The 72,089-nt window shown below is 37.5% G+C and overlaps 4 protein-coding genes across 16 annotated transcripts; 2 read left to right on the top strand and 2 right to left on the bottom strand.

Moving 5' to 3' along the window:
* Positions 1-16,408: 16,408 nt before the first annotated feature.
* Positions 16,409-21,373, top strand: LOC134755821 (F-box and leucine-rich repeat protein 13-like). The gene is made up of 3 exons (XM_063692428.1): positions 16,409-16,542; positions 17,040-18,773; positions 21,089-21,373. Exons 1-3 carry the CDS (start codon positions 16,525-16,527, stop codon positions 21,335-21,337), a joined length of 2,001 nt encoding a protein of 666 aa, XP_063548498.1. The 5' UTR covers positions 16,409-16,524; the 3' UTR covers positions 21,338-21,373.
* A 5,857-nt stretch (positions 21,374-27,230) lies between these two features.
* LOC134755843 (heat shock factor protein) lies at positions 27,231-41,011 on the bottom strand. Of its 11 annotated transcripts, none has more exons than XM_063692463.1 (11): positions 40,780-41,011; positions 39,937-40,395; positions 39,045-39,248; positions 37,353-37,551; positions 36,156-36,750; positions 35,887-35,955; positions 35,335-35,440; positions 34,650-34,721; positions 33,730-33,805; positions 32,163-32,240; positions 27,232-28,135 (listed from the first exon to the last, which is right to left on the bottom strand). In XM_063692463.1, the coding sequence occupies exons 1-11, from the start codon at positions 40,882-40,884 to the stop codon at positions 27,960-27,962; spliced, it is 2,139 nt and encodes a 712-aa protein (XP_063548533.1). In that variant the 5' UTR covers positions 40,885-41,011; the 3' UTR covers positions 27,232-27,959. The 11 variants fall into 11 exon arrangements, 10 of the variants coding, with proteins under 10 accessions (XP_063548534.1, XP_063548537.1, XP_063548533.1 ...); XM_063692470.1 differs by lacking the exon at positions 32,163-32,240 and adding an exon at positions 33,414-33,507 and having other exon boundaries at positions 28,009-28,135; XR_010129085.1 differs by lacking the exon at positions 27,232-28,135 and adding an exon at positions 28,302-30,685 and having other exon boundaries at positions 31,342-32,240.
* A 4,088-nt stretch (positions 41,012-45,099) lies between these two features.
* LOC134755820 (probable very-long-chain enoyl-CoA reductase art-1) lies at positions 45,100-51,092 on the top strand. Its single transcript, XM_063692426.1, has 5 exons — positions 45,100-45,272; positions 45,372-45,730; positions 46,412-46,628; positions 48,059-48,251; positions 50,156-51,092. The coding sequence occupies exons 1-5, from the start codon at positions 45,267-45,269 to the stop codon at positions 50,281-50,283; spliced, it is 903 nt and encodes a 300-aa protein (XP_063548496.1). The 5' UTR covers positions 45,100-45,266; the 3' UTR covers positions 50,284-51,092.
* Positions 51,093-51,554: 462 nt separating this feature from the next.
* On the bottom strand, positions 51,555-68,231 carry LOC134755835 (cilia- and flagella-associated protein 57). Of its 3 annotated transcripts, none has more exons than XM_063692450.1 (22): positions 68,060-68,231; positions 67,728-67,877; positions 66,921-67,200; positions 66,229-66,345; positions 63,728-63,885; positions 61,552-61,682; positions 60,883-60,988; positions 60,269-60,410; positions 59,737-59,941; positions 59,388-59,605; positions 58,740-58,888; positions 58,103-58,517; positions 57,302-57,442; positions 57,050-57,190; positions 56,577-56,720; positions 55,624-55,855; positions 54,802-54,995; positions 54,613-54,709; positions 53,405-53,574; positions 52,676-52,855; positions 51,955-52,149; positions 51,555-51,700 (listed from the first exon to the last, which is right to left on the bottom strand). In XM_063692450.1, exons 1-22 carry the CDS (start codon positions 68,125-68,127, stop codon positions 51,590-51,592), a joined length of 3,744 nt encoding a protein of 1,247 aa, XP_063548520.1. In that variant the 5' UTR covers positions 68,128-68,231; the 3' UTR covers positions 51,555-51,589. The 3 variants fall into 3 exon arrangements, with proteins under 3 accessions (XP_063548520.1, XP_063548519.1, XP_063548521.1); XM_063692449.1 differs by lacking the exon at positions 54,613-54,709 and adding an exon at positions 54,093-54,189; XM_063692451.1 differs by lacking the exons at positions 51,555-51,700; positions 51,955-52,149; positions 52,676-52,855; positions 54,613-54,709 and having other exon boundaries at positions 53,488-53,574.
* Positions 68,232-72,089: the final 3,858 nt, after the last annotated feature.

The following is a 72,089-nucleotide window of genomic DNA, read 5'->3' as shown; positions in this document are numbered from 1 at the left end:
TGTGTTGCTGTTTGTACATCCAGTGCAATTTATGAACGAATTCATTGATAATGTGTTCATGTAATTTTAATGGGCGCTGTACATTGCCGACTTTAGTTTGACCCTTCCATATTTCAATGGAAAGTTGGAAACACTAATAAAATATAGTAAAGTCTTGTAAAGTCGATTGTTTTTTAGAAATAACTCGAATTAATCAGAATACTGTCTGAAACTTAATCGAACTCACCAACATAAGGAGTTAGCGTTATCTACACGAATATACAGAATTTTGGAATGAATAAGTATCTCTAATAAATTTGATTAGGGTTCCAGCACACTAAACTTGTATCAAGCAATAATGTCACAATGATTGCCGTGCTCCTCATGAGGCACCTAGCTCGCAAACAAACTTGGAAACTGTGATTTTAATGTGTTCAGAGACGTTAGTAGAATGCCGTGTGGGAATATACCCACGGTCCCAATGGCCGTGGCCTGGCCGTCTATTCTCTCTGGTCGCATGATTGCGAACTGGCCTAGTTCTAGGGCGAACCAGTTAATTACTAAAGAATACGCAGGACTTATATTAGCAGGTCAGAGGGCCTAGCCAAGATGTCAATCGTTAATAGAAAACACCGAACGAAGCTTAGGTAATGTATGTAAATAGTCACGTGACTTTTCGTGGCATTTGTTATCCCGTACAATTTTACTTTTTGCCTGGCGTTTGTTGATGTACGATTGTCATCTTGACTAGGCCCCCAGATCAGTTACTTTTATCGTAATCTCAAAATGATTAGTTAGCATGAACTTGCTAATATACCTATATATTATGGAATCTTGATTATAGAGTATGAAATGATTTGCAATAAAGGCGAACATAATGCTTTTTCTTTCACCTGATAACGTTCGTTTGTTTCTATTTCAAGCTATTCACTATCTTGCTCTTCTTTTGCACTGTAGATGTACCAAGTAAACAACAGTAACAGTGATTAATTCCCATTAAACAACGTCAATTAAACTTAAAAGTTGAACATCGAATTATTTTCCTGTTAGGGCCCTAGTGTCATTCTCGTCGCTTCCCGAGCTTGAGCTTGAGCCGTGTGAACGGGTTATTACTAGTATATAGTTACCACCAAGTTGTTACCAGTGGTAACTACTAGGATTTTTTCCCCACCTTTTACCAGTAGTTACCACCAAAATATAAAGTTCAAAACTAATTTAAAAAAAAACAGCATAAATAGTTTAGTATAAATGTAGAGTACTTTAACAAATAATTATTTATAATAGTAAAAGGTGGGGAAAAAATCCCAGTAGTTACCACTGGTAACAACTTGGTGGTAACTTGTGGGAATAACCCGTGAAAACTAGATAAGGTGACAATCGCTTGCGCTACGAAAACGAAACGTTTTGTGTCTATCTATCACTCTTCCATAAGTACGAGTATTAGTGCGACAATGACAGTTGCGTTTCGTTCGCTACGGAGCAGAAACGATTGGCATGTTGGCTTCGTACCCTGGTAGTGAATATATCAGGCAAAAGTATCCCAATAGAGTACTTACCTACTTAAAGTACCAAAATTGTAAGTTTTGTGTCCTAAATATCCTTAACTGTCTACAACAGCACATGTATTTTACCATGAAGTGTTTATGACATCTGTCTGCAGTAGCAGGCACCCAAAGGATACGGAAGGTTACTTACCATCATGCAGTCTACACGTTCGTTTGCACAAAAGTAGTGGAACATAAATCTGTGTAAAAACGAATTTCAGTCTCTTTAGACTGGTCTTCCACACTGCGCTCGCGCGCTCGCGCAACACGAGCACACGAGCAGGGCGCGGCATGGAGCCCGGGGCGAGACGGAAGGTCCCGCGGGACCTGGCCCAAGCTCCGCCGCCCGCTCCCGACGGGCCTGTGGGCGGCGGGCGAGCGCTCTCCGCCGAGACTACCCACCACCACACCACCTAGTCTACACCCGTGCTCTGCAAGGTCGGGTACACTCATCGTTTTAACGATATCTTTATCCCGACTCCTGAGTTTGAATGAGAATTTAAAGGTTGTTTGGAAGTCGTTGTGATCCTTACTATTAGCTCCTTACCAATAACGTCGACTTTTGTGATATGTACCTACCTTTTTTTCTTGAGTACGTATTTCATTTGGATCTCGACCACCTTTAGTTTAACCCTGTACTCCGATAGATCAGGTACCTACACTCATATTTTTATTATTATTAAAGATTTTCATCCCGACTCCTGAATTTTAAGGGTACCTAATTATAATTTAAAGGTTGTTTGGAACTGATCATGCTCCTTATTATTAATACTACTGAGGAATTACTACACCGCGTGAATGCCTTACAATGGAGAAAATTAAAATAATTAAATTAAGAAATTTTAAAAGGGGAGCTATACGGAAGAAAGATTAGAGAGGAACACATACAAATATAATTTAATATACAGTACCGGCCAATAATTATATCACCATGTTTTTATGGTAGGATAACTTTTTTTTTTATTTGTGAGCGACTTCCACCTCACTGCTTTAGGTAGTCTAGTAGTATTCTTTTGTACGGGCGATGAGAAAAATTGGTCTCATGTAATGGTTTTTACATAGAGGTTTTTTTTTAAGTATCGTTAACTTCATTTTCAACTAGAGGTTTTTTACTAATATGCTGAGTATCCTATTGTAATTTACAGTATTTCATTGCAATATTCATCATACATTTGTATAAAATGACTAGTAAAAAATATGCAATCTACAAAAAACCTATATTGTTTCCTCTATACCAGCTCATACAAAAACACTCAAAGGTGATATATTATTGGCCGGTACGGTAGAAGTATAGACCTATGTTAATTTTGTTTTTGATATCACTATTTTTGGTGATTTACTAAAGATGTATGTATCTCTAACATTTTCAACAAGTTTCTTTCAGTCAGATAGTCAGGTAATAGGTAGAGTACCGCATTATTTTTCTGACTTCCCATATATTTTATCAAAATTTCTTAAAACAGAGTCAAACCAAAATAATTATCGGTTAACATATTCAACACAAACATAGGTCGGACGAGAGGTCAACATCAACATAAAACAGTTATGATATGGCTTTAGCGTATTTCCCAGATGCGCGCAGGGCGGAGGTGCTACCCAGGGGAAATTTCACAGCGTTCCCGGCGGCTCTCTGCGGGCCTCTACAAGTTTTATGGACGCACACCCCTCCCCCCTCGACCATCAACTTCTTATCGTTGGAAGTTTCATTGCTAGTCTTTAACGTTAATAGACAACAACGGATTTGATCACATCATTGCAATTGGTACCTAAATTCGTTTTAAATAAGTTTCTTGATAGAATAGAATAGACTTTACCACCGACTTTATAATGTGCCGTGTTTTTTTTATAAATTAAAGTAATTACTGGATATCGAAATCAATGTTACTTTTTAATAACAAAACTTCCGTGAGACACAGGCATATTAAATATATTAATAACGGGTCACTCGTGTATTTTAAATTAAATCGAAAAACGCTCGACATGTTTCACTCCGTACCGAGGAGTTTCATCAGGAGTTTGTGTTGACGGTGACGGACAGGACAGACTGTGTGAATACGTGAGTGACCCGTTATAAATATGTTTAATGTTACTTTTCATCAGTCACAATATTTTCGTTTCGGTTCCATATGTGGTTATAATTATATTATGTATAATAGGTTCACGGTTGCTTATTGCATAGTTGCATACCTCTCAGCGTCGCACTAATATATCCATTCTCGAGGAACTCAAGGTTACACAACGACTTTCGGCAATCGTTCACTCTCGTATCCTAAGATACTTCGGTCACGTTACGCGCAAGGATGACGACGCCATGGAGAGGCTTGTTGTCCAGGGCAGAGTGGATGGCACAAGACCCAGATTGCGGCCCTCAATGCGATGGACCGACCAAGTCAAAGATCTCACCGGATCACCTTTAAATCCGTGCGTGCGGAATGCAGTAAATAGAGAAGCATGGCGGGAAACTACGAAAAACACCGTACAATGACCTCAATAACCACGACTGCTCTGACAAGAGTATCCGACTGAGATGAAGAGCAGCTGCAGTGCAGCATACCTCTCTCATTGACCGCGCGTGGTTTTAAGACTACCAAAAAATCCATAACAAGCCCACATCGTACGTCTAACTGCATCCTGTAGATAAGTTACTTACTTGGTAAAATAAATAAAAAAAAAACAGTTTGAAAGAATAATAGTTTATGCAACTGATACATAATGAGAGACCCTAAAACACGAGTGTAGTTTTATGAAACGAGCGTCAGTGAGTGTTATAAAAGAATCACAGGAGTGTATTAAGGCCTAATTATGTACAGTTGCATACACTATTTTATCTACACACACATCATAAGTACTCTAAGATGGGTTCAGAAGCCATAGGGAAACGACCTGCATAGCTACTAGTGCTCCCTGTAATAGTACATTACTACAGACTACGTTCGGCCGTCTATTCTATTCGGTCGGCAACCCCTTACTTCACGGCCTCTGTAGTCTGTAGTATATACTTCTCACGCCGAGGTATGTGTATATACTTAGTGCTTTTCTCAAACATGCAATGAAATAATAATACAAATATGATGATGATGATGATTGTTTCATGTCCTAATGTGATAGGTTATTCAGTGCGTGGAGTTCTAAATGGGAATTTGCGCTACGACGCACGGTTTAGGAGATACAGCCCTATAAAGTTTGTTTTTTTTTTTTTTATTGTGTTTTTTATATATTACTTTAGAGGTTTCATGCAGGGGAACGAAAAATTGATTATTTTTGCGCTACGACGCACGGTTTAGGAGATACAGCCCTATAAAGATTTTTTTATTTTATTTTTTTCATTTTTTTTCATTGTGTTTTTTATATATTACGTTAGGGGTCTCATAAGGGGGAACGAAAATTAGAGCCCTATAAAGACTTTTATTCGTTTTTTTTGTCTTTTTTCTCTTTTTTTATATTAATTAGGGGTTCCTTACAGGGGAACGAAAATTTGATTATTTTGCGCTACGACGCACGGTTTAGGAGATACAGTCCTATAAAGATTTTTTTTTAATTTTTTTTTTTCATCGTGTTTTTAAATATTAATTAGGGGTTTTCTAAAGGGGAACGAAAATTTGATTATTTTTGCGCTACGACGCACGGTTTAGGAGATACAGCCCTATAAAGATGGAAAAAAAACTGTTTAGCCTGTTCATAAACAGACGCCCCACTTGAGTTTTGACAGCTGTTCCAAATTTAAACTCATAACCTTACAAAAATCTATACTGTAATAGCACGAAAGTTCATATAGTCTGTGAAGCTGGATATGTCAGTAGCAATATAAAGCAAACTAAAGTATGGTATCCCTAGAAAACAAACAAAAAGCAGCAATGTATATCGAACAACGATGAAATTAAACAAAACAGTTCCACAAATAATATATAAATAACACGCGATTTTCGAGCAATTCAAACGTAGTGTTGTTAACCCGCGATTTTTCAAATTTTCTGCCTTTTTCTACTGACGAGATTTGCTTGACCAAGTATATTTTACCTACTACCACAGTCCACAGACAAGAAAGTTCTCATAGTAAAATTGGTTGTAATAATGCTGATCATTTCCTACGGTTTCTGAACGCTTTTTAGAGCACTAATGATATGTGGGTAGATAAACGTATATTTAATTAAATCAATTTAGCTTAATCCAATAAACGTTTTATTTATACGGACACAGCGAGTCAAAGAAAATTCCCTAAATTAGTAGACACAAGCACATTAAGCTCAGCTGAACGGCACAAGTAACAAGATAAAAAAAGTTGACGCTCAAAGCCAAATTGACTTAACCCTCTTCAAAGGGCTTACAAATACGTCCACCCAAAGCTTTTACCTCGCATTAAACATTCATACATTTTATTGTGATCTTCACACCTCCCTCATCAAGTGTGCACGCTGGGCAGTGCAGCGGGGATTTTGGAATACCCAGTTTTCAGAAAGGTGGGGTTGGAAGTGACATTTATTCAACGACATCCAATTCATCTTGATTAAATTAAATTTGATGATCCGTGGATACGTATTAGGTACAAATGTAGTGCATAATTGTTTTCCATCGTATTTTCTCGGAAACGTTCGTATTTGTCATGCTACTTCACTCAATCTCAGTACCTACTTTTTGTACCGAGTTTGACTGAAATAGCAAGACACGTTCGTACGTTTCCGTGAAAATACGTGGAAAATAATTATGGACTACATTTTTTTTTTATGGTAGGAGTTTAGAGTAATATTAGCTCTATCATATCCATGTGATGACGCCGGGATGTCCCGAAGGGGCATCCCGGGGGAAAAGAATGAGTTGCCTGCGTCCTGAAGGGACGCAGGTCTTTACCTCCGTAGAGGGTGTTATTCAATTCATTTCATTATGTCTACGTAAGTCAGTCAGTGTTTTGAATTTATTTTTGTCGATTTGTCTGTTGGTTTGTCAGTGAGTTACACGAGAGGGAGAGAGAGAGCGATCATTGGGCGCGATGGGGTCAGAAGTCGTGGTCGGTGCTATGTATTCGCTTGGGCGACCGCCGCCGCAGCCAGCTCTTGAGCCGTTATGATACCTGCAATAGTTAAGGTTACACCCACTCTTGGTTCTGATTTTAAACGTTGTGATATGTTATATAAATTCTGTAGTACTGTTGTCATTTCTATGTCCGTTAAGTTAGTGATGTCTACTTTGAAAAGTGAGTGAGGAGGATAAGTTTCTCTGGGGGGGGGTCATTTTTTTGCCATATAGTAATGTCATCGTCAGGGTCAGTCAGTACGTGTCGCGGTCTACGTTTCCCTCTTTTCGGGTCAGGTCTAGGGGTGTAGTCAACAGTCTGGTTGATAAGGGGGTTTGTATGATGAGGGGCTCTATCGAAGTATTTACGAGAGGCCATCTGGAAGAAACTTTTTATAGATTGTAGGTCTCGATGGAGGTCGACGTTGCGGACATACCAAGGCGCGCCGACCGCGCTTCTTATGAAACGATTTTGCAATGTTTGCATAGAATACAACTTTGCTGTTGAGGAGTGGGCAAACACTACACTTGCGTAGGAGAGCACCGGGCGAACGCAAGTCTTGTATAATGTGATTTTGTTCCTGATTGACATGTTGCTTTTATGATTGAGAAGTGGGTGCAATCGACCCAATATGAACGCCGCCCTGTCCCTTACTGTTTTGATATGCCTGTGGAAATTGAGACGACTGTAAGTATATATATATATTTTTGATTGTAAGTATATACATACAGATTGGTCCCGTTTTTGTCAAAAAGCAGTTCTGATGATGGGATCCATGAGGAATCGAGGGAACTAATCAAATGTTAAAGGCAAACATATAGGTATAGTGATTTTAGTATTTTCATCAACAAATCAAGCACTTACATTTAAAAAAGTGACATTTGATGAGAAGAGGAACTGCTGATGATGATCAGAACGGAACTCTTCAATGACGCATAGTTCACGTTTGGCGATTTGTCCTCTTCGTTATGTTTGTTAAGCAAGTTAGGTTTTCAAGAAACATTTTTGTCAAGCTCGAGTTCTGATGATGGGATCCATGAGGAATCGAGGGAACTCCTCAAATGTGAAAGGCATACATATAGTGATTTTTGTATTTTTATCAACAAATCCAGCATTTCCATTTTAAAAAGTGACATTTGATGAAGTGGAACTGCTGATGATGATTAGAATGGAACTCTTTAATGACGCATAGTTTACGTTTGGTGATTTGTCCTCTTCTTTATGTTTGTTAAGCAACTTAACTTTTTAAGACATATTTTTGTCAAGCTCGAGTTCTGATGATGAGATCCACGAGGAACCGAGGGAACTCCTCAAATGTGAAAGGCATACATATAGTGATTTTTGTATTTGCATCAACAAATCCAGCATTTACATTTTAAAAAGTGACATTTGATGAAGTGGAACTGCTGATGATGATCAGAATGGAACTTTTCAATGACACATAGTTCACGTTTGGCGATTTGTTCTCTTCCTTATGGACCCAGACCCAAACTTGGACCCGGGCTCGGACCCGGACCCGGGTCTGAACATGGACCCCAACTCGGACCCGGACCCGGACCGAACTCTGACCCAAACTTGGACCCGGACAGCCGGACACGGACCCAGACTCGGATCCGGACCCAGACCCGGACCCGGAAATGTTACTAGAAAAGTGGGTTAGGTGGGTGGGTGGGTTTTGAACTGCGATTCTCACAGAACAGAACTGCTATCAGAAAAGTAGGTTAGGTTAGGTTAGAGCTGTGACCCTTACAGAAACGAAATGCTATCAGAAAAGTAGGTTAGGTTAGGTTAGAACTGCGACCCTTACAAAAACGAAATGCTACTAGAAAAGTGGGTGGTTTTACCTCCTTTTCTACATAATTAGGCAAAAGATGCTGACTTTTTCATTTCATTGTCTGGAATCTAAGAGTGCATCATCAACAATAAGTGAACTTTCAGCGGCATCCCCCATTGAAGTCGGTTTTTTTTTCTTAAAAATTATTTTAAATAGTGTTATGTTTCTGGAAACGCGGCGCTATCGGTATACACGTTGTTTCCGGGTGTGTGTTCTATTCTATTGTGTTTTGTGATTGTGAAGTGTATGTGTGTGTCTAGTTTGAAGTAATGGGTCGATGTTAAGTTTTTGACAGGTGATTAATAGATTGCGGCGTCTTGGAGAGAATCTTGGGCAGTTATATATCAAGTGGTTGACTGTGTGTGGTATATGTCTGTATTTGGGTCGCATGGACATTTATTGTCAGCACTATAATCAAATCACAGGTAAACATCAGCATTAAATTATTTTGCGAAAACAATTCAAGATAACCCGGTTTTATATTCTACTCGGGACAGGAAGGATTAACATTTCCACTGGATATAAAATTTTAATTCCCTCGCTTGAGGTATGGGGGGAGGGCGAAATTGAGTGTTATTGGGCCCCAGCGATCGCGACAACACGGCTTTGGACCAAATCATAAACACGACATATGTCGACACATACGCACCTGCATACTTAATGAATCAACTGTAGGCCCATTCGTAGGAACTGGTTAAAATCTTTACAAGTCTACACACTCTTGCTCTTTTAACAACAAAATTGATTAATAATTATATATGTATATATGACATAATTACACGACCTCTGCGACCTCTACCATTATACTTACCTGAAACTCCAGCATGTACCTATAAGTAGAACCCGATCCCTTGAAAACTTGTCGAATTAAGTGATGTGAGCCATTTTAGCCCGAGGAAAAACTGTGGCCAGATTTTTCGAGCAGTTGATTGGTCCACATTGACCCGAAAACCCAGGGACAGTGGGTTCGACCATTAATAGAAATCTTAAGCTTAATCTATGAAAACGTTATCATTATAATATAACCATAACTTACCTACTATTTGATGATCGGTAAATGACATAATTACCTATAAATCACCTGACTCGCTAAAGCAATACAATTGTCTTTAATTAAAGCATTAAATTGCCTCATGAACCAAATCCCTGTAGCAAATAAATAAAGTTGTTTGTAAATATGTGTTAGAGCTAGAAGTGGAGCTTATTGCATTAGCTAGGTATCCCAAGACAAGTTATTCCACTCGCTTGGGTGGTACATAACGAGCTTGAAAGCTCAGCAGTGGTGATCCACTTCTACTTTTGGCTTTCGTGCTACTTGATGCAAGTGCAACGACATAGAACTGAGTATGGTCGGACGGATGATGAGCGGTTATAATATGTTAACGTGATAACCAAGTGGTAACTAACTAATCTTACTATAAATACTAATAATACTCGTAACAAAACGTATAGACAAGAAATTGTGTTAAGTATTTTGTTGTCGAACAACAAAATACGACATTGGGTTTGTATAAGTCCAGACCAAAAAGCATTAAGGCGTTTTTCATTATGGATTGTTGAGGATCTTTCCGCGTGTCTTGAGTGTAGCATTATTGTCAACATCTTTTATCCGATAATACGACGTTTATTTGGTTCTGAGAATTCTACTCGCGTGCTCTTTCTATGCGATGAGAACACTCGAGAAGTCGCAGCATCCTCGCGGTCCCCACGGGAAGCATTACGAAAGTACTAGACACGCCAGATCGATACATTCAGTTAAAACATTATACCCCGTTCGGTTACAAACTACTTTGTTCTCGGCGAAGAAAGAAAGCACTGCCTGGGTCACAGAGCCAAACGTATAACAGGTTTTCACATCTGCGATTGTAAGCATTGTACCTACTGGTAGTTGGTGTTTACAGATAAGGCGGTGGCACGCGGTGGGGGAAAATGTAACTTTCGTAGACCCCTTACATAGGTAGCATTTGCGAGTTTAGTTACATTGCGGACTATTGAGGTTACATGCAATATGCAATTCAGCCGACCGATCAAATACCGCAATCCCGCAATGTATCTAATACAACTCACATGTGAGTTCCCGCACCGTCTAAATGAGCCCTAATGTAGGTTTGTAGGTACGCAAGTTATAGTTATACCTTGTAGTGTCCAGATAAGCATACTAAAAGTGGGGGGGTGTATCTGTACGAATAGCATTATAACTACTTCGGTCAGTTTTAAAATAAAATTTACTACTTCTTCTTCTTTCCGTGCCTCTTCCCATTATTTGGGGTCGGCCCTCCTCGTTCTTGAGCGCCAGGTCGGTCGACCCTGGGTTGTCTCTTTGTTCAACTGGCTCTGTTCCAAATCCATTGATATGGTGGACCACCACGTAGCAGGCGGGCGGCCTCTGCCTCTCTTATTATTTGGTAGTGCAAGGGCTTTCCTCACGACATGGTCTTCGTCGCGTCTCATGATATGTCCGTACCATCTCAATCGGGATTCTTGAATCTTGTCGGTGATGGGGGCGACCTTGTAGCTTCCTCTGATGTATTCGTTACGTACTTTATCGAGTCTCGTCACACCGGCCGCCCACCTCAACATCTTCATCTCATTGACATGGAGTTTTTGTTTATGTTTATGCGCTTGTTTAATCGTCCAGCATTCTGTACCATACGCCATAGCAGGTCTTACAGCTGTTTTGTAGACCTTGCCTTTGGTCTTTGGTAACATAAAATTTACTATAAATTTAGTTATGTTTATTTTTACTCTACGATCAATACTTTAGGAGCTACAGGCTGTTAAAGTTAACAGAGATACAAATAAGATGAAATTTGTATTCGTGCAAAGCTGTGGGTCTCAGTTTTGAGTTTTTTCAGGTGGGGACAATTTTACGATAATAAATTACCGACTGATAAATGTGATAAACGAATTAACCATCCCAGAGACAACCGTTTTCGAAAAGGCTGGTCGAACTTATTTCGAATTCGAAACTAGACGTCGTTTCTAAACTAAACAACAAAATTGCAGCCTAATGCTCATTAACATTAAGGTTTAAGGTGGTTGGCCATCATTAGTCAGGCTCGCCATAGGTAGGGCAGTCAGCGCCAAACCGCAGCCTACGCTGATAAAACGCTGATATTACTAGTAGGCCCTGTAACTCTGTCACTTACCGACCATTCTACTCAGACAAGCCAGTATATCTGTATCCTCGTGATTCGTAACGTTCATGCGTAATCAGAAATCTTAGTTATATTGGTTTACTCCAGGCGACCGCTGCACGCTGGTCTTTACTCGGTGGAAATTACAGTGTGGGCCGCTGCGCCGCGGCCGCAGCGCGACGCTGCGTCCATCACCGCGACTGCAGCCCTGACTTTGACAACAGCCTATTAATTTTTGCTGCGTTTGTCGCACCCCCGACTTAACGCTATTCGTGCAAAGTCCACAGCCTACCCTATTTGTACATGATACATTTCAGAGCTTTAGCTAGGGCTTTTATTCACAACGCGGATGGTTATACTGAGAGCACAAAAAACCGAAAAGGGGGTGGTCTGTGACTGAGCGTGATACATAAGGCCGATAGTATACTTAAGATATGTAATTGTTGTAATCACAGGATTACGCAAGATGACAAACAATTTAAGGGTCCAATTATAGATATCTACTATCACAGATCTAATCTGATAACGCTATCTACCAAGAGTATCAAGCATGAACACTACAATTGTGCCAAATTTGTATTTGATTGCCCGTGATTTATGTACCCGCCCGAGATCTTGTGTACATAGTCGCCATCAGATATATCGGAGCGCCTAGGTGTTCACAATATCTAAACACGCGCTCTGATGCCTTGATAATAGAGTGTTCAGATATTTGTGAGCACCTTGGCCGCTCCGATATATCTGATGGCGACTGTACCTACTCCTCATGTTTTCACGACGACGACGCCGCGACGTGTTACTAGACGTAGACGGGTGAAGTACCTACGAGGGCCGATTGAAAAGTTCGCGGCCTGGCCAATAAAAAAGTTTTTTTAAACATTTGTCTCATGTCTCATGCCATTTTCAACTGTCATTATTTAGCTGTCATACTGCGAATTTTTAGTTAGCGTCATTATTAAAAACAAAATTCCGGCCGATCTAAAGTTACGTGTAGACAGATTCTTGATAATGAAGAAATTGGAACAACATGCTGTAATTAAATATAATCATAACCTAGACCTGTATGAAGCAGATCCTCAATACTTGTTAACAAAATTTATAACCGTAGAAGAGATGTGATTCCACTACTACACGCCATAGGCTAAACAGTAATCGAAGGAGTGAGGTGGGTTCATGTTGTATCTCCGCCTTTAAAAAATGGCATGGCGATTTTGTCGGCCAATAACATTAGGGCGTTAGTTTTTTGGGATGCAAAAGCAGTAGTAGTGGTTGACTATCCTGAGAAGGACTTCATTATAAACTAAGACTATTATTATAAACATTTACGCCGTTTACGTGAGGATTGAAGGTAAAAAGCCCTGGAATAGTCCACAAAGGAAGTTCTTCACTAGGATTATGCATGTGTTCAGACGTCACAAATGCCGATGGCGGATATTCACAACTGTAGGTTTTAAATATTGCACCACTCACCCCATTCACCCGATTTAGCACCATCGGACTTCCACATGTTCCCTACTATAAAAAAAATATGTGGAAGATTTGGGCGTGTATTTTAAAGGCTTGGAGAGAAACATCTTCAAAAATGGTAATGGCCTTAGAACTCAGATGTAACTAGTGCATTGAGCTCGGCAAAGACTACATAGAGTAATGAAAAATATTTAAAAAGTTTGAATTTGTTTTCGTACTTAGGCCGCGAACTTTTTAATCAGCCCTCGTATCAAGCTATGTTGGACAGGTTCAGAAGTTTATTTTTCAGACTAGGTACCTAATGATTATACACTTAAGTAAGTACGTTTTAAAAACCTAATTTATTACCTAGAATTTGCTCAGCAAGACACTACGATTTTCTACCGTTTTTGCATTTTAGAAACTACACCACGGATTTGTAAGTGTAATTAGCCACAAGAATGTATGTACCTACATTGTGTCAACTATAAAGGGTAGGGTACCATATATAGAGCATAGACAATTGCATTTTTATAGTACCTAGCTAGCGTAGATTTTATCAACGTACTTAAGTGTAACCAATATTCATTTAATCATTGCTTTCATGCATAACAATTATAAGTATACCTACAACGTAACATAATGTGAACATGAACCCTGACCTGAGGGTATAGCAATTATTCTTAATCTTATCCTACTGAAGTGTAGAAAAAATAGAATAATAATATTGCGCCTGGCGGTCTTTACGATGGCGCATCAGGTGCCCATCCAACGTGTGGCAAGTCACCGCCTGCCTCGATAACTTGTGCAAGCAATGTTATGTGGCAGGTGTCCGGACTTCTTTGCAATAGCCCAGTCTTTTTCCACCCAAACTAAAACCATAGACCACCCTGTCCATATTCTCTACAATAGATTCCAATGCCTGCTGAAACCGGGGCACGGGTATCTATTGATGTATACCCGTAAATGGGTTCCAGCAGGCGTTCTACATGCATCAAATCTCTCCAAACGGATTCTACGTGTTGGATCTAAATCCCCTTATAAATGACCGGGCTCGAGAAAGTTGAAGTTACGATTACCTTACCTTCTACAAAAGTTTCACGATTTACGCTGATTTATTTTATGTAGGTAGATCAAAATAAAGTAACTACTTCACGTACAAAGTTGCACCGGCTTATCAGACTTCTAGTAAATCCATTTAGGTGCACTAGAAAAGTTCCAAAACATTACCCTACAACTATGTATAAACTTACGTTTCAACGATCTCGGTTTCGCCTGTTTCCTTCTCGACATGTTTCCAACAAATCACTTCACTTGCACATCGCGTATCGTGCAAAGTTGGCGGGGTCGCGGGACCGACGGCACGGGGGCGAGGGCGGCCGCTCCACGCGCACTGAGCTCTGGCGCCCAACAAGTGGCAATAACAATGTAACCTGCGCAAACTCATAAGTGCCCGATCTTGTGCGTATCTTATAGAGCTTGAGGACAGGAGAGCCTGCGAAAACGCGAGCCCTTATTTTAAGTTCTGTGCTGAAATTCTGTTACTAGATTAAACGTAACGTCACTTTAAATGTTATGAGAGAAGTTCTGAATACAAAAAGTACATACCTATATATAACAACTTTTGAATTTGACCGTTTTGTTTACCAACGTTATATATGTAGTAATAATACTCACTGGCCGAGGTCCGCCTTGGGCTTAGAGGATATAACCAAACGGAGACGCCTTGTCTGTTATGTAATTTTGTACAAAACAGTGCCGATTTTTGCAGGGGAGGGGAACGTCAAATGTATACGTAACTTAAAAATTGCCATGTCAGATAAACGTCAGTCCATACATTGTGTATGACCATTGGCCGCCTATTTTCGACAGAGGGGAACGCCTGTGAATGGCTACTCCGTTTGGTTATATCCTCTAACGCCTTGGCAACCTAATCCCAAGAATTGGCGCAATCTTCTTCTTCTTCTTTTATTTATTGGCGGTCTGGCCAACCAAGTTGACACAAATTTGCCATAATGTCAAGTATTTTGATGTCTGCACCTGAGGACAGAGGACAGCACAAACATATACCTACAATTCTGGAGGAGTCCAAACTTGGTATGTTTTGAAAATTCTTTTTTGTTTTCATTTTATAAAAATGGCTAAAATGTAATGATGTGGTATATTTTTAATTTGTATTTAAATATAGATAAATGATTTTTTTTATTTGCATTAATTATTTTTATGATTTTGACCCATGTTCTTTCACTGATATGCGTTAAAATTGTTAAATAACAAACGAAACCGTCAACGCCATCTATTCGACTGTAGGCCAAAACTAGTAGCGCCCTCTGAACGAGAATCAAATTTTCTTGATTTTCGAGGCACGTTTTTTCCTTTGGTCTAAGGAAAAAACGCGCCTCGAAAATCACGAAAATTTGATTCTCGATCAGATGGCGCCACTACCTTTGGCCTACTCTCGTATAGAGGGCGTTGACGGTTTCGTTTGTTATTTAACAATTTTAACGCATATCAGTGAAAGAACATGGGTCAAAATCATAAAAATAATTAATGCAAATAAGAAAAATCATTTACTTACCCATATTTTAATACATTTTATCGTATTTTTATAAATCTTGATTTTAAGTTTTAAAGTGCGTCGATAGATGGCAGTGAATTTACTGTGGTTACAAAATTTACTATGACATTACCGCTCTATCCTATTATATCCTCTTTGCTCGTACTAATGGGGTTGGCAGGAATGGCCGGTTAAAGTATTTAGCAGATGGCGCCAGCATAGCTTGCCCTGTCAATCCCTAAAATTGTGTCTTTTTTTATAAATAGATTTTTATAGCCTGTAACCTCATTGTATCAAAAAAAATGGAATTTTATGCCCTGGATGCCCGCCCTTTAAGCCAAATCTCATAGAAAAAGGGGCAAGCTATGATGGCGCCATCTATGCAAACCTTTGACAGTTGCCAAACCCATAACGCGGGAAAGGTTGTAATAACGACCTTAAGTTTGTGCACTATGGTAAAACAACAAGATTCTCGCCGTAATTAGTACGATTGTGAACTAAAGTCTGTTTTTTTATTCCGTAAACTAAAATGACGTTTCATGTGTAAGACATGACATTTCTTAGCACCACATGAAATGTCATTTTAGTCTACGGAATAAAAAAACAGAATATAGGGTAACGAAATTTCCTCCGTTTGTGTCTATTTTCGATTATTATTATTTCTTTCAATATTTTGTGTACATAAAAATATATTTTTATCCCAACCAATTTCAAATTGTCTATGGGACGATAACCCTTCGCGCCCAATTCGGGCCTACATTTTTTTTAATTTGCTGCCCTTTTCTACTGACAGGATCTGCTTGACCAACTATATTTCATCACGTTTAAAAAATACCACGATAACGTCATAACGTGATAAAAAGAAAAACACGCCTGTGGAAAGTCAATGTCACGGATGTCAAAACAAGTACGACGAGAATGACGGAAGTAAATCAATGATCATATGTGCAGGAAAACAGTTCTTTTATACCGTTGTTTTAGCTATAAAAAAATCCAGTGTTAATCCCAAGCAGTAAATAATGGATTTGCCCTTTGAAGTGAGTAATCATTACAGTAAAAAAGTAGTATAATCTTATAACACCATGCATTTAGCGGACTCCTTTGTTACCTTGCATATTAAGTTTTTTTTTTTCACGTGATCTGATTACCTAAACAGAGCTCGCTCTATCTTGGTGATAATCTTTGTTTTCTTTGTTTGATATGACCAGTATAACGATAGAAATAAATACAGAGCTCCCTCTATGTTTGATAATATGTAACAAGTGTAAGAACACTAGTATTTTATGCTGTTATAATATTTTTTATATTTTGTTTATAGTATTCAGTATTCATTTATTTCGTGCTTTCATGGTACATTTTAAGGTAGTAGTTACATTTCTTGTTTTATCACATGGAACCTGTATACAAATAATTTAATTAACTTACAAATTCAATTATAAATAGTCCTATTTTATAAATAGATCAGCCTTTTAGAAAACACGTACTTACATTTACTTGAAATAGTATGTTTAAATATATGTTTTTCATATTTCAGGTGTTAGTCTACATTTTTAAATACTTACCAAAATCTGATAGAAAGGCCGCCAGTGAAACATGCCGAGCGTGGTATCACGCTGCAAATGCCCACTGTTTTCTAAAAAACAAATTGGTTATTTTATACAAATCTGCGTTCAGTGAAGATAAATCTTTATTGCAAATTTATGAAGATTCTTCTACAATATATCATAATTATTTATTCAATGAAGTTGAAATATCAAATAAACTACTGGGATTCTGGGACAGAATGGGAGATTGTATTTTAAGCCTCACTCTAAGAAACTGTGATATTTGTGAAAAAGTGTTTGTCCACATTTTGCAGAAATGTACAAATCTTGAATCATTGACCATCCAAAGTTGTAGAGAGCTATTTATGTCTGGGAGACTGTTAGAAGGAAAGACTGAAGGACTCTTGGCAGAGAATTTAGAAAATCTTAAAGTTCTCAGCTTGTGTGGTAATCAGTACCTTACTGATGCTCTGTTTAACAGATTTGTTATGGCAGCACCAGGGCTAGAAGAGCTCAATCTATCAGCATGCTCTCTTCAGTTCCACTTGGGCTTGGTCAAAAAATTTTACTCAGCTGGGATAGATATAACCCTAAATCCATCTGAAAGTGTTCTGACCTTTTACTTTGTACATCAATTTATTACCTCTAGAGCAAGAAATATAAAAAAACTTCTATTTTCCAATACTCTTATTGATGGAGCAGCTCTTAAATCTCTTTCAGAGACCCCTGATCTTAAGCTACAATCACTTGAAGTGCGATCATGTGATCAGCTCACAAACACTGGAATCCTAGCCCTAACATCTCATCAAACTTCCTTAAGAGAGCTGGATGTAAGCTTATGTAGCAGAGTTACAGATCAATCACTGGTTCATATCTGTAAGAATCTAGTCAACTTGGAATACCTTAATGTGCAGAGGTGTCGAGCAATCACAGACCTAGGAGTGATGGAACTGCACCGGTTAAAGAAACTTAAGTCATTAAATGTGTCTGAATGTGAATTGATCACCAAAGATGGATTGAGCAAAGGTATTTGTCCTGAAGAAAATACTTTGTTAGAAGATTTGGATATACATTCATTGAATTTAGATCAGACTGGCCTGATTATGATTTTGGAAAAATTACCTAATCTTCGTTCATTGGATATAAGTTACTGTTTCAATGCAGTTACTGATACATCAGTTCAGGTGATATTTAAAAATCAGATATTGTTGCAAAGTTTAAAAATGAGTTACTGTGATAAAGTGTCTGATGCTGGATTGACTGGCATGGGAAAATTGGAAGTAGAGGGAGAAAATGATGGACCTATAATGTCTAGTTATGATAACAGTAGTACACATCAGAGAATTTCTCTTGGCTCCAGGGCTGAAGAAGAGATAGTCCGAGATGCTAAAAGAAAACTGGATGTTATGAGAATGTGTGAAAAAATAAATACAAATACATTCACAGGCTACTCTTTGGCACGTTTGAAAAACCTACAAGTATTGGATATCAGTGCATGTAACAGGATTACAGACGTTAGCCTTACTTACGCCTTTAACTTTAAAGAACTGTTTATTTTGAATCTGAGTAGATGTCAGCAGATTACCCATGAAGGAATAGTTCATCTAGTTGAAAACTGTCCCAGTATGGAACACTTCAATTTGATTGATTGCTATAATCTAAGGGATGAAGCAGTAACAGAAATTGTTAAGGGATTACACAGGCTCCAAACTTTAGAACTGAAGGTATATGATTTTATTTTTTATAATCATTAATGTAATATTTCCTATATTTTTGAGGTCAAACAAACGAATAAAAATACTTTTCCCTACTTTGTACACCCTTATCTTATTGATTATAGTAAAGTTCATATTAATCTTGTATTAAGTATTACCAAAGAGGATATAATAGGATAGAGTGTTACTGTCATAATAAATTTTGTAACCACAGTAAATTCACTGCCATCTATCGACACACTTTAAAACTAAAAATGAAGATTTATAAAAAATACGATAAAATGTATTTCATCATCATCATGTCAGCCGATAGACGTCCACTGCTAGACATAGGCCTCCCCCAAGGCTCGCCACTCCGACCGATCCTGTGCCGCTCGCAACCACCGAATTCCCGCGACCTTCACCAGGTCGTCGCTTCATCTCGTTGGAGGCCTACCGGCAGTTCGTCTTCCGGTACGCGGACGCCACTCCAGAACCTTCCGGCCCCACCGGCCATCATGTATTTAAATATGGATAAATGATTTTTTTATTTGCATTAAATATTTTTATGATTTTGACCCATGTTCTTTCACTATGCGTTAAAATTGTTAAATAACAAACGAAACCGTCAACGCCCTCTATACGAGAGTAGGCCAAAGGTAGTGGCGCCATCTGATCGAGAATCAAATTTTCGTGATTTTCGAGGCACATTTTTTCCTTAGACTGTGTCCATCTATTACGGAGTTATATCTATCTTTGGTATTACTCATTTATTATCATTGTTTTGCGCCAAACCGTCTGTAATCGTACCCAAGCATGTTCACTAAAATTGTACCTAAGCAAAGTTTCAATGCTGCGGAATTATCCAACTGTAGTGTTTACTGGACCCGGCCCTTAAACTTTAGAATTGAATTGATTTGTGTGTAAAAACGGAAAATTAACAGCACAAATATTATATATAAATATTATATTTTAAAACCATTTATTACCAATTTTAAGGAAGAGCGGTGCCTCTTAAAACAGGTATTTTCTTACTTAAAAAGAGGCACCAACACTTACCTGTATAAGTAATTCTTAAACGAAATAAACAATTTTTCATTTTCATTTTTTCATTTTCAAATTATATTATAGTTACCTACTTTAGAATGTCGGGTAAATTACGAGAATCATCCATAATCCCATAATTTTAGAGTTCAATGTCGAAACTACCCGAACACACCTTGATTAAAACAATGGTGCTCCCTCACTGGCCGTTATTTAACATCGTGTGACAGGGACAACATGATAGTATTGATAGTTCTCTATTATGTTGTCCCTGTCACACAATATTATACATATTACTGCCAGTGTATCCCATCGGTTGGACTATTGGGGTCTAATCTATGACAACTGAAAACTATAATAAAACTATGAAAACGGATTATATCGCGTATATTGAATTTATAATACATCCCGACGTTTCGAACCCTTTACAGCGTTCGTGGTCAACGGGTGACTGAGGAAAAACGACAATATTATTAAAACTATAATTCTAGACGCCGATTAATTCGTATCATTGCAACTATTAGAAGCATATATTTATATTATATTATTTGTATCTCCTTGGATATCACGGGCCTATGCATCTTGCGTGGGGATATAAATCCAACACGTAGAGGCCCCTTGGAGAGCTTTAATGTCATGTAGAACGCCTGCTGGAACCCGTTCACAGGCGCAACAATAGACACCCATGAACCGGTCGCAGCAGGCATTGGGACTATTGTAGAAAAAGTGAACAGTATACCGGTCTATGGATTGAAGTTTGGGTGGACAATGAGACTGGGCTATTGTAAAGAAGTCCGGACACCTGCCATAACAATGTTAAAACACGTTATCGAGGCAGGTGGTGACTTGCCGCTGACTAGATGGGCCCCTGAAACTGCTGTCGTGAAGACGACCAGGAGCAACACCGGTGTGACCGGCTCAGGGGTGTCGAGAGGTGTGCGCCGCTTTCTACCCAGTGACTGTTAACAGCCACTGTGCCAACTCGCGTCTTATGCATCTTTCACTTCCACCCCTGGAGCATATAGCTCTTACGACTCCCCTCTGGACGGCCAATGAAGGCAAGCAAGAGCTGAGAGTCCTGCGGGTCCCCATGGGGTCCACTCCAACCGACGAAGACACGCCGGAGACGGAGACCCTGACCGACTCTCTGGAGCACTCGGGTCCGTGGGGTCGTCACTCCCCAACAGCTCGCCACATATTATTATTATGAAATTTTATTTCAAATACCTGGGTACTTATGTTCCAATCAAATGTACATGCACCGATACAAATTTTTTAAAATCTTATTTTATTTATTCCAGGGTTGCAATCAACTGACGGATACATCACTGGAGTCGGTACAGACATATTGTAGAAAACTGAAGTTTTTGGACGTGCAGGGCTGTCGCAACGTGTCCCCCGAGCTTGCGTGTCTGATCGGCAGCACCATGCCCACCCTTCACACGGTGCTCATGACCAAACCGGGGCCCTACGTGGTCGACGGTGTCAAACAAAGATCTCCAGCTGCAGCGTTTTTGCCGGCACTCATGAGAAAATTTCGTTTACATTAATTTTCTAAAGTATTTTATTCATAATGGTAAAGTAAAGACATCGTTCATGTCATTATACTTTTGAAATAGTAACGGCAAAAATTAAATAGGTACCTAGTAGTAATATACCTAATACTACTTACCAATGGAATGTTTTTCAAAGGATTTTGGATTAAACTATGTAACTCCTCAAAGGAAATTGTAGGATAGCTGTGATAATTTAACCTTTTAACAGGCTAAGGGATATATCTCCCACATACGGAACTTCAAACGTGTTCTATTTTCGATGAGTTAGACTGACATTCGATTGTCATCTTTGAAATGTCAGCCTGGTTAAGAGTTAGCATTAATTTTATGGATGGTATAGAAAGACGCACGGCACGACGAACAACCGCCGCGGACACTCGTGCCTGAGGATGGATTCCCAAAGAATCCGAAACATGTCGCCAAAAGCGACTAAAAATAATAGTGAGTAAAAACCGTACTGATAAATATTTTGGTATAGAAAGAATGTCAATCTCTTATGGCAGAATTGTTTCAAAAGTAACCAGCTTTCAGCTGTAAATAATGACGGTTGTTACTCGCGTCCGCAGGAGATACCTACCACGACCCTGCACGTGTCCCCTGGGTGGTGCTAAAGAGTGACAAACCTGAGGCGAATTAATAGGCAAAAATGAATACTACAGGCGAAAATGCGATTGGCTCAACTTCGGGTCCACATATAATGTATAACTTATTGCCTATTAACGTATCTATGCCATACGATTAAATAAATAGCTGTAAATAATAGTTCCTAATCTCTCCGGTAGCGCTAGGTAGGCTCTGAGACCAAAGAGTATTGTAATATATAGGAGACACTATGACATGAACCATAGAGGTATAATAATGTAGATGAAATGGGGGAGGGGCAGCAAAGAACCCGACCAAATTACGTAGGTTGTTTCTGGTATGTGGTCAGGAATGTTAAAACGTGTTTGTAATTTTGTCGCATTGCGTATGTTCTGTCCCTCACGGTCGCACGGGTGCACATCTATATAAAATACTAGGTGTCTGGTCTAGGTACATGATGGTGGAGCCGCCTATTTGCTGTTTTTTTTCATCACACTCGCTCAGTAAATGTGGAATTGCATGCAGGCTTAGCGGGAACTACAGGAAAAGCGTTTTCCGTAGGGAGTTATGAAGTTTCTAGTATTATAATTAACAGGTTTTTGTCTTTATACTTAATTTTTATATCGCAAGTGTGATGAAAAACATTGTGTGTAACTCGGGGCGTAATAATATTGCAAACTCGAGTCTATAATAATTTGCAATATTTAACTTACGCCCCATGTTGCACAATGTACTATTGATGGACACTTTTCATATATAGAGATTGATATTCTTTCAATACCATCCATAATTAATTTAATAGGTAGGTGCTTAGTACAAATTCTGCATAATACTAATTAATCTTGAGTGCAATAAATTATTTATAAAATATTACTTCAGTAATTGACGTACCTTGGCCTTAACCACAAAATTCATTCCATTATGAATCATTAATCGGTCATAGACCACAGAGCAACATAGACCTACGTGCATGTGCATAAGTATGGATGGTATAGAAAGGATGCCAAACTCTTATGGCAGAATTGTTGCAAAAGTGACCGCTTTCAGCTTTAAATAATAGTTCCTAATCTCTCCGGTGGCGCTAGTTAGGCTCTGGGACATGAGTATAACATGAACCAACAAATAACCCGACCAAATTACGTAGGTTGATTTTGGTAATATTTCGGTGTATGGTGGCGCCGCCTAATTACTGTTTTTTGATGGACACTTTTCATACATAGAGATTTGGCTCCTTTATATAGTCTCCATGTGCATAAGGTTCAATTTCGGTTTTGACACTTCGGTGACGTGGCGTCTGGATGACAGCTTTTGTGTTTGACACGGCGTCAAAAAGATTAAAAAACCGGCCAAGTGCGAGTCGGACTCACGCACCGAGGGTTCCGTGCTTTTTAGTATTTGTTGTTATAGCGGCAACAGAAATACATCATCTGTGAAAATTTCAACTGTCTAGCTATCACGGTTGATGAGATACAGCCTGGTGACAGGCAGACAGACGGACAGCGGAGTCTTAATAATAGGGTCCCGTTTTTATCCTTCGGGTACGGAACCCTTAAAATTAGCATAAGACGTATGACAAGAACGGCTCACGTGTGACGATCACACGAGCCTAACCGCCGCCAGACAATAGAAGTTCTTAAACGATAGGTTATGCTAAAATGACATGCATAATGGTATTATATCTATGTCTGGTATATATTAGCTTACGTTGCTAGAAATTGTAATACAAAGAAAATAGTCTATTTTCTTAGTATTGCATTTTTTGCAACAAAAACTAATACCAGACACAGAGATAATTAATGTTCCTGTAGTTTAATGTGATTTTAAAATAAGAGCGTAACTTCGATTCGATTGTATGGAAGCGGTTTTTTGCGTCAGACTAGCTAGAGAGGGTTTTGAAGAAATTTGTAGTCTACCAAAGCAAACGGGTAAAATAAAAGTCGCTCGTTCATCTCAACCTTTTATTAATCTAATATTAAAAATAACTTACATCAATTTAACGAAATATATATTATATTCTTACATACTTTATTCTACCAAACTTTGTTCATACTGAAATTAAATGTTTTATACAATGGTAAATAGAGTCGCTTAACTTCAAACTCGGGTAAATCCATCTGTCAGATAATGCGATTATGGTATTAAGAAAAGGTAATAGGGTAGATATTTGCTGAGGGTCGAATAGATTGACCCGAATTTGAAGTTAAGTGACATAATTACTCTACGTAATTAATAATAATAATCTGACAGTAGGTCTAGTTCACCAGCGTTTATCAGTTTTATCACCACACCTAATATGCTTCCAGACTGCCAGAATTCAAATATCACGGACAGTAACGTCATATCACACATTTACATACCTACAATGCGAAAGAAGCATGCAATTCACTACATTGACAAACTATCTGTGTCGTGTTTGCATTGCACACATGATTGCGAGCGCGTCTCACTGATTTCAAAATCAAACTGGGTTTATTTTTATTATTAGTAAACTTCGGACGGACTTCAGTATAATAAGGCCATAAACAAAATTCAGACACGAATAACTTGAGGTGTTTGGCAATTGATATAAAACCAAAAACGAGTACATAAATAATAAAGACTATCGTCTTCTATCTATCCAAAATTTCGTTAGGCAGCTTTGTGTTAGATGGCAGCACCGACGAGGCTTCTGTCCTATTTGTATTGCGCTTTGAATTCATATCATAAATATTTCAAAATAATCATCAGTCAATCAATCAGACTTAGAACTCACAAAGTCAACTAGTAGCGCCGTTAACAACAGTAAATTGTATGGATATTGACACTTAATAATATGCTCATATCAGCTTGAAACTAAGAATTCATTTCACGTGTCATCATAAAACTGGGATATATAATATGTCGTCACTGTCTTCTGCCATTCGCATAACAAGACCCTGTACAATTACACAATTATAATAATACAATACAAATCGTTACAAGTAAATAATTGATACTGATATTATTTTATTACTTAGACATAGGTTTTTGTATTCTCAGTTCTAGTGTTATCAATAATATTATAACAGTACTGGATCTTGTACGTAGAAATAAACTTTGAGATTGCCTTTATATATCTGTCACTCTTGTCTTAAAAGTACCTTACAAGCTATATATTAACCCTTCGTATGTCTAAGCACTGATCAGTAGGGACGAATTTAAATCCATTGTTTTCCATCCAATAGGTTTAAATTCGTTCGCACTGATCAGCTAGTGCTTATACATACGAAAGGTTACTATACCTAAATTCAGGGAAAATACTCTAAAGAAAGAAACAGAGCATATGTGTACTGTAATAGGTCATGTTTCATTGCCTCAAAAGTTTGTTTTACGTACAACCTCCAGTGCTTTTATAAATTGCATGAGTGTCATCAATAGATAAACTAACACCACTAGCGTATTGGACCATTAATTCCTAAGGTGTTTTAATAATGACGTAAGATTTTCAGAATTAATAAATTAGGCCACATTGATAATGTTCATAGAGTTAGTAATGATGTCAGACCTATCTACTGTAGGTATGTGGATATGAATATATTTGTTGTATAAATGCCACTATTTTCGGGTTTTCTTAGTATAGATTCGACCAACGTTCCAAACATACAAATTTCAGGCCAGTATTTTTTTATATGGTTGGTTAGGATAAAAGAAAACATTGGTCGATTCGACGACTCGACGCTAAACAAGATATTACATTTTTACCAAAATATGACTTGACCCTACTATACGGTGAAGTTATTTGAATATCATTTTTCATTTCGTCCAGCCACATAGGATTCATAAAAGATGACATAGATACATTTGGACAAACTTAGGTCTATTATAACTTAATAATTGAGATTAATTAATTATTTAGGTATGAATTGCATAGATATTTAAAATTATAAGTATGTATGTAGTACATTTGTTTAATGACATCATTTGCCTAATGAGTCTTTGCCGAAACGCAAGACATAATTAATCAGGTTAACTATGGCCTCAACGAAAATAGCTAGTTAGATGCATACCTCAATCAAAATGATTTAATCATTTTTGAATTATAGGCCAAGCAATAAGAAGGTATAGAGGGAAATGCTAGGAACACAATTTTAAACTTCGTAGCTTTGTTTGGACTAGTTAGGAGATGAACATATCAAAAGTCCCCGGCCGTAACCCTGGTGCTGGCGGGGACAGGTGGGTTTGAAGGTTCCATTTTTCGGTTTTTCTATTATAGCTCGGAAACTATGCGTATGAGCGACTTGGCCACTTATACAAAATGAAAAAAGATTTAATTTGTTACAAGTTTTATTCAGTAAAGTGTTTCGATATCTTGTATAGTTTTTGAGATATCCGCTCTTGAAGGTTTATTTAGGGCTCTCATTTTTATCTTGATTATCTACATCAGTAAAGCTGCTAGGACGGGTTAGGTATCGTTTTCGTATATGGTTATGGTACGTGCTGATTTCATTTATGGTTATGGTATCAACATTAACACCTTTCCGAAGTAAAAACATATAAACTTTAAACAAATAACTTTTTTTTTAACTTCTCTTCACGCTTAACCTGCTGAACCGATTTAGTTGAAATTTGGTAAATAGATGTTTTAAGCCCCGAGACAGGATATAATATAGTTTTTATCTCAAAAATCATACTTTGAAGGTGTGAAATTTGGAGTGAGGGGAATTCAGCTTCTTCACCGCAGTTGAATTCCTGAAATTAATACTGTTTAAATTTAGATTTGAAGTCATATTTTGTATCAATATCAACTAAATCAAACATGTAGACCATCCCAAATATTATTTAAATAGGTTCAGCGGTTATTGATTCCCTATACAAATTTCCACCCCACTTTTCACACCCTTAAAAGATAATTTTGGTTATAAAAACTATCCTATGTACTGTCCCGGGACTCAAACCATCTCTATACCAAATTTCAACGAAATCGGTTCGGCGGTTTTATATGTTTTTACTTCGGAAAGGTGTCAATGTTGATACCAATACCATAAATGAATTCGGGGTGCTGAATCGATTTATACGAAAACGATCCCAAACCAGGCCTAGCAGCTTCACTGATGTAGATAATCAAGATAAAAATGAGAGACCTAAATAAACCTTCAAGAGCGGATATCTCAAAAACTATACAAGATATCGAAAAACTTGACTGAATAAAACTTGTAACAAATTAAATCTTTTTCATTTTGTATAAGTGGCCAAGTCGCTCAGACGCATAGTTTCCGAGATATAATCAAAAAACCGAAAAATGGAACCTTCAAACCCCCCTCTCCCCCCCCCCCCCCCCAGCACCAGGGTTACGGCCGGGGACTTTTGATATGTTCACCTCCTAACTAGTCCAAACAAAGCTACGAAGTCAAAAATTGTGTTCCAAGCATTTCCCTCTATACCTTTTTTTGGTCATTTATTTCCTGCCCTATTAGTTAAATAACAATAATAATTTTATTGACTCGTTAGGCAACATAAAAAATAAAATATTAAACATCAAATATAAAATATTAAACTTATCAGCGCTTCACTATTTTCAAAGAAAACATAATAATATTTTCAAATATTTTAAACCTGTACAAAATGTACATGGAAACAAGACCAAATACATTATCATGGTGTTGCACTTAGGCGATCACATTAAAAGTATATATACAAACAAATAAAAGGACACGGCAAGGCTCACACGCATTTCGCACTTGTGACACGTCACTATGTTCATCATCATTAGATTGAGCCTTTTCCCATTGGCGTAAGGCGCGTTGACACTGGGTCTTCTGCTGCCGTATTCGGCAGTCGATAGCGACATGGTTTAGATAGCACGGCGCTGTCGGCTATCAAATGTAAGAATAGACCTCGTGTAAACGTAGCCTTATACCTCGGCCTGGAAGTCTCCGGGCGACTTTACTCTACGCTGTAGTTGTCAACGTTCCCTACCCCTCGGAGCTTTTGTTTCAGGGCCCTCAAATTAGAATTAAGACGACGCTTGCGTTCTTCAACCGTTCATAAGGTTTAAGCGACGCCGAGTGGCGGGGGCTCAGGGTCTCTGCGGGAAGGCGGGCGAGCCCAGCTGCACCTGAGGCGTGTTCAGCGTGTAGCTAGACGGGCTCGGCGGCGCCGGCGCCTCTTGAGAGTTATCGCTCGCCAACTCTAGGTTCATATCCTCAAAGTAAGGAATATTCCCTGTATACGACATAAGCTGATTCCCCTCAGCTGAAATTACCCAAGAAAAAAAGAATCGTTAGTCTATTTCGTCGTGGTTCAATACAGAAAATGATAGCATAGAGATTGAATTAGAAGCGAACGTAAGGATGAGACTATTGAGAAACAAGTGTGAAATGCTAATTTATGCATCCAGACAAATTAATTATTATTTAACAACATTGTAGAAATGAACAACCCACACCACAATGAAATGCCAGGACCGAGAATGTCTAGCCGTAAAAGTACTTAGTTCGATCAACGAACGTTAAAAGCGGAAGCGTTTGAAGCATTTTATCCCACTATATTTTACATCGTCTTTTGAATTTCATGTTGGACAAAAACGCAAAGCGAAAGGTTACCATTACAGGAGCTTCATTTTTTTAACTTTCAATGTATTGGTGTGGCATTAGTGGAATATCTAATACTAGAACTTGATAGTAACTTTGTAAATCAACAATCTGAATTGAAATTACATATTATCATATCAATATAAAATAAGATATGCCTGACGTTCATCTTAAAATGGAGTTTCTTTTCAGAAATTTCTTTAACTGATGTTCTATGAAGGAATAAAACGTTCCATGCGTTCCCGTCTAAAACAATTACTACGTACTAAAAGTATTTGTACATTTCCTCCAGTGTCAAATTCGTTTAAATGATAAAAGAGGATCTATTTTATCGTTAACTTAATTACCTATCTTATAAATAATATCATGCATGCATTTTTTATTCAAATTCATTATCTAATGTAGAGCTACGTACTGCATATTTACAAAAATATTTTCTGTCCAAGCTGCCATTTTTGCTAAATAAATGCGTAGGTACGGTACGGTATAAAAGATTAAGAAAGCAAGTAGGCCAAGCAATAAGAAAGTAGTATAGAGGGAAATGCTAGAACACAATTTTTGACTTCGTAGCTTTATTTGGACTAGTTAGGAGATGAACATATCAAAAGTCCCCGACCATAACCCTGGTGCTGGGGGGGAGAGGGGGGTTTGAAGGATCCATTTTTCGGTTTTTCGATTATATCTCGGAAACTATGCGTCTGAGCGACATGGCCACTTATACAAAATGAAAAGAGATTTAATTTGTTACAAGTTTAATTAAGTCAAGTTTTTCGATATCTTGTATAGTTTTTGAGATATCCGCTCTTGAAGGTTTATTTAGGGCTCTCATTTTTATCATGATTATCTACATTAGTGAAGGTGCTAGGCCGGGTTTGGTAACGTTTTCGTATAAATCGGGGGTGCTAAATTCATTTATGGTATCAACATTGACACCTTTCCGAAGTAAAAACATATAAACTTTAAACATATACTTTTTTTAACTCCTCTTCACGCTTAAACCGCTGAACCGATTTAGTTGAAATTTGGTAAATAGATGTTTTAAGCCCCGAGACAGGATATAATATAGTTTTTATCTCAAAAATCATACTTTGAAGGTGTGAAATTTGACTTCTTCGCCGAAGTTGAATTACTGTTTAAATTTAGGTTTGAAGTCATGTTTGGTATCATTTTCAACTAAACCAAACATGTAGACCATCCCAAATATTATTTAAATAGGTTCAACTGTTATTAATTCCCCATACAAATTTCCACCCCACTTTTCACACCTTTAAAAGATGATTTTGGTTATAAAAACTATCCTATGTACTGTCCCGGGACTCAAACCATCTCTATAACAAATTTCAACGAAATCGGTTTAGCGGTTTAAGCGTAAAGAGGAGTTTTAAAAAAAGTCATTTTTTTAAATTTTGTTTTTACTTAAGAATGGTTTCAATGTTGATACCATAAATGAATTCAGCACCCCCGATTTATAAGAAAACGATACCAAACCCGGCCTAGCAGCTTCACTGATGTAGATAATCAAGATAAAAATGAGAGCCCTAAGTAATCCTTCAAGAGCGGATATCTCAAAAACTAAGATATCGAAAAACTTGACAATAAAACTTGTAACAAATGAAATCTCTTTTCATTTTGTATAAGTGGCCATGTCGCTCAGACGCATAGTTTTCGAGATATAATCGAAAAACCGAAAAATGGAACCTTCAAACCCCCCTCTGCCCCCCGGCACCAGGGTTACGGGCGTGGACTTTTGATATGTTCACCTCCTAACTAGTCCAAACAAAGCTACGAAGTCTAAAATTGTGTTCTAAGCATTTCCCTCTATCACTTTTTTTGGGCATTCATTTCCTGGCCTAAAGTAGGTATATTAGGTATGTAGGTACCGTCTTTTTTCCACATTAAAAACAAAATGCTGTAAAAACAAACCAATTTCACTTCATATTTGACTAAAAGCACTAGCATTAAATCGAAATCTCAAATCAACCAAAAATATATTAAGCAAATAATAAAAGATAAGATAAAGATAACGAGGGTGACAAATAATGCGTTATACAAAGACAATAATATAAGTAGTATATAATACATGCAGGTCCGATTCCTGTTAAAGGTGCGCTCAACAAACACTTGCACCTAAAAATAATTATTTAGTAATTTAAATAAACTAATTATTTTATTGTAATTATATACCTACACATAATAGGCAAGTAAAATCTATCTACTTAAGGCGGTTCCCTGAGCCAGAAGGCGAAAAATCTCCTTACATGATCCTGTTTTTCTAAGATATATATATATATGGCGTTGATATTCGTAGACGTGGAAAAAATATATGTAGTTCTTGACTATATTATCTTTAATATCATAGCTTCCGAGACACGAATTATGACACTTCGCTCGATACAATTAATTCCCAAAGTAACCTCTAACTCGGACTTTTATTCCAACTTTACTCGGTTATTTATTATGTGATACTATAAACAAAAACCAGCCAAGTGCGAGTCGGACTCGCCCACCGAGGGTTCCGTACTTTTTAGTATTTGTTGTTATAGCGGCAACATAAATACATCATCTGTGAAAATTTCAACTGTCTAGCTATCAGGGTTCATGAGATACAGACGGACGGACAGACGGACAGCGGAGTCTTAGTAATAGGGTCCGGTTTTTATTTTTTGGGTACGGGACCCTAAAAAAAGAAAAAAAAACAATCTTAACTTAAATAATAATTTCATAGCTTTCGAATTTCGATATTGTAGGGTAACGTTTTTAAAATAAATAAAAATCAACAAAATTCGATCAAAATTGACACTTGGCGCGCATGATCTTTCCCGTTCTTTCTTGCGAAATGTGACAGAGACAGCGGCAAACCGATGGAACGGCCTTAAGCTACCGACTCCATTAGATCACTAGATTGAATGCCACTAATTACTAGTATTAATCAAAAAGTTTTACTATAGTCATCTACTATTTGATGGTACTAATTTATCCAAGGTGTAACAAAAACAAGGCCAACCGTTTAACGTCGGAATCAATATGCAATCATGACTAGAAGTAGAAATAATTTCTTTTGAGAAGAAAAAATCTTCAGAATTCAAGAAAACTTCGTCCCAAAATTGTTGATAAGTACCTCCTTTTTTCTAGTCACAATGCGATACCGATTATGACCTTATGGTAAACGCTCGTACGTAGGTTATTACCATGCAAAAGGTTTTGCTATTTTTAGAATGTGTTGCTTTTAAACTGGTTTTATTTCGTCAAGCGCATTAATGCATTGACGCAAACAGATGCGTATTTGTTCAAGGTAAAGTACATCACTATATTTTTTTTCAAACATACAGTAAGTAACAAGTTGTCATTTGGTATGCAAATGTTATTTTAAAGGTATTAATAATTTACTTGTTAACAAGTTTCATATTTTTTTTTAATTTTACTCTATTTTTAATTATTCATTTTTTATTTAAATGTAACTGGAAAAATCAAATATGATTAATACGATATTAATGTGATTGACTCTGATTGACAACATAAAAACATTTTACAAATACGCCAAAAATTATAAATTAATACTTTTGTATGGAATCCCCCACGCTGTTTTTGAACACCCGGATACTAATAACAAAAGAATGCGGGGCAACGTGCGGGAAAATTTAAATGAACAAATCAAAATCGGAAACTACTTGACATAGTGTTTAGTGTACCATCGTCCTCGGGAAACGCATCCTGGACACGGCCCTCGCCTCCGCTCACATTCGATATCTCACCTTTCAGCTTCTTTGCTTTAATTAACAATAAGACATCATTACAGCAAATACAACTAAATTTATGTGAAATTATTATTAGTTTGTCCAGCATTCATTTTACAATCAACATCTTGCAGTTGGTAGCCGCAACGAATGTGATCAACAAACTAGTGGGATCAAAGATAAATAAAATAAATAAGTACTTGTAATCTCCATTCGAAATTGCGTTTCTTATCATTGTTTTAGGTGGCGTCACTTTAAGGTCTTAGAAGTTATTCCCTTACATTATACATGACGTTCAGCAGCCTTCCGCTTGATTTAAAAGTAAAATCACAAACAAATATTTTTTGTCAAAAAAATGTGATCCATTTGATTTTGTACCTGAACAGATGTTCAGGATGTTCAGATGAACACAAATCAGAATGCAGTCTATATTTACAACACACCGCTCACAAGAGATGCTTGTAACAATGGCTTTATGTGCATCACTACAAGGTAGAAAATTAAATGTATTAATTTTGTAGGAGTCCTTTATAATAACATGTTTAGGGTCCTGATGGGACTCCCTAGATTCTGCAGCTGGAATGTTTGCTGACGCCCACGTAGAGGACTTCCACGCCATAATGCGCAAAAAGTTTGTGTCTATTAGAAGTAGAACCCAGGACAGTCCCAACCGCATTCTAAATATGTTAGCGGATAGGCCAGACAGTTTTTACAAAGACACTGGATTTCCGCACTGCTAAACCCCCATTCTGGGGATGTTTATTCAAATTAACCTCGTACTGCATTAAAATTATTTGATTTAAATTTGAACTTTAATAGCGGTCAATAGTTGAATATTATATCCGCCATAAATGGCTTCGTATGCGGTAAAGGGTTAAAAAGACCACCTAATATAGTCAATATTGAATCAGCGGTAAATAAGGTGTACTGTTCATTAAGAGAGAGAAAGGCAGCTCGCCATACAATATATGGACCAAGATCTTATTAACATGATGCTACCTACAAAATTGATGAAAAACGCAACTATGTATGGAAATTACACTTTTTTTACTACTGATCTCTGATAATATGCAGTTTTAGGTTTACAGAATCTTGTAGTATGAGTTCCTCCATGCCACAAAAAGTCCTGAGACAGTATCACAGACCGCAACCAGCATAACATAATCCTTTACCACGTCCAACCCTGTCGGGTTCAGCTGTACTAACTCTTGAAAGGATGTAGGTACAGGTTACTTTGCGGCCGCATCGCTGTTACGGACCAGCCAATCAAAATCAAGCATCGGATACTGTTTTGTTGTATCTACAATTAAGATAAACGTAAAATATAACGAAGAATAAGTTTATTTTGCCTATATCGAAGTTGTGTCTTATTGACTTTGATCATTGGGACAAAAAGCCATGGTTTTCACTGGTTCTTAGGGTCAATCATCGTATATCTGCATTGGAATATCCATACCATCACCCGAACACTACAAAGTTGGCGACAAACTCTCATGCAAAAAATTAGGATGTACAGGCTTACCACTGTTTGATGCTCTCGCTCGCTCGTCCACGGGATTATAAGACAAGCCGTAGAATGGATCATCGGAGCCAAACAGCTGAAACAACAAGTTATATTTGTTTCTTAATTTAGTTGAAATTAAGTCAACTAAAATGCAACTCTTTGGCTGCCAAGTACCCCAGAAACAACGATCTTATTTAATTGATAGAATTAGGTACCAAAAAAAGTCCGTTATAAATAACTTTAAGTATATCTGTTGCTGTGCTTTCATCGTTGTTCTACAGACGCGTATCATCGTGAGCAAGTTGCCGAATTCTCAGTAAATTTAGAATAGTTCCTGGAAATTGCGGAAAAAAATCACAAAAATGTGCAGTTTCCATTTTGAAACTGGATAATTTCGTTACACATATACTATAAAATGTATGTTCCGATTTTCTTAATATTTTGAATTTTCTGCAGGTATTAGGCACATCAGTAATTTATGTGTGTTATGAGGGGCAGATTATTTCAGTTCGACGCTTGCCGTGCGAAGGGTTAAATTTAGTTCATCATAAAACTACAAATTCTTCCTCGTCATATTGTCACAGCCATTCTTTACTAGTCAATGGGGTTGGCAACTGTCAAAGGTTTGCATAGATGGCGCCATCATAGCTTGCCCCTTTTTCTATGAGATTTGGCTTAAAAGGGCTGGCATCCAGGGCATAAAATTCCATTAAAAACAAATTTACAATTCTAGGGATTGACAGGGCAAGCTATGCTGGCGCCATCTGCTAAATACTTCGACCGGCCAACCGCATTACAATTACTGCCAACTTAGTCTGTTGTGAACAACACGAGTATTACACTGTTTGTATCTCTTTCTGACAAGAAATATGTAGGTACAAGAAAAATTGATGATTTATTCATAGTAATGTTATGGCTATGTTTATTATTATTATTACGTAATCGTGTGACGGCAGCTGACTGGAGGGAATGGCGAAAGACATCGTAGATCCTAGCCTTGCATCAGTAATCTATGGACAACAAACACATATAGTACACAAAATAAATAATAACTTATTTTTCTGTTGTTTAACTTTTATCAGAGTTTAATTCAAAAGTCCCGCCATCCAATCGCAGCGTGACGTAACAGTGAGCGGACCTATTGCGTAGTCGGTATCGCAGTAAGGCTATATTTATACACGTTTACGTAGGTCGAGTGGCTGTGTGAGTGCGGCGGAGGCACACGGCGTACCATGCTGTCTCTACACGTTGCCTGCAACGTGACCCGCCGTGGTGCTGCCAACCTCGCGCCGCCAAACGTCAATGTTTACATCACGCACACATTCATACAATTATATATGCATACATACAACAACTCTTATTGCGATGTGATGTTATAAAGTCCACCATTTTAAACTATCCGCGCGAATATTAACACCGGCTGATGTTGGGAATATTTATTGTGTATACTTGTAATAATAATTTCTAGTTACCGTCGCTACTTAATGTAACATGGAGAAAAATACAAGAAATTATTTATTGTCAAATAATTAGGTATTAGTTACTTACTGATTATGGTGGTTAGAAAAAAGTTAGGAACACAACTAAATATTGTGATTATATGTATAAGTAAAAATGTCTTACCCCCATTAGAGTGTTTGTGTCCAACGCATAACTGTCACTCCGTAATAACTCTCTCAGTGACTCAATGTCAGTTTGCATGGAGTCCAAATGATCATCAATATCATTCCTGAAATAGGCAAACAAGACATGTTATCATTATTTAAACCACAACGAATCACTGTGTATAACAAAAGCAAGAGTACAATTAGCAATCTCCCCCTTTATATATTAGTATATTAGAACTTAAAACTATTGTACTTTTTAATTGAATTGCCCGGTTTAAATAAAATAGTCAGCTTTAAAAAAAGGCCTAAGAATATTACGCACTGGTACCTAATTTATTAGTGAGCGTTTGCTATTTTATAGAAAAAATTAAAAGCAACATCCATTTCTCTATGGTCTATTATAGATACTTATTAAACATCAAGTTAAGCAAAAAGATACCAAAAAAGACAATGAATAAAATGATTTTTTTGCAGCATGAGTATATCAAACGAACTTTCAATAAATATTTATAGTAGGCCACCGCCAGTGACAATTCTTATTCAGAATAATTATCATAATTGCACATACTTGTTTGAATTTGTTCCAAAGACAGAAGTATATTCCTCAAGATTTTTGCTGATGTTATCTCTCCTATTCCTGGATATTGAAGTCACAAATAATTATAAATAAAAAATACACAACACATTGAAAGGCTGTGGATATTTTACATAATAATAATTAGTTGAGAATTCATGTCACAAGGGCGGCACAAGGTTTATTCATATGAACCAAAAGATATAATGTTCCTTCTACATTTTTACTTTTATTTAAGAAGCTGATATTATAAGCATACTTACACGGAGTTACACCTATTAACGTCACTGTTGTTGTTCACGGTAGCAAGAGTCATGTTATTCCAGTCCAAGTCATCTTGCAGCTCAGTCTTAATGCCAGCCAGGTCCACCTGGTTTGTATTGTTGACCTTACTCGATTTCTTTGACTTCTTTGTTGTTTTGGCATTTTCTGCTTTTTCAAGTTTGATGTTGATTCCACCAAACATTTTGTCTTTGGAAGTAGACATGCCGCCATCTAATGCAGCACTTTGCAGTGCACTCTGCAGGAGTTCATCTGCTGCTATGCCATTTTCAACTGAATCTTCATCAGCAAATATTTCAGCTGGTAATTTCAAATCAGCGGAAGGATTTAAGTTGTTAAAACTGCTGCCAGATGACATTTTCTTTGCCGGCCTAGCAATGCTCCTTTGCACCTTTTTAGTTTTTTCTGCAGCTGTCACAGTTGATGGATCAATGAAAACTTGATCTAGTATTGGTTGATCCAATGGTGATGTTGGATTAACCATAGTGGGAGATGGTGATGTCACTACTGGCAGAACATCCTGAGGCCGTAATAGGTTGTTGACTTTGGCTATTGGATATGAGACTCTGACACCATCTAAAAAATATACAGTTGGAAGGCATTAGATATGCTGCAAGATTTTAAGAGTATTGAACTGAAAATTAGTTATCATTAAGTTAACATGGGTACAGAGGACAATAACAATGTATTGTATACCTCGTCTTTTTTAGCATTAGGAAAATATCTCTATCTCTCTAAGGTTACACGATCTGGATGTGTCTTTTTAATGAAAAACGCTTTAAAACAATAATGTAAATTATAAATTAACATAATAATATTATTACAATTGCTTTATAATTGTTATAATAATTGCACTACTATAAAGTTAAGTACCAAATTATAGTAATTGCACTACTATAAAATTAAGTTAAGTACATATGTAACTAGAGACTGATGACCCCACAGTCAAACTCATTATTGAGTTTTGCGGGGCTATGATTATTGTATGAATACTCTGTATTTTATTAAATAAATAAATAATAATAAAATAATATATTTGCTGTGACTTATGTTGCAAGTGTTTTTCAATAAAAAAACGAGGTATAAATATTGTAATTATATACATATATATTTAATAGAAAGTGCAGCAAACAATAGAAAAGTTTTAGGTCGAATTACAAATTGTATGTACAATATACCTGTATCTAAATCATCTCCATCTTCCATAGTAACTTCATATTGAGCAGGTCCTGAGGGGTTAGGACTATAGTCATTGTTGACATTAGCATCAGAGGGCACATCTATTGTCACAAAGTTGGCAGGGTCTATTGAATCTTGAGCAATCTCCGAATGCAAAATATCATCATGTGCCAGCTCATGGATTGTGGGACCATCCTCCTGAAAATCACAATATTTGTTAATATTATAATTGAAATAAAATTTAATGGAATGGAATGGAATGGAATGGAATTGGATGGATGGGGATGTAGTAGCGGCCCAAAGTGTCAATGAGTTTAAGAATAGATTAGATAAGCACAAAGCAAATTCTACTCAACACTGAGAACTTGGTTTATGACTCTGGATACAGGCATTATCAGTTGTTTAAACTGCCTGCCTGCATTACAAATAATAATAATAATAATAACGCAGCGCCGGGCAGTGCTCGTCGACGTCACCATCCCCCATGATGAGAATCTCGTGAAGGCCGAGAAGGACAAGTCCAGCAAGTACCTAGACTTGGCTCACGAGATAACCGCCATGTGGAATGTTGACTCGACGATCATTGTTCCTATAGTCGTGTCAGCGAACGGTCTCATTGCGAAGAGTCTCGACCAACACCTAGAGAGACTCTCGCTGGGTGGTTGGATCAAGGGTCAGATGCAGAAGGCGGTGATCTTGGACACGGCGCGGATAGTCCGCCGGTTCCTCTCTCTGCGGCCCTGACCACCGGCAGCTTGGGCCCTACCTCGCTGCTGGCGGCACCCTAGGTTAGGTTTTTTATAATGTGTTTATATGTATTTTGTATTGTTTTGTTAGTGTTTTATATTTTACTTTATAAAAATCCTAACTTAAGAAAAAAGATTAATAAAGAGAAATAATAATAATAAATACGAAATATCAGGGTTGGGGTTGGTTGCCATCTATAACAAACATATATACACGGTGGCTAAAAAATAAGCGCATTCCCGTTGCCAGGGAGGTTTTGGGATTATACTGAGCAACTTTTACTATGGGACCAACCCCGAAATCGCGAAAGTTTTTTTGACTGTTTCATACATTTTGGCTGGTCCATTTTCTATGGGAGGAGGAGGATTTCAAAACCTCCCTGGCAACGGGAATGCATTTATTAGGGTTCCGTACCCAAAGGGTAAAAACGGGACAATATTACTAAGACTCCGCTGACCGTCCGTCTGTCACCACTCTGTATCTCATGAACCGTGACAGCTAGACAGTTGAAATTTTCACAGATGATGTATTTCTGTTGCCGCTATAACAACAAATACTAAACAGAATAAAATAAATATTTAAATGGGGCTCCCATACAACAAACGTAATTTTTTTGCCGTTTTTTGCGTTATTTTTTAGCAACCCTGTATATGGACATATACTTAGGTATATAGTGATAATAATAATATTGTACTCAGTACACAAATGATTATCCTTAGCTATATATGTCGGCGGCAGATCATAAGATCGTGATATGGGTTAACCTTAGTAAGATCATGAAATTGCGGCGGTTTGCGATATGCCTAGGGATATCTCGATCTGCCCAATTTTACGATCTGCCGCCGACATATACAAGCCATGAACCTGCAACTTCTTTGTTGGCAGGATCACTACCATTACCAACCAACCGACTCAACTATTATCAAAAGTATGGTATGTCTCACCAAATTCTCTTCATTCAGTTCATCTAGTAATGTGTCTTTATCCAGCTTGATGTTCTTTATCAGTCCAGGGTGGGAGCTGTCTGCGGCAGAATTGTGTGCCGCACTGTTAATCATCAACTGGTAAGGTCGCTTCACACCAACATTATTACTATTCGCATTATTTGGTCTTGCTGGTTGAACTAGGGACATCAGGAATTGTATCAGCTGAAAGAACAAATCATATTAAATTAGTATGAGTTAGTTAGAAATATAAATAATGGTTGAAATCGATAATGAACTGGTTCACAGGCCATAAGAAAAGAAAAAGAGGTAGACCATTTAGAAGATGGGTGGACGACATCAAAGCCATAGCAGGAAGCACATGGACGAGAGTCGCCAAGGATAGAGAGGAAGGGAGAAGGTTGGAGGAGGCCATTTGCCAATAAGTGGCACACAGACAGCAATAAAATATGCAAGAACTGTAAAAATATGAAATTTACTTTAATGTCTGAAATAAAGGATAATAAAGTTAGAAATAAGTTTTTGGCAAAAATTTCATTTTTGGTACAAGCTTTTATCGCTGACTGTACTTTTCTTTCCACAGGCAACTAATACTCATCAAGACAAGCCTAAAAACCCCAAACACAATTAGGTTGCATTGTATTATCACAGAGTTTCTATGACCACCTCCTGTCTCTATCATCAGATCAGCTTGAAGTACCATAATATTGCATTGTCAGCTGACTTACATATGTATGCAAATTTTCAGCTTCATCGGAAACCAGGAAGTGGGTCATAACTTGCAAGATTTGACCCATACAAACATAGTTACATATTACATACATACTTACTTACATAGTTACATTGCAAGTTAATAAAAAGCTTGTAAAAATAGATGAAATCACTGACTTACATTGTTGACTATCTGCTGCTGCTTGATGTGCTTCTGCCTTAGAATGGCCACTTCTCTCCATAGAGCTTCATTCTCTTGTTTCATTGCACTAAACTTAGCGTCCAAGTTCTCTTGTTTCCCTTTCATTTGTTTTACATCAGTCAACACTTTATTCATTAATTCAGGTCTTAGGAGTATTTTTTCACCACTCTCTCCGCTAGTCACTATTGTCTTTGGATTGGCAATTTTTCTCTTTATGTGTTCTAGTAAGTAGGAATGACCCTTCATGAAACAGGGATGTGAGAATTCAATTTCATCTTTTTCATATCGAAGTCCACCATTTTCAACTGATGTGATTTTGTGGAATCCATACATATTCAATTGTCTGATGAAACTAGCCATATTGTTGTGTTTGTAATACAAAGGGAGTAATTCCCTAGCAAAGTCAGCTTGGTTCTTTATTACAAATGTTTTTCCTCCCTGAAATTTAAGATATATATTATGTGGTTTCATTCGTTTCATATTTTTATAATTTGAAGAATAATAACCAGCAGCCAGAAGTTTTTATTTAGGTACTACATAAATACATATATGAATAGGATTATGTTAGCATTCAATTCATTATGTGAACAGGTAACAGAAAAAATGCCACTGGCCGGTGCAAATTGGTGTCAGGATCCGATAGCATGGTATAAAACGTGACGTCTAACTTTATATTTATTTATGTTTGGAGTGTCAACCTGCGACTCTTGTAGGTTGTTATTGTCGAATACTGTTACCGGCTCTCTTTCATCCTTTATTCAATTTAACTTGTTTTATCCAATAATGCAAGTCTCGTTAACTGAAAGTATTAAATAAACTTACGGGGCTCCAGGAAATTAAGTGATTGTTTTCTGTATCGTTAACCAGTTTCCATAATTTTCCTAAAAAGGCAGGAACACTTGCCCCTATTTCTACAACAGACCGCATATTGGCAATCTCGGTATTTGTGTATCACGTATATTTTTGACTTTTGTTATTACATATGATATTATTCTGATGAAACTACTGTTCACAAATCGCCATTACATTACACACAAATAATGACTGACTGACTTACACACACAGACCACACAGGTATATTCTGAGGGTATATTGTTCATAGTACCACACTAACCAAACTAAGTTGCGTTCAGATTTTGTAATCTTTTCAAACCAAAAGAGAGCGCCAGACAGCCGTCAAAAAAGCCAAAGGGATCCATCCATCCACTCACCCAGGGGGAATATAGTTAAAGGCGCTCCAGATTACGCGGCTTCGCACCGCGATTTGCGCACGAGTGTGGAGAGTGTGGAGAGCCCTTTACCTTTAATAACTAAAGCATAGAAGTCGGGCAAAAATAAAAGCTTGGTAAAAGGTATCGTATTCACAACACGCTATCACTTTTTGTCTATGAGTGAGTGAGACAACAATCCGGAAGTTCCTTCGTTTTTTTTTCAGTATTGTCTTAAGGGCGCTCCAGACTATGTCCGCGAATCGTAAAACCGTAAAATATAGCCGCTTAATATAATATAACTATTATTTATCTTGCCACATACGAGTCAAAATAGTGTGTAATGTGGAGTCTTGCCAGTTCGCGCTTCGCGCCTCCTTTGACGCGGGCTAATAAACCGACAAAAAACGGGGAACTAGGCGCGAAGGCGTGAACAATCCGCGAAATCGACGCCACACTTACGTTCGAGTACTTACTGTTCATAAGACGAACTGAGGAAAACGTCAAATGGTTCTATGTGGTTCTAATATAATCCAGCCAAATAAAATATATGTTCGTTATTTCACAGGTAGGTGTCAACTGTAACAACTTGACATACCTATTTAATTATATTGTTGCTATTCCTGAAAGATTGTTGGAAAATGTGCTTAGTTTGTAATGGTTTGAAGTTCCCTTTGTAATAATGTCTTGTGTGATCGAGGGCTGTAAATCGCATACAGGAAGAAAAGAAAATACGCACGAACCGATAACCTTTAATCAGTGAGTTTTGTTCAATTTTGAAGAAATTTATTTATTACCTGACCTGACCCTAAACATTGAAATCGATATGTTGTTTATGTAATTATTACTTGCATTCAAGTCTATATAGATTTTTGCGTATATTTTCGAACTTTTCTGCTAAGTATGAAAGGTTATATTTTTGGCATAGTGATGTATCGACCTCAGATCAATAACCTATCGACATTTACAGCTTTCTTATAGTTTGGCCCAGGACTGTCTCATTTTAATTGATGAGTACAGTCAAGGGCATAAATATATATACATTCCCAGTCTCAAAAATATGTGTACGCTCAGACAATAAAATCGTATTCACATATTTTTGAGCCATTTGTCTGGATCGATATTTTTGCCTTCGACTGTACCTATAGTTTTCTTTGTTCTTACTTACTGACAGATTGTGTTTGCCAGACTATAGTATAATACTAAAAATAGTATTTGTTGTTATAGCGGCAACAGAAATACATCATTTGTGAAAATTTCAACTGTCTAGCTATCACGGTTCATGAGATACAGCCTGGTGACAGACAGACGGACAGCGAAGTATTGGTAATAGGGTCCCGTTTTTACCCTTTGGGTACGGAACCCTAATAAAAGAGACATTAATGATCATTGATGAATATTCCTTTTATTAATATTGTTGGTTTACCTATCTCACAAAACTCAACTTTTTATTTCAGATTTCCAAAGGACGAGGAATAGGGGATATTACTGCAATGTTCTGCCACCAGAGTGCAGCACTAGCTTTTTTAGTGCACCGTAGAGTAACTTATTCATACTGTACCTTTAACAGGTTTATGACAAGTTTTCAGGGGACCTACCGGAAAACTCGAATCCAAAATTTCGTTATCTAGCTGCCTCTTTATCGCTCGAATACGCAAGAGTGACAGACATGTTAGATAACGAACGTTCGATTTTCTTGTTTCGCGATAGACCCTCAGATTGTGGTAGTGGCGCCACCTACGCCGAGTTTCGCGTAATATTCCCTATTATTAAATAAAAAAATATATTACACGAACGTTTCTTTCATTTCCCATTTGGTACATGACTAGAAACTATAAGTACTTAGTCTTTTAGCATTGGAAAAAAAGGTAAACCATTTCCACGTGTCTTTTTATTGACAAGTTTTTTAAATAAATATAGCAATATTTGACTTATGAAAGCAAAAGTATGTAAATGATCGTATATTATATTTGTTGTGACTTATTTTCAAAGTGTTTTTCGATAAAACGACACGTTAAGATCGCTCGCCTTTTTTCTAATGATAAAAAAAACGAGAGGTATAGTTAGACGGTTCTGAGTGGTAGACTGCAAATGAGATAAAAGCTATATTAGGTACATGCATTTATCCTCATATCAGGCGGCTCTTTGATTCCAAGGATTGCATAATTTTTATACTTTTTATGATTTTTAGAATATGAAAATTATAAAATGTATAAAAGTTATGCAATCCTTGTATTCAACGAGCCGCCTGCTACAGATTTCTTGAAATTGCCGCGTTTTTTCAGGTTCAACTTTCATTAGCCAGACTATTATCAATTTACCAATTTCGTGATTATTCTTTTACACGGCACATAAACTTATGCATAATTTATCGATATAAAAAGTCGACACAGTTACATCCCTAGCAAATTATCAAACTTATGACACCGTACGTAAATGAGAAATAACAAGCATATATGCATCTCTTTTCGGCACATTATCTAATTCGTAAGGAAGTAAAGGACGGGTATACATATTTGCGAAGCATTTTTGCCCGGCTTCTATGCTTTCGTTATTATTCTGAGGTGTAGACGATGGTTTACCTACCACTTCATTTCATTTTCATCATTCATTTTATTCGTTCCGTCCATGGAGACTATATAAAGGAGCCAAATCTCTATGTATGAAAAGTGTCCATTAAAAAAACAGTAATTAGGCGGCGCCACCATACACCGAAATACTCTACCAAAAACAACCTACGTAATTTGGTCGGGTTATTTGTTGCCTTATATGGTTCATGTTATACTCATGTCCCAGAGCCTAACTAGCGCCACCGGAGAGATTAGGAACTATTATTTAAAGCTGAAAGCGGTCACTTTTGCAACAATTCTGCCATAAGAGATTGGCGTCCTTTGTATACCATCCATAGTTCCGTCATTCGTGTTCATGTCAAAATGTCAAGTCATTTTCAGTGTTGCCATCTTGGCATAATTGGTGCCAGATATGGCATAATTTCACACTCTGGCATCGAAAATTTCCATTTAGCATCTGGCATCTTTTTTAGCATAATTTAGTGAATCAAGTGATTATGTGCCTAAGCCGAGTTTGAAACCTACTTGGCAGTGATAGACAATCCATGGCACAACCGTCAAAGGAAATTATATACATACGAGGAATTATAATAAGCCGTAACAGAATACCGCACCGCACCGCGACCTTTTTTTCATACGCGTTACCAATTAAATTGTCAATCAGATTGTGCGAAAAAATTGTCTCGTCTACACTCAATAATCTTTTTGTGTTATCTATGGTATAAAGGAATATATTTATTTAACTAAAATAAATTACAGAAAGAATTAAGAAAAAACTAAAAGATACTTAAACAATAAACAAATTACAAACTAAATAATAATACTAAATAATACTAAAGTAAAAATAAACTTAAAAATACTTACATAAAAGGCCCTTCTAAATTTTTCCCCCTAGGCAAGGTGCCCATCACGCAGGCGGCATTCCCGCGCTGGATTGCTATAGCCAATCTTTGTGCGAGAAAGCCGCCTGCGCGAGGGTCACCTTGTGGCCTCCCTCAGGCGTTTGCTAAGCGCTTTGTGGAGCCCCCGTGCCCCCTTACCCCAAGGGCCTAGTGTCTCGACGCCAAAAGCTACAAACTCGTAGTGTGCGCCGAGGCAAATATATTTATTCGCCTTGAAGCATTCTATGGTATAGTCAATGTCAATGTCATGTCATATATCATAACGGCCGGTTTTTAGTTACCTATAATATTGTAGCATCTTTTTTAGCACATTTCAAAATTATTTAGCATATTTCTGGCATAATTTAGACATGTCTGGCATTTTTTCAAATTTCGAGTTGGCAACACTGGTCACGTAGTAATCTCTTACATACTTACATAGTTAAGTTACATACATCAACATACATTATCTCTTATTAGTCTGTGCTCTGGTTTTATGCGATTGCCCAAGTTGTATGTTGCGGCGTAACGTTTGCTATTTGCATACGGTCGGCTTCGGTGTCAACCGATTAACAAGATACATTATAATAATTAAATAGTATATTTGCGCATATCTTTATTCAATAAAGTATAATTTATTATACCAAACCATGGAGGTAAGTGTACGTGCCATTCCGAAACCTGTTTTACTATGCCGCTACGTTTGGTAATATCGAATGTCTCTACAAAACACTTAAGCAACGCGTTTCTTGTAGATTGAGATTTTAAGCAACGTCGGTTCGAAGCCGCTGGGAAAGATTCAGGTGCCCGCAGATGCCACCATCAAAGTTGTGAAAGATAAAATTCATCAGTCGGTGAAGAAGTCGTTATATCCCAGCCGCCAATCCATAACTCTTGAAGCCAAAGGCAAATCGCTGAAGGAAGAGCAATCACTTAAAGAATTAAATATTCAAAATGGTGCCAAGCTTTATGTCAGAGATCTGGGTCCTCAAATCTCATGGAAGGGGGTATTCTTGGCAGAATACGCAGGCCCATTCTTCGTGTACCTTTGGGTTTACCAGAGGCCCTGGATTCTCTATGGAACTCCTTCAGAAGGTCCCTCTACTGTTGCCAGGTGGGTGTTCAGAATTTTAACTTCATTGCTACTATAAAGCGAGGTTTAGACTAGCAAGAACTTGCATGCAATTTAAGTTACATTGCCGACTACTAAAGTAAACTAGTATTCAAAAGGTTGATCAGATACCCTAATGTAACGAAAATTGCATGCAAGTTCTTGCTAGTCTAAACCTCGCTTAATGATATTAATGATATACCAGTAATATATATTTTTATATACATTGATGGCATATGTACTTATATCTCCTATTTACACATATAAATTTCTAATAACTGTTTTGACACTCACTGTCTAATTCTAATACAAAATAATGAATAAAATGTACATTATTTTATTAAGTAGTTGACAAAGCATGTAAGTATTAGACTATGTCAGAGACTAGAGTAAATTTGAAATACTATGCATATTTTAGTAGATTTTTTTAACCGGCACTAACCTTATGCCTCTTGTAAACTACCTTGCAGTGTAAGTTTGTATGTTGATGCTACTTAGATAGCCAGAGAGATATGTAAGATACTTTTGGATTTTAAACAATTATTTAAAACTACAGGATTTAAGTTTGTTTCATATGTACTTATCATTAAAATAGTTGGAAAAAGTATTTTAATTACTATAACTGCAGTAAGGAATTATTGTTAACAAAATTGTAATGTCTTTCATTTTTGTCTTGTATTTTAGCGTTGCTGCCATATGCTGGTCAATCCACTATGCCAAAAGATTGCTTGAAACCCTATTTGTACACCGTTTCTCCCATGGCACAATGCCACTGAGGAACTTGTTCAAGAACTGCTCCTACTACTGGCTGTTCACCCTGTATGTGGCATACCATATCAACCACCCCCTGTACACACCACCCTGCACTAACTGTTTCTACATAGGGCTTGCTGGTTTTGCTGTAAGTATGCAATGTAATTACAATATTATTATTTTAACCTTGTCTGCTTTCATTTTATGTCATTATGTTGTAATTTCATTGAAGTAACAGTTTTCACAAGGAAGTTCTTCAATTCTTAATTAGTTGTAATGTTCTAAGATCCAATGTAATGAACATGAATTAGATTCAAATTTTTTTCTCGGAGAATTCAACAACACATTATTTAATACTTGACCCTCCTCTTATCATTAAGTGGTAATAAAAATCAATTGCACAGAAAATATATCAAGTCATAAAACTTCACTGTTTTGTTTTTCTGGCCAGTTATTTTTAATTAAACATTACCCATCTGGACGCGTTTTACCTTCCTAGGCCATCTGTAAGTGGGTTAGGTTTTTGATCTATATGCCAGTCAGTCAATGATAGAAATATAAATTTTCACCCCCTTATTCATAAAACTTTACGGGCCTGATTTAGTTAAATTATGTTTTATCCCTTTCTTACAGTTCTTAAGTCATAATGACATAAAACGATTCATAGCTAATTCAGGCCAGTAACGCGTTTATGAATAACGCCATTAGACATTAATATTTTGGATTTTTGAGGAAATTTTAGATTTGAATGATGTATAGAATTAGGAAAGTAAACTGAAAGCCCTTTCAAAGAATATCTTTTTATGCAGGCATATTTGTGTAAAAATATGAATGGGAAGGTATGGAGCCAAGTAAATAATATATGTAATAGTAACTTAGTAATTTGTACAAAATTTTAACAAATTTTAACAATTACACAACTATCAGTTTACCCTTTTTTAGGGTTCCGTACCCAAAGGGTAAATACGGAACCCTATTACTAAGACTCCGCTGTCCGTCTGTCTGTCACCAGGCTGTATCTCATGAACCGTGATAGCTAGACAGTTGAAATTTTCACAGATGTATTTCTGTTGCCGCTATAACATCAAATACTAAAAACAGAATAATATAAAAATTTAAATGGGGCCCCCATACAACAAACGTGATTTTTTGCTGTTTTTTTCCGTAATGGTACGGAACCCTTCGTGCGCGAGTCCGACTCGTACTTGGCCGGTTTTTTACTTTCAATACTATATAAGGGATTTCAATAAATAAACCAAACTTCAGGTGTTTATGCTCAATAGATTTCGACTTATGCAGGGGTCAAAAGTGGCTTCAAATAGTTCGTATAATATAACACGCGGCAGTTGCGTCGCCAGTGCCTTTTTCTTGGACTTGGCTTGATATGCTGTTGCATATCTAGATAGATGTTTCTCTGCTATTTATAACATTCACTCTCACTTGATGACATGATCACTAAGAACATCATACTGTACTCTTTTGCTGACAGCACCAATAGCCCGCCTGTTTATGTACTGTTAGTGAATTTTAACATGTTCAATGGAAACTTGAATTTAATCTTTAAAAAAATTATTACAGTTCTGCGAGGTAGGCAACTTGAGCATCCACATCTTACTGAAGAACCTGCGCCCGCCGGGCACCAAAGTGAGGCGTATCCCTGTGCCCAACGGCAACCCGTTCTCTGCGCTCTTCAACTACGTGTCCTGCCCGAACTACACCTATGAAGTTGGCTCCTGGGTGTTCTTTACCGTCATGACACAGTGTGCACCCGGTAAGTTTTAGTATTGTTTGTTACTCTGCAATCTTGTTAAGGTGCAGAAGGTTCAGCCAGTAGAGTTTATGAAAAATCGTAGCGCTTTTTTAGATCACAATGCGGTTGCCAAAAATTTTACAGCACAACCGAGGTTTGAACCCACGATTTTTGACCACCACACTGATATGAAAGGTTAAAGTACTAATTAGTAAGGCACGTCCCTGTTCTCGACGGCAACCATTCCATTTGTTTTCCATTTAGTAGGTAGTTATTCGGCAATTACATTAGGTCGGTCGCGGTATAGAAATAATGACTGTTGCGTGGCAACGTGAAAGAAGTAGTGTAATTGCCGCATTACAAGTCGACCAAGGTAATCAATCAATAATCAAGTTAATAAATCCTGCTGGAATTTGAATTATTATTACCTATGTGATTTTAATTATAGTTTGGCAAGCCATTTCGGTGAGTAGAAAAAGGCGGCAAATTTGAAAAAGTATGTGAGAAGAATTGGTCCATCAGCCAACATTTGAATCTCGCATCTTTTTCTACTGACAAAATAGGTTTGCCAGACTATATCTAAGTTCCAAAAAGAATAGATATATACATGTCACACATAACGGACTAGACAGAAGAACTTGCAACTCACCATTACCAAAACCAATTAAACTTTCACAGCATTCATTTCATGACATAGTTGCACTGTGCTTAATTGCCTATTAATTACGAAGAAGAATTCAAGTAGATATGTATTATAGACTTGATATGAGCATATAAAACATTGATAGGAAATCGATAACTTCGATAACGCTAACTGGTCAAACGCCGGTGTTTACCATGACCTTTGCTCACTTCAGCATACCATTTACATAAGCGATTATTTAATTTACAAGTCTCATTCACATAACAGTTGAAGGTGAAGTGTTTAAAGTACGTTTATAGTAAAAAGTATTGAAAACATCGAAGTTTTAGTACCTGTTAGTACCTTTCTTTATTTATGTTAACACTGAATTTAAACCTTACCACACCACACCCATTTAAAGTCTACTTAAGGTTGACTATACTTAGACAATTTGTTGTTAGTTGTCAAACCAGATCGTGACGTAATACCGTTATTCGGCTCGATGGCAAATGGATTAATTAGCATAACATAATGATTATTCTTTTGGGGTACTGGGTATGAAATAGTGATTAGTGAAATACATTGAACTTTCCTTCAATGAACTTACTAGTAAAATTCCTTATTATTTTTATCATTAATGGAACTTATCTAATGACAGTAATATGTGCATGAAACTGGTTTTGTTAACTAGTACGTCAATTTAAATTTAATTGTGAAAAAATGAGTAGGTATCTAATGTAGAGTGCATTTAGTAGATGATAGTTATTATTTTATTTGCTTGTTAAATGAACCCAAATCTTTGGCACTCAGTTTTGCAGTTATATCTTATATTTTTTACTAACCCTTTGGCCGCCATAGTCAGCTATAACCGACCAAAGGTAGAAATGGAACCATTGCGTGTTGTGTTATATAAAATAGCCGTTGTGGTCAGGGGGTTAAGGTTGAATGTGGTGACTGGTGACGGCTTATCCTGTATAACTCGACTGTAAAGAGAATGGGATTCTAAAGTAACGTGCTAATAGCTAACTTAGGGCCAATTGAACCACTCACTAACTCGGGGTTAACCGGTTAAACCTGAAGTTGCCATGGTTATTAGTACAATTTGACACTGGGTTAACGGTTTAACCGGTTAACCCCGGGTTAGTGGGATGGTGCAAGCGGCGCTAAGCATATTAAAGGTTAACTATAGCCATACCCCTTCGTTGGACTTGTACACTTATTTCATTATAATTTTTCGGAATCACCTAATTCTTATTTTTGCCCTATTTTGCACATGTTTAAGTAAATCTTCGTTTAATTCCAGCTGGCTTGTTCGCGGCGGTCGGCTTCTACCAAATGGCGGTGTGGGCGGTCGGCAAGCACCGCAACTACAAGAAGGAGTTCCCCGACTACCCCAAGAGCCGTAAAGCAATCATTCCATTCATTCTATAAAACTTTACTCAGTTGCATTACTCGACGTCTGACGTCTAATGTTTTCCAAGTAGTATTGTCGTTAAAGTTTGAGATCTATCGCACATGGCGTAATTTTCCAGCGATCAAGCTAGATTTTTCTAGACGAACCAAAAAATAGCAAATAACAAATTTGCTTTATACCCCTTCATATGACCTTAAAAAGCATGAAGTTGGATATAAAATAGTTATAGTTTTTGGTTTCGGCAGCCTCCGCTACTAAATCGAAGCTAAACGTGTGACTTAGGACTTAGGGGTCGTCCATTAATTACATCACACAAAATTTCGATATTTTTTTAGACAATCCGAATCGAATCGTTTCTGGTGCAGAGGGTGTCCATAGCCATCCAGCGGGGTAATGCCGTGAGCATTATGGGCACTTTTGCACCGGAAGCGATAGCGAACGGGTTTGACTAAATTACCTCGTGTAATTATATAATTATTTGTAAGAAATGTAATATTTTATTGTATTGGAAATCAATTTTAGACAATTGAGAAATTGAAAAACTTTCTATGGTGGATCTTATGAGGTTAAACAAAATAAAATACCCGTCGCCACTTATTAATGCTTAAAAGCGACCGTGTGCGATACCTCTTAAAAATATTCGAATTCTTCGCGTATGCATTGCATTACGGCGGTGTTGGATATCGAAGGTGATGGTTTTTTTTTAATTTATTGTATGCTAATGACTGAATGTTGATAAGAAATAACTTGCAATACGTAGTATGTTTTAACGTTTAATTATTTTTAAGCTCATAACATTAAAATATTCTAGTATTAGTAATCAATATTTCTGGTGGAAATATAGACATTTTTGGTAAATACATGTTTTTATTTTAAAACTGGAACTTATCCACTAGTGTTGAAGCAAGTTGTGATAAAACTGATAAAAAGTACATAGTTAATATACCCTTACTAAAATGTGGACGGGATCTTGGAATATTTATGGAAATCGTGGTGTAAAGTCACAAGAACACATAGTAATGATCTAATGATGCGTGTTTATGGAAATACACATGTCGATTTACCAAAGTTGACGTGGATGGTTGAAGACGTGATGTGGTTAGGTACGAAAGAGGCTTCTAGCTTTATAATAATAATACTTAGACAGACCGCAGGTATGGTTATATGCAACTTTTATTAGATCTTGTATATATTTGTTTTTTTCAGTCTCACTTTTTTACGTTAAACCACCAAGTCAAAGTAGTATATCAACATTTTGTGACGTTTTCAAAAGGCCACATTGACGATAAAGTCGATTCATAATTAAATTTAATATTTATATAACTACGGTGTGCTGGGTCGCGGCGAGCCTTCGCCCGCGTCCTCTACGCAGCGCATCTTGCCAAGCAGACGGTCGTTTTCCTCCTTCAAGGCGACTATAGTTTCTTCTCTTTCCTGCCAAATATAAAAAAATATATATATTATGTCAGTCGACAAGCCTCAATAATTGTAATAACTGAAATTCTACTAGAGTACAGATAAATCTTTCGCCTAATATTGACGTTTTGCTACCCTGAGGGCTTCGCCAACCGATGGACTAGAGTCAAGTTGATGTCATGATATCCCTTCGCGCCTACATTTTTTAAATTTTGCCGCCTTTTTCTTCTGACAAGATTTGCTTGACCAACTATAATACAAATCATACTCACCTCAATTTTCTGCTTGAACTTCTCATCTAACTTGTCCCTGTCCTCTGTGACGTGTTTCAACTTGGCGCGAGCGATGGCGGGCGGAATGTAGCGCGCCGACAATCCCAAGATGGACTCCATTTGGAAGCACCGTGACCGCGTGGACTTCAGCTCCGTCCGTAGATTATTGATCTCGGATAAAAGGGTGCAATTCTCCTGTGTGTATAGAAAAGACAAGATTCTTTATATCCGTATCCCAAAAACTTTTCTTGACAGGGTCGCGACCACATGAGGCCCAAAAACTATATTCGATTTTTTTTTATTACAGCCTCCTTACTATTCATGGACCTCATGATTCGCTGGCAACATTAATTTAAAAAAATGAGCAAGGAAGGTCCTTGCTATGTACAAAAGGTATTCAAACCCTAAGGCTTTTTTATCTGGAATTGCATCTACGCTTAATCTCCTCTCCTTATTTAGTTCCTAAGGAGACACATTAGGAAACGCCTATAGGCACAGAGTTGCTTACTGTTAAAACGCTAGAGCTTCTTCCATAGGTGAATTAATTAAAAATTGATAGCCAGCATTGCCCATATTCAAGTTATCCCCTAACCCTTCGAACGCCACGCCTGTCGCGTGCACGCGTTATCGTGAACCTTGTCGGTATACACAAAGGTTCATATTGGGCGGTCAAAGGGTTAGGCCAGGCCAGGCGTCAGCGCTCTGTAGGATATATACTTACGTCCATAATCCTATTGATATCGTTCTTGGAGCCCCCCTGCGCCTTGGCGAGCTGCTGCCTGTAGCCGGCCACCTGCTTCTCCAAGTGCTCCCGTTGCCGGTTAAACTCGCGGATGGCTTCGTTCTCCGCTACACGGCTTCGCACGAAATCTATGTCTTCCACGTACTTGTGGAATAACGTCTGGATAGGTGTTCAATTAAATTATTATTAAATCATGGCTACTCTTTACACTCGTACAGCACAAAGCATTTGATTCCTAATATTTATATTAAAATCATTTAAAAACAGTTCTCTAATTATTCCTATCTCCTTTTGGTTTTTTTCCAGAGCTGCTGAACTGCTATTTTACAAGTTTTTATTTAACTAATTAAAATTAATTGCTTATTTTTGCATTGTTTTTTTAAACGAAAAACGCACAACTTGAATCGGTTTTTATTGTCCGATTAAGCTGAAATATAGTGAAATCTTGTGATACCCTTAATCTGGTCTAACAATGATGAACGCAACCTTATTCAGTTTGAAGCTTGTTGTTTTTTTTTTATAAAGAAAGTACCTACCTACTTAGTGATGACTCAGATGACTCTCGAAAGAAAAGTAGGTACAACAATATTGTCGATAAAAATTCGTATCAAAAATGAAATTTCTGTAAATATGTACCTACTTTTTACTAAAAACTAAAGATAGAGTTATTATTGTTGTATTGTACAAAACTAATCGCGATGTACTTACCTTCACGTTTAACTTGAGTTTGTTCGGATCTTGGAAGTTCGCCGTCATGTTGTGAAGATCAATTTTAATCTTCTTCAACGTGCTTTTCAGTTGTAGATTCATTTCGGCTTGGTTCATGAAATCCTTTTTTGCCGAAGTTAACTGTTCATTCAGCCGAGTGATTTTGAGTTCTAAAAAGAAATATCATTAAATATCCGTCTTTCTGTACACCGAGTAGGTACACCTCTACGTAATTTTTAAAAGTGAAACTTCTTTATTAGGTCTCTCCTCATACGCGCGTGAATTTCATTTTGAATACCTCGCCCGCTTAGCAACTTCTGCTGCTGACTGTACTCCATTGTATATTTAGCGTTACTCAATTTATATACATGCGAACTTGAACTTTCGTCTATTGATGATGATGGCTAAGTTTAGCGACGACAAGGCAGTGTTCCCGTAAAGGGCAAATCATTACATAAACATAGGTGCTCATGAAACAATCTACAAAACTAAAGATGTTAAATGAGACTAAAATAAGATTTAAAAAAACGACATCGGTTGCAGATATGATAAATTACCGTACTCGCGACTATTATTACGTCGGTGCAAGAATTAATAAACTAGTGTGATATAACATGATGCCATTCCATGACGTACGTGACAGTTGAAAAAAATTACAACTGGACATTTTTAACAAATGGGGCTTTACCACGGAACGATCTTTTCTTAAGCAGGGTCTCTAGTGACACTTCCAGCTCTAGAATACGCACTTTTTTCTCTTTGATTGTGCGATCTAACGGCTCGATCTGTTACAAAGCAAGTCAATTAATAGGGGTTAAAAACTAGAAACACATTGTTAAGGGCGTCTCTAATACCACATTCAACTTCTCTGGCTGATCGAAACAAATACACTGCGCCAGTTAGAGTATTGAGGGGACAGGCGGACACAGAAACCTGGCATCAGCCTGTGGGTACACAGGATTTTCCAACGAGTCAGATGCGCTACTTGTTACCACGGGTAACGGAAAACCGTAAAAATAGCAACTAATCAAACAAGGCCTCGACGAAAAAAAATTTGCGAACTGCTGATTAAGTGGAAGAGGCGCCCTCTGAAGTGAGCAATTGGCAGTTTATAACCCCATTAGCAGCTGTAACTTTTTTCATATAGTGTACGAGGTCAGCTCTCTACACGACTACGAAATAACATCGAAACTAATTCGCAGTCATACCAAGTTCATGTTTTATATTTAATAGCTTGAGCTCTTCATTTTCCATATCATCTATTTGAATTTTCAACTCGGCTACCTCTCTTTCTTTAGGTTCAATCTATGTATAAAATACCCGTTTATTTAATTTTTTATATAAAATAAATATACCTAGGTAATACATCAGTAATTAGTCGTCAATAATAAACAAACCTGATTTTTCAACTCTGTAATCTTGAAGTTCAAAACGAACTTGTATTTCTCTAATTCCTGCTTCTTACGTTTTAGATCATATATACGTTTTTCTTTATCCTGAATGGTTCCATCCCTTTCTTGTATCTCTTTTTTCAAATCCGTCACATCGCGCTCTAGGTTTGATATCACCTTTTGAAACTGTATGTGTTCCACTGTGAAAGATAACATGATGTTACAACTTGTCACCTTGACTTAGCAATCAAAGCCTGATTGTGTTGTCGCGCGCGATTTTATAAAGTCGCGCTTGAGATAGAATCGCGCGCGCAAGTCATGCTAAGCGGTCAGTTAGTATTGTGAGTAACATTCATTAAACGACTGTGTCGATAGTTCAGTAAGTAGGTAATATAACTCTCTAGTCTCTAGGTATGACCGATATTTGTAAATAGATATAATTGTATTTCTTGGCTTTATTTTCGAACAAATTGGTTACATCCAGCTCGGTTTTCAAGAACCTACAACGGTGGCTAAGCGCACATTCTATTCTGGGGGCGTAGCCAAGATGGCAATAGTTTGCGCCGTAGCGAACGAAACGCTAATGTCTATCTGCCGCACTTATATAGAGAGACTTTACCGTTTCGTTCGCTACGGCGCAAACGATGGGCATTTTGGCTAGGCCCCCTGATCCGCAAAGTGACAAACGAAAACATTATGTATAGCTGTGAAGTGCTGAAGCACAATTGTAGAGAAACGACATTAAACTATTACGCTGAGAGTTAAAAGTAATACTTAGTAGGATGAATGGGCTATGAATGGAACTTATTTTAATAATTTGACAATTACATTTCAGCTGCGCCACTTGAACTTTAAACTCTTCGATTTCCTTATGTGCGGCAATCATTTTTTTCTTCATAAGACCGGTCTCTCCCTTAAGCCTGACATTTGCATCCTTTTCTTCTTTCAACTGCACTTCGTACGAAGTTCTAATTTCTATTATTTCGCGATCCGCGTCTTCTTCGATGGACGATTTGATAGTTTCATGTTCTCGTTTCTCTAAGTCGGCTTGTTCTTGTAACTAAAACGTAGGTATATTAAAACACACAGATCACCCTCAATTACAAGATGAAGCATAAAATACAACTCAATGTCACCACACACAGGCGTGAGTGGCATTTTACACGTGGGCCAGCATTAAAAAGTAAAATTGAGCCTTTGTGTGGCGTGGTGACCTCGCGTTCTTCGTAAACGCTTCATACATAACGAGAAATATTTTTAACCGACTTCAATTTCATAGAAGGAGGAGGTTCTGTATTCGGTTGTGGCTATTTTTTATAAAATATATTCACATGTCACTCCCACGACTAAGGCAAGTCTAATAACAAGACCTCTGAGGCTAAAATGTGTTAAGCCCTGTCGACTTCGGCTTATTAAAGAAAAAAAACCCGGCCAAGTGCGAGTCGGACTCGCGCACCGAGGGTTCCGTACTTTTTAGTATTTGTTGTTATAGCGGCAACAGAAATACATCATCTGTGAAAATTTCAACTGTCTAGCTACGGACAGCGGAGTCTTAGTAACAGGGTCCCGTTTTTACCCTTTGGGTACGGAACCCTAATAAAACATCTAATATTTACCTTCCTTTCTCTGTAAGTCGGGTGGTAAAGTGTTTTCAGTTATGTCATAGATAGAGAAATAAGTTTATCTATGGTTATGTGACATCGTAAATGCATTATGACATAACTTCACCTTGAATGCCGGCAAATGAGTAACAAGCAAAATAAACAATTATGTAATGTAACCTCCATTAACAGCATCTCCTTTTCCTCTAACTTGGCCTCGAACATGTTGTTCATCTCCCGCAGGGCTTGGCGTTTGCTCTCGGCGAGGTTTTCCAGACGCTGCTCATAGTCTTTACGCATCCGAGCTGTTTTATCTTCCAGACTCTAAATCACAGTAAAAACATATTACTTGATATACTGTTTAAACTACATGCTTTTGTTATACATATATAAACCGGTTGGCGGCATTGCCATGAAAATCTATTAAGTTACGTAGGGGAAAGTCGTCGATATTGTACCGCCGGGTAAATCATACCACGTCTAGATTTCCCATTAAACTATCTAGTTTATTTAGATATGAGGCACCAGTCAACACTCCAGCGGTATCTATTACCACAGATTGACGTTTGGACTACGATTTTTCCCCAAATAGAGCATGTCGAACAGGTACATGCCAAATACAAAACTACAAATGTTTGGTTCGAAATCCTTACCTGGTATCTATCGTATTCGCCAATAAGCCTAATATTGAAGTCCGCTTCCAATGCTTGCAGAGTTCTCTCGTGTCCTGAACGCAGTTTTGCAATATCTTGCTGAATCATACCGATTTCATGGCTATGTTCGTTCTCCATTGTCTGTCATAGTCACAATCACAAATTAAGTGAGTAAACATGAATTATATTTATAGTAAATCAATAGAGTAACGAGTTGATATTATCAGTCACTGATTAATAATCGTTAATTACCTCATTCTTTTCCTTGAGTTCGTCAATGGCCGCGCAGTAGCCCTCGTGTACCTCTTTCAATTTTTCCGCTTGCGTTGCTTCAGCTTGGCGAAGTTGGTACGAGTGTTCGGTTTCTAACTCGCTCATTCTTGTACTAAGTAGCTGCAATATAAGCATATTTTAGTCGCAGAATCCAGTGCTGTATATTGACCCAAATTAAGCCTTAACTTTAGATCTTTATCCGATTTTTGATTTAAAATCACTCAGATATAAGTCTAAATTACCCCACATTGTTATTTTATTACCATACAACTGAAACAATAGGTAGGTACCTACCCAACCCCGAGCATCAAGAGGGGATGCAATTTAATACTGATAAGCACGCTATTGATCAGTGATAAAAACCGAACAAGCGCGAGTCGGACTCGCCCACCGAGGTTTCCGTACTGATACAATAGCTAGGTACCTACCCAACCCCGAGCATCAAGAGGGGTGGCAATTTAATACTGATAAGCACGCTATTGATCAGTGATAAAAACCGAACAAGCGCGAGTCGGACTCGCCCACCGAGGGTTCTGTACTTTTTAGTATTTATTATAGCGGCAACAGAAATACATCATCTGTGAAAATTTCAACTGTCTACCTATCACGGTTTATGACTTTCATGACATACAGCCTGGTGACAGACAGACGGACAGCGAACCCTAAAAACGTTATAATCATAAATATAATCAAATCATTCTGCCAGCTATTTTAGTATATTTACTGCCCCAATACGTCCTTCCAGATTCATTGAACGTTGAACTTTTGGTTTATACTTACATTGATGCTATTAATTTTCTCCTTCAAATCTTTTTTACTAATCAATATCTCCTTAGAGTAAGCGAAATCCTTATCCAAAGCAATTGCTCTTCCTTCAGCATTCGTCAATCGCCATATACAAATAGAGGCATCTTCGGCCACGGATATCAGCGTTTGATCGTCATAGGCGAGAGCTATACAAGTCACTTTCTTGTTGTGCATATGGAACTCATTATAAATAGCTTTATCCAAAAGTGGTAGATTTACTGTCGTAACCCCTCCCTCTCCGCCGGTAATGAACAGCATCGTGTCAGAGCGAGACAATAATATAGTGTCGAGTGCGCAGCCAAGCAATGGCAGGTTCCTTCGGATGGTATTAGAGCCAATTTCTTTGATTTCCCCGTCACTGCCTACAGCATACGTTATTTTTCCGAGGCTGCAAAGAAAACACTTGATTCTAGCGCCTTTGAAAGCTACGTTCTTATTCCTAGAGTCGAGTAACCAGTAAAGTTTATTTATTTATGAAGATATATAACTCAGATACGCATGTTTAGGCTTTTCTTTGTGACTGGTTTTTAATTTTTGCCTCCATAGACCTCAAGGTAATACACTCGTGTCCTTTCGTCTCAATATTTATGAATAATTATATTTCTCATACCTGTTAACGGCACAAGAAGCGAACTGGTTGGTCTTCAGTATGACTTCACCGACTCGCTGCCCTGTAGACATGCTCCACTCGTACACGGCGCCCTCGTTGCCGCAGGACACCAACCATAGATCGTTAGCGGACCATGTCAGAGATGTAATCTAATGGATAATATTTATGCATAAGTCTGTTAATTAGAAAGTAGATTCATTTTAAAAATTTGACAGTCAATTCAATTCACCATCCAAATACTTATAGCGCCATAGTGGGCATTAAAATTAAATGTAAAACTAATAGGTACATCTTTTTTGGAAAGCCACGCTGCTCACGGAAACTGTAGAACCTTCGATTAATAATTAGTTGACGTAGCTTAGGTAGGCGAACAAGCCAACATGGGACTAAAATAGGCTGAAGTTCCCTGCAGGCTGTGGCCCATGCCATGATTGCTGCTACGTCGTACCCGATAGCATGGGTTTCCCGCTATGTAGCGAAAATGCTGTGTAAACCCTTTATAGAGACGAACTATGTGCCGTGATTAGAGCTGAATAGAATCAATAGTTTATCAATAGTGATATGATTTTATCAAAGGAACGGCCAGAAACAGCTTACAGCAACACTTAGTATCATAATACCTAATAAAAATTAAAGTTTAGATCTTACAATTCCATTATGCCCCTTTAGATTGTACACATTATTAAACGAAACGGACGAAAACACTTGTATGACTTGAGCGTTGACAGCGGCGAAGAGATGACCGTTAGTACTAAACTTGGCCCGTTTGCAATTTCTTATTGGAAACTCTCTCATTACTTCGAAATCGTCGATCAATACCACCATGAATCGTAATTTGTCTGAGAAACCTATTACAGCAAAAAGACCTGCAAATTAAACACAATATAAAATTATGTCGTTCAGAAACGTTGGGACTGCGTTCCAAGTACTCGACTTGATATGTCTAATTTTTTATTTTGTTTCAATAATGTTATTTAATTTTGTTCGGATGCATTACCAGTAGGATGTAAAGACACGCATGAAATCTCCTCTTGATACAACTTAATCATTTCAATATCGTCAGTCAAGTAGTTCCAAATCCGAATGCTCTTGTCCTGTTCGCCTGCTGTGATGAAGATGGGCTTCCAGGCGCACATGGATAGCGAGTTGATAGGTCCGTAGTGCATCGCCGGGCCGAGCTCGTTGAATGCAATTTCTGGGTTCTAGAGATAGCAGGCAATAACGTTATCGAGTGATAAATGCAACATTCCATAAAAAACGTATTCACGATCGGTTGTTGATTGTTGATTTAAGGTTATTAAGGCAGTGTGTTTAGATCCCACTCGTGTCGGCACGGTTATCATATTTCGAATAAATTTAGATACCAAAATTTCTCAATATCAAAGAAATCCTCAATATTCTATCGTGTCGTGTCGATCATCGATCTACTTGAACGTCAGCGTCATCCGCAGTCACCCTGAGGTGACTAGCTTTTTAGATGCGACCAGCACATACAAAACATTCAATATGTAGTTCGACATTTTACTAACCTGCAACATATGCTGTCCAAATAGCTTGACATAATACAGTTGTTTCCGAAGTGTTGTTATAAGCAGAGTTTCTTGATTGGGATCTACAGCGATATGCTGTACGGCGTCGAGGTGAGACCAAATCGGATAATCCCGAGTATGTCTTGATGGAGAAAAGAAACCAAACAATTATATCTTTGGTGAGATAAAAGAAGTTACATCGTCAGCATCATACAGAAGTGGCCAATTACATCGCAACATAATACATCCTTATTCCTCTTTGATGATGACTGTACAAACAATAAAATGTAACCACTGAGACTATTTATTTATTTAACAATAAATTATAAAGTATTACAGCTAGGCGCCAATGCGCTGTAAAACGAAACAGTAGGCAAGTAATTAAATGAATTATGCTATGTTAAAGTCACGTAATAACACTAATAACTTGACATGACATAGAACCAGCATGTCCTCAAGATTCCATAAAGCCACTGTAGCGCACGCTACGAAAGGTATGAGCGTATGAGAGCCGCGTGTAGCGGACGCGTGCCTCGCTGTGTGGAAGTCTAGTCTAGATACTCAATACCAATTTACCTACTACTTGTAGATATATTATTAGTAAAGTTACGTACTTATAACACTTCCTCGAAATCCTAAATACATTTCGCTTCCTCCAGTGATGAGGCGATTCTTTTTCGAACATGTGCACGTAGCCTTGTCCACAACCGAAGACAAAACCTGTTAATCATCATTCAACTTTTATTTACTTCATAATGGTCTACCTGCCTACTGTTCACGTTCACGCGAAAGGCCGAATGTAGATTTCCATTAGAGATGGGTCCTTATGCTTCATCTGCAATAAAAACCATTTTACTAGTTCTACTACAGTCCTTATTGCACTTGAAGCAATAAGGAAGGACCCGTCTTTAAGGAAAGCCACAAATTAGCATGCTGACTGGCGATTGCCAGTAGTTTGATAGGCTTCAGTGGACGACTAAAAAGTGCGAGTATTAAATCTCATTTATGTGCAGACAGTGAAGGAATTTCTGTTCCACTTCGTACCTTCGTCACTGTTACAATCAATATGAAAGCTGCTAGGGAGCGCATTTTAGTGTCACTGTGACAACTTGGCAATATACGAAGGGACACAGAAATCAAATTCCTTAATCATGTTTGCATACGTGACAAACATTGTGCAAACATTTTTTTTGTAATATCTACTCCTTAGTTATTTTAGTACCTAAACAATAAACCATTTTACTTTAAAATTGGTTTCTGAAAAACAATGTGTCAGAATTTACCTTTAGGAAAATTGACGAAATTGGTGACTGGATAAACCTCTCTGTCAGTGTCTATCGAATGTTCGCTCTCTGCTTTACTCTGGTTGTCTTTGCTTGTTGTACTGGTCTTGTCGCCACCTTCTTCCGCTGCCCTAAAAATAAACTTAATATACTTAACTGGAACTTTCTTACAACGTTTTCGATCATTACCTACAAAAATATTTACACAATATTTACAAAAGTGGGTACAGTGTAAACTATACACCGTGTTTTTTTGATTTCCGTTAAATTCGACACGTTGCTTGGTACATTAATAGAAGCTACCTGGTATATCGCTTTTTGTAAAATTCGAAAAAAAATATTTTTTTCCTTTTTCATACAAAAAATAAAAACCATTGCATCATATAACCATATTGCATCGTAAAAGGTCCTTTAGAGTTACGTAAAAGTTAGTGTGACACATAATGAAAGAAAAGTAGGTAATATCGGAACTGTCAAACTAACTCACCTCAGTAACCTTCTTGTAGTGAATAGCTATCAATGGAAAACTCTTTACTGACGAAACTTAAAAAATAAATAAAATTTGGAGGCAATGAAGAATTGTTTACACAGGTTTAGCAATTCAATTTATTTATTGAATATCTCAAAAACCGTAAGAGTTAAAACACTAGTTTCTTAGAGAAATTAACTTTATTTAACCTGAAGAATCTCCCCTTAAAATTAACGGAAATCAAAAAAAACACGGTGTATATATCGTCACAAAAGGGACCGGACACATTACTGAACGTTTTCGTTAAATAGAGTGAAATAAGTAAACCAACTTCAAACAATTTCGACGTTTTAGGTAGTGAAACGTTATATCGAGTGAAGTTATATAAAGTTTACACTTTCTAGCGAAAAACGAAATTAACTTACCGATATCCGTATTGCTAATGTTAGGATTAAATGCACTACTACGCTTAAATACTAGGTATACCTACCATGTACCCAGGTATATCATGTAGAGATGTATCATTATTATTATGAATTAACTAATTAACTATTATTGTATTGGTTGTACCCTTAACTTGCTGCTGGAAGAGCGGGGTCTCCTGTCAAAAGTATTGATATACTTACTAGGAGGTCCCAATTTGTAACACCCCCTCCCTCAACCCTCCCCCCAACACTCCCTTTCTCAATTTGTAACAAAATGATTGTGACCAATAAACGATTTTTCATTTTCATTTTTCATCATGTATCAGGTATGTGTGGGTGTGTTTAATACCCCATTTCTAGTGGACTTTCAAACAAGCCTCGTCAAACACCTGGTGACGTACTGGGATTCAACGAAAGTTCCTAAATGCTCTAAGTAATTGGCTAGTCTCAAAGTAGGCCGCCGTGTGTTATTGTACTCCAACATGCTTACCTATTAACTGATGCTAATGTTACATTGACCTAGCATCAATAACGTTGAAGGTTGGTATAGCACCGATGTGCGCTAGAAGGAATTGTATGCGCCACAAAATATTAACAGAATTATTTAGTAGGTATTGTATAGGCAAGCGGCCCATTTAGAAAGACTTCAAACTAACGTGTTTTATTTCTCTTAAAAATGAGCAATTGAGCCAGTCTCTAAAGTTAGGGGTTATTACATCTATCCATTCGCCGGACACTTTCTGCTATATTGCTGCTAAGGGGGACATATGGAAACAACATATATCTATTCTCTGTCAGTCTCATCAGAAGGTGTCTTGAAAAAGAATAGGTAGATGTAATAAACCCTTTGCTGTAATTATGAGACCGTAAAAAGAAAATATATTATTTATTTTCTTTTAACTCATTATCTGTACTTACTCCGTCTCATTAACTTTCTTCAACGACACGACATCTCAGTGACATCTAGGGCGTTAAACACGCAGTTCTGCCACAGCTCTCCGTTCTCGACCATCATATGATGACGCCGTTGTCGGGTACTTACTCCGTCTCAACTTTCTTCAACGACACGACATCTCAGTGACATCTAGGGCGTTAAACACGCAGTTCTGCCACAGCTCTCCGTTCTCGACCATCATATGATGACGCCGTTGTCGGGTACTTACTCCGTCTCAACTTTCTTCAACGACACGACATCTCAGTGACATCTAGGGCGTTAAACACGCAGTTCTGCCGCAGCTTTCCGTTCTCGACCATTATGATGACGCCGTTGTCGGGTACTTACTCCGTCTCAACTTTTTTCAACGACATCTCAGTGACATCTAGGGCGTTAAACACGCAGTTCTGGCGCAGTTCCCCGTTCTCGACCATCATGATGATGCCGTTGTCGGTGCCGAACATGATACGGTCCGGCGTCAACCACATGCAGGTCGTGATGTTGATCTACACCAGGGACGAGTTAATAATTATAAGAATAACTTAAGTTCACCAAGTTTCTAATTTCCATAATATCTCGTCAATCGAAAATAGCTTTAGACGGACATTTTCTTTCGCGAACCATCGTCACAAAATGGGACAATATTATTACTTTATAGAAATTCCACTACCTGCCTACTTTGGTTCACTGGGTAATTGTGCTCCAAAAGTTTTTATATATGAAAACTATATCACAACCTCATATTAAAACACTAACAAGATGATAGTAGTGATGGTCTACTTTAATTATTATTGTATATCAACATAGGTACTTAGCACAATACTATATAATAATTTTAAAATTTAAATTAAATTTCGAATTTTGTAGCAAAGTAGCATTTTACGGTAAGAAAATAGTTGACAGTAACCGCTTCCTCAAAAACGCACGGCAAATTTCTAGACCGCGAGCCAGGCACAAATTTCGTCAGTCATCGCCTCCCGGGCGAAAACTCGTATAGCGGTTAACGGCTATGTATGATGAACCCTCGTGAACGTCAGCTGCCGCTCCGTTGGTGGGTTGAGGAATGGCAGCCACCGAAACGCGTAACACGGTCTTTCAACCACGATACAACCGGCTGACGATTTGTTTAATTAACAATAGCATCTAAACTATCATCTGACAAAGTATCAAGCGGGAGGCGATATCAAAAAAAAAAATTATAGACTTTATTTGCTGCCATTCCTCAACCCACCAACGGAGCGGCAGCTGACGTTCACGAGGGTGCATCATACATAGCCGTTAACCACCATACGCGACTGGTCATGGAAATCAGTTCCTGGCCCGCGGTCTATTTCATTCGAGTCTCAGATGTAAACTTTGCGCACAATACCGTCGCCCAGGGTACCTATTCAATGTGATAACCCACACGGCACCACCTAGCACCCTGTGACCTGAAGATACCCGGAAAAGTGACAAAATTACTGCCAATATGAATGCGATTGTGACGCTGCTATAGATGCCAATACACATACAGTCGGAAAGTGGACCTAGACGTGCGGACACTGATTCAGCAATGACCTTTGCCCAGTTACGAAGACCGCACGTCACGTTCTACATCTTGGTACAATGGTGCAAGTTCAAAGGTCAATGTTTGACGTAAGAACTTCTTAGTGTCAATTCGAATTTATTTCAAGAATGTTTATAGTTACGTGCCCATAGATACAATATAGTACATTGTGCAACGTGGGGGCAAGTGTATTTTGCAAATAAGGTCTTTAGATGCACGACAACCGCAGGCTGCATTAAAGACTCGAATTTGCAATATTCTTACCCCCGGAGTTACACACAATGTTTTTCATTACACTTGCGAAGAAAAAACTAAATTTTAAGCGAAATCATTTTTAAATACGGTGACATTTCAAACGTTCGTCCGCCTTTTTGAAATTTTTTGGCAGTTTAGGCAACGAAGGCACAGACCCATCGGCATTCAGCCACAATTGAAAATTGTGTAAAGATATTTTAAACTGCTATTAAATTTAACAAATAAAATATTTTTAAACATAAACAAAAATATTAAGTTATAAACGTCAGTATTTTAAAAGTAAAACTCATTTATACCTAGTTTATTCATATGAATAAGTAACATAATTTAAAAAAAGCTATAACTCATGAGTGACTCACGCGGGAACAATATAGGGTTTTGTCCTTCAGTACACCTGCATTAAATAAGATCTTTTTCGAGCAAGTGTAATGAAATAGTAATTTGTGCAACAAAAGAGGAAAGCTGGTTTTTCTTGCGAGTGTTGATTTTGAGTCCCGAGCAAGCGGAAGATTCTATAATTGAATCACTAGCGATGCAAGTGATTCTAAGTTAGAATCTTGAGCGTAGCGAGGGACTCAAAAACACGAGATGTAAAATAACTTTGCTCTCGGGTGACAAATATAATTTTTCACCTCAGTAGTGAGAACATATTAAAGGTTAAAATGTATTTCGAATTTGTAATAGACCCCGAAGTATGAAGTGGCAGTTCATGGCCTTCACTAAATTAAAAAGCTACTTTGTTTCACTCCCTGGAGTGACGAAAGTAGGCTTGTTCGAGCTGCTGAGGTGAAAAAATAATTATTCACCTTCTTTGGTTCAGAATCAGATTATCTAGATTACCTAAGTACGGAGGGTATAAAAAAATTGTACTTGGATTTGTACCTATAAATCATCTATAAATGGTAGGTAGCCACTTGTACTCGTGGTGTTTTAAATCTGCCAATCGCCAAGTCGAGCTCACGTTGTTCCAAAGACTTGAAAGCCTAATAGGATGTCGTACCATAGAATTATACCTCGAAGGACAATAGTGATAACTGATATTACTCACGTTTTCAGCTTTGCACCATCCCCATTGTCTCCAGACAGTTTCTGAGACATTCATAATACGAAACGTGTATGGTCCAGTGATTACCACTAGCGTCGCATCTGCAGGGTTGCATTGTACCTAAGAAAAATTACTGCAGAATTAAATGTCCACTTATGTTAGCGGCGACAAGTAAGAAATCGGCCAAGAGCATGTCGGGTCATGCTTAGTGTAGGGGTTCGTAGTTACCATTCCGTCAAAATAGGCCAAACGGGGCCTATTAAAGTAGCATGTACATTAAAAGCATAAGGTACTTCTTGCAGTGCTTTTTGTACGACTTTTAACTAAGAAAAGAAGATTTTTTGCAATAACACAAAAACGACTAGACCGATCATGTTCTCTATAGTTTTCATTGAAGGTATTTTTTATTTTATTGTTTCACGATTACGTATTTTTAGTATCACGATTATTTTCATATTTTATGGACCCATGGTTCAAAAGTTAGAGGGGGGGGGGGACACATATATTTTTTTCGGAGCGATAATTTCCGAAAATATTAACTATATCAAAGAAGGGTTTTTTGGAGACCCTTATTCGTTTTGAAATACCTATCCAACGATACCCCACACTATTGGGACAAAGAAGAAAAATCATTTTGTATGGGAGGTACCCTAAAAAAATTTCCCCTTACATCTTAGAATTAAAAAATTACTTACACTTTCGACAGTTCCTTGACCACTTGGGTTTTGTGCTTTTGCGTGGCTCTCCACCTTTCCTTTGTCCCAGTTGTAATAATACAAATACCAATCAGGTTCCCCGGTTATGGCCACGAGGTACTTTGAGTCGAAGGTAAATTGTACGCAAGCAAATTCACGCGCAGTGGAATTTTCGAACGGAACAGTCAGTATTTTGCGGCGTTTGCATGTTGTCAAATCATAAATAGTTATGATTGGTTTTTGTCCTTCTTCAGCTATCTCGTTAAGCGCAAGCCATCGCCTGCAATAGATCGTTAAAACCAAGGGAAGAGCCAATGGTAACAGATCAAGTGCTAAAAATGCGATGTAGGCTGATGCCTACTCGGATGTACTTAGTTTAAGACCTCAATAACAGATATAAATAGGTACATCCCTCAACACTCTTCGGCTGAAGTAAAGTTGTCCGACTTGCTACATTTGATCAGTACTCAGCAAAATAATTATTATAAAGACCTCACCCTGCCCAATGTGATTTCTAAATGATATATTATTCCATTTTTAGCAAGTTATGAATGAAAAGCGTGGATAGGTTGAGGTTACACTGAAATCTTTTTTTTTTGTTTTACTTGAAACGTGAAACGTACGTTTGCGTTTAAATCGTATTTAAACGCAAACGTACGAACGTGTCTTGCTAGTTCAGTCAGTCTCGGTACAAAAAGCACCGAGGTTGACTGAAATAGCATGACAAATACGAACGTTTCCGAGAAAATACGATGGGTAACAATTATGCACTACATCTGTACCTAACGCAGAGAATGCAAGACATACTTGTTTGGAGCCAAGACTAAGGACTTGATAGGTTTGTGCTTATCTTGAAGTCTAATAAATTTCTGCTTCTTCTGAAGATGGTTGTATATAACTATGACGCCGCCTGCTGGATATATTATGTCCGACTCGTTCACGTAATGTGCATTGAATCTGTCAAATGGTCGCACCAGTTAAACCCGGCTGTAGGTAGACAGATTGAGTAACACAGTTGGTACAAGGTGCGTTTTATTGCTAAATTGCTGTCATTACACCAAAACGAAACCATAACTAATCTCTGTCAACGAAAAACAAAGAAAATTGCAGCATTTACTTGCAATAACTGATCTACTCACAGGATGTCCGTCCGTAGGCCGTAGAAAAAGCGTGCCGAAAGATTCGGTGGTGGTACTGTTGTCGCCATCTCAGATTATGTAAAGTACATATTATAAATAATCCCTATGTTATTACGTATACCGAAAAGCAAATACGTTTATCATAAACAGCTAGAAAATAAGTTAACAATGTCACACCCACAAATGAACGTTGTCATGGATACGGAAATTAGGTTAGTGTTACATGAATATGCACTGCATAGAGTTGTTAGCAAGTTGTTAGGCACCTACGAATATTATCGATTGTGTGGCTGTGGTACCTATACTTACTTTACTCTTTGGTATCGACTTTATAAAAGGTCACCTAGTTCACCTTACATAATAAATATTGTACTTATTTCATATATTTTTTGATTGTCCGTTGTTACGGCACAGACCACGTATTTTTCTAAAGAAGTAGCATAGTCATTAGTCACGCTACCCCCTCTGCCACGCATACGGTATAGTAGCTTTTCTCGATAAATTTTTGAATTTCGAATCACGCCTATATTGCTTACTTCAGTCGGAGGACCACATGCCTTTGAACGGACCAATCACAGCACGGGACTCGCTAACCTCGTCCCCCGCATCCCCGTATTTTTGGCAGCATCGGTTTCATGAAATAATTACTCTAAGCATAGAGTAACTTATACTAGAGCTGTACTGTCATAGTAAATTTTGTAACCACAGTAAATTCACTGCCATCTATCGACACACTTTAAAACTAAAAATGAAGATTTATAAAAATACGATAAAATGTATTTAAATATGGATAAATGATTTTTTTTATTTGCATTAATTATTTTTATGATTTTGACCCATATTCTTTCACTGATATGCGTTAAAATTGTTAAATAACAAACGAAACCGTCAACGCCATCTATACGACAGTAGGCCAAAGCTAGTAGCGCCCTCTGATCGAGAATCAAATTTTCTTGATTTTCTTTATCCATCTATCTATTACGGAGTTATATCTATCTTTGCTCTAAGCTACGTCTTGTGTTACGGTGGTCTGTGTGTTACGGTCATAGAAGGTTGTATTGATAACGTTCAAACGGACAAACAAAAAAACCCGGGGGCATTTTTTTCTCGGTAATGATGGAAAGAAATCGTGATTATTTGTAGAAATAATATAAAAATTTCCAATTATTTAAATAGAAATGCCCATTTGCTAGCTAATTTTGTGTTTTAGGAACGTAGGTCCGAGATTCATAAATTTTAAAAAGAAAAAGTCGGAAAGCAAACTGCGCATCGCATCGCAAGATACCGTTTGCCATTTAGCCGAGCTCCACCTGATTGAGGCTCAATGCCGTCTGCCGGAGCGCATCCTCTCCACAATTTCCGACTCCATTCTCAGCTTCCTCCAGCCCACGCGACGCCGACAACTACAAAATTAATGCAGCATGCAGCTTCTCGTGGCAAAATCTTGGTGAACGACTGAACGCACGGGCAAAATAGACTTCTCATTGGTTGGCTTAATTTCATTTACAGTTCTCACGGCTCTTTGAGATTAGTTGACTTGACGGTTTACAAGGATCAATTAATATATTCCGTTAAGTAATAACGTATGGATTCTTGCTGAGATTAATAAGGTGTTTGAATATAATAATGTACCTATTGTATCTCGCGTATAATCGAGCACTTAGTTGGTAAAAGTGTTCTGAAAGATTTTTTTAATTCCGTCCGTCGATAAACAACGGATGTAGTATTTAACACTATTAATAAGACCACTAGGTATCCTAACATCTGACACACTTACTCTTTATTATAATTGTTCGTTCTAGTTTACGCGTAGCTTACCTACCTAGTTTTTATTTGCACAGCAGGTTTTTAGTTTCTCTTTTAAAAGCATGCTACTAGCACATCTTATCGGTGAATCATGTGAATATGTATGCAGAACGAAATGCATTCATAAACAAGTGTTTGTTAACAGATGTTTATTAGGTGTTGTTAAACGTCCATCAAGGCAGATAAAGTCCATTAGCGGCCGACCCCAGTGAATGAATTGGCGATATCGGCCCAATTGAAGGAATCGCTCGCCGCAGGAACTCTCACAGTATCCTGTCTAGTGATCGGTCGATCATCTCGTAATATGTTACCGCCTATAGGGACCCTTTTTACTTAACTGACAAAAAAGGGTACCATTGGGTATAGATGAATATTTAACTATATGTAAACTTACCTCTGCATAACTTGTGGATGACTCCGGATGTGACCAGATATAAAAATTAAAAGTTGAAAGACATTTGTCACTTTCAATATCATAAATATTAGGTACATTTTTACTTCTTGATAATGTACTTATGATTAATTTTGTTGATGTTCTCTACTCTACCTCTATAATAAGGGCCGATACAGACGGACTGCAACCCGACTGCAATTTGTATGGAAACTGCACGCCAACTGTAACGTCGACTTGCAGTTCCCATACAAGTTGCAGTCGGATTGCAGTCCGTCTGTACCGGCCCTAAGGCCCAAACTGACTGGCAAAGGCCTATATACCTATATACCTAATAAAAAATAAAAAGACAATTTGGTAAATTAAGTATACATATAGGTAAGTATTAAAAGCAAGTATACTAGTAATATTCTTAATTGCTTTTAGATTAATTGATATTTTATCGCTGTGATGTGTAAAAATTTGGTGTGAAACATGTATTGAACATAACATAACGATATACAAATCTGTATAAATAGAATCTTGTTTGCAATTTCCGTATTATCACTGGTAAGCACAACAAATATAGGTACTAAGTACTAACTACTCGTATTCTTCGTAGTGCGTGGACTAATTTTATTTAAAGGAACAAAAGGAGAGATGACTAAATCTGTCTTTATGGCCCGGCATCTCGCCAAGTCCGTAGCCTTTCGCCTACCCACAACAAAGTCCAAAAACAACTAGCAAATGTGCCTACATTCGTGTGAAGTATTTTTTTTAAATTAAGAAGTACCTAGTTACCCACCTATAGTGCGACATAAAATTGTAGAAATTAAATAAAATGGAACTAAAAAATTCCATACTATTGTTACCATGTTTAGCATTTTATGTCAAAAAAATGTGACAGTTATGTAGGAAGTGGCGCCCTAAATAATTTTCTATAATTTCTATACCTACCTACATGTTTAGTATTATTTCTTCTTCGATCTTCGTAAATTCCCTTATTTTACCCCCAAAATTTTTGCCCAATTGTGATTTACAAAAAAATATTCATAGAAGAATCGAATCCTAAATTTTTGCTACACATAATTCTTTTCCCCTCACTAGCTCGGAAAGTTAGTCTTTTATCCTTCAAAATAAGCGGGGGAAAAACCTTGGATGGAGCGTGTTTAAGTAGCTTGACAGATAACAAAACGTAAAACGCTCATGATAATAGTTCATTCGATATTAATTATCATTAAATAAATGGTTTGAGAATCTAATAAAAAATACCAAATTTAGCTTTATTTAATGATTTTAAGTCATACACCTTAAAATTCCATAAGAAACGTTGTTTTTTATAATGATGTTCTGAACGCACAAGTTGAGTCGATGCAATTTTAAAACGCATCGTTGCCATTTCATACGTCAGAAATGTCAACATTGTCAACAAATTTTTTACTTAAAAACTTTTCTCAGAAGACTTCCGGTTCGAGCGCCATCTTGATAGTTAGCATCGTGATTAATTACTTTGTTTTTTGCTCATTAATATTGTTTAAAGTGTAATATATAGCTTATTATACAGTAAACTAATGTGGTAGTGTGCAGTGAATGGAGAATTAATTTTGAAGCGCGTTTAACCACCATCTTGGAGTCAACGGCCGGTAGTCCACGTGCTTCTTGTAAAGTCTAGCTATCGATTTACAAGAGCTAACAAATCACCGTACACTGTCTTGTACAACCGTACAATTTTTGTCGTTTTTAAACCTCTTAATACCTTGATACTGGCGAAATAGTCCCACTGGGCTGAAGCCATAATTTTAAAAGAAGAAGAAGAGAACTTTTCTCACCGACTCGCGTAAAAATACACAACTT

This window comes from Cydia strobilella, chromosome 3, assembly GCF_947568885.1.
Source record: "Cydia strobilella chromosome 3, ilCydStro3.1, whole genome shotgun sequence".
In the NCBI taxonomy this organism is placed as follows: Eukaryota; Metazoa; Arthropoda; class Insecta; order Lepidoptera; family Tortricidae; genus Cydia; species Cydia strobilella.
Note: the sequence above shows the minus strand (reverse complement) of the source record. Positions and strands in the feature narration are given on the sequence as shown.

What these genes read in the sequence shown, in the direction of transcription:
- LOC134755835 (XM_063692450.1), bottom strand. Translation starts at nt 68,127, where the DNA reads ATGGCGACAACAGTACCACCACCGAATCTTTCGGCACGCTTTTTCTAC. An exon ending in TTGGACAGCATATGTTGCAG is followed by an intron (nt 59,942 to 60,268) that starts GTTAGTAAAATG and finishes TGCTATCTCTAG; the next exon opens with AACCCAGAAATTGCATTCAA. An exon ending in AGTTCAAGCAGAAAATTGAG is followed by an intron (nt 51,701 to 51,954) that starts GTGAGTATGATT and finishes TATATTTGGCAG; the next exon opens with GAAAGAGAAGAAACTATAGT.
- LOC134755821 (XM_063692428.1), top strand. An exon ending in TCCAAACTTTAGAACTGAAG is followed by an intron (nt 18,774 to 21,088) that starts GTATATGATTTT and finishes TATTTATTCCAG; the next exon opens with GGTTGCAATCAACTGACGGA.
- LOC134755820 (XM_063692426.1), top strand. An exon ending in GGTCCCTCTACTGTTGCCAG is followed by an intron (nt 45,731 to 46,411) that starts GTGGGTGTTCAG and finishes CTTGTATTTTAG; the next exon opens with CGTTGCTGCCATATGCTGGT. An exon ending in CATGACACAGTGTGCACCCG is followed by an intron (nt 48,252 to 50,155) that starts GTAAGTTTTAGT and finishes GTTTAATTCCAG; the next exon opens with CTGGCTTGTTCGCGGCGGTC.
- LOC134755843 (XM_063692463.1), bottom strand. Translation starts at nt 40,884, where the DNA reads ATGCGGTCTGTTGTAGAAATAGGGGCAAGTGTTCCTGCCTTTTTAGGA. An exon ending in TTTGGAACAAATTCAAACAA is followed by an intron (nt 35,441 to 35,886) that starts GTATGTGCAATT and finishes TGCCTATTTCAG; the next exon opens with GAATGATATTGATGATCATT. An exon ending in TGCGTTTCCCGAGGACGATG is followed by an intron (nt 28,136 to 32,162) that starts GTACACTAAACA and finishes GGGTAATTTCAG; the next exon opens with CTGAGGGGAATCAGCTTATG.